At 36.7% G+C, this 72,089-nt stretch overlaps 2 long non-coding RNA genes across 2 annotated transcripts; both read right to left on the reverse strand.

The window, feature by feature from the left end:
• Window positions 1–22,854: 22,854 nt before the first annotated feature.
• LOC141488154 (uncharacterized) lies at window positions 22,855–26,753 on the reverse strand. The gene is made up of 3 exons (XR_012468595.1): window positions 26,492–26,753; window positions 25,484–25,704; window positions 22,855–23,049 (listed from the first exon to the last, which is right to left on the reverse strand). It is a non-coding gene; the product is annotated as an uncharacterized LOC141488154 (long non-coding RNA).
• A 7,471-nt stretch (window positions 26,754–34,224) lies between these two features.
• LOC141508152 (uncharacterized) lies at window positions 34,225–51,401 on the reverse strand. The gene is made up of 3 exons (XR_012474352.1): window positions 42,080–51,401; window positions 35,374–35,579; window positions 34,225–35,288 (listed from the first exon to the last, which is right to left on the reverse strand). It is a non-coding gene; the product is annotated as an uncharacterized LOC141508152 (long non-coding RNA).
• Window positions 51,402–72,089: the final 20,688 nt, after the last annotated feature.

The following is a 72,089-nucleotide window of genomic DNA, read 5'->3' on the forward strand; positions in this document are numbered from 1 at the left end:
ATATGTTTCCAATTGCTCTCTCAGATGCTGGAAGCCAAGCCTAGGCTTATATCCTGCAGCCCAGGATAATTTCATGGGGAAAGGTGGGTCTCCTTTGTTAAAATGATTATTAGGACCTCAGGATGAACTCAATTCAATTTAACTTAATTTAGCTTGACAAACATTTATGAAGTATCTCCTGCATATACACTGCAACCAACAAATAATAAACAAATATTTCTACAGAACCTCTTATATAAAAGGTTAGGGACAAAGGAGAACACAAAGAAATATGAAACCCAATTTGTGCAAACTGTCCATAGCCTAGCTGCAAGAATATGCACATAAAAAGAGTTAACAAGATATGGTGGTAAATGAGGAATGTAGGCACTAAACATTCTAGGACTTCAAAGAAAGAAAAGCTCCTGTGGGTTGGGTGATCAGGGAGGACTCTAGGGAGGAAGGAAGAAAGGAAGGAACATTTATTATGCTCCTAATATGTGCAAGGCACTATGCTGAGAACTTTATAAATACTATCTCATTTGCACCTCATTTCATCCTGGAAAAATGAAGAAAAGAGAGACATTCTAGAGATGAAAACAATGTATTGTGTAAAGGTTTGGGAATAGCAATTTCCAATTTCCAATTTTCCATCTCCCATTTGGGAGATCCTGGGTAGACCAGTCCAGCTAAAATGGAAGGGGCAAGAAGTTAGGGAGAGGAGTAATGGTTAGCAGAAGATAAGGATAGGAAAATATATTGGATTTGGATCTTAGATGGCCTTGAACTTTCTAACTTGATCTTGTTGGCAATAGGGAACCATTAAAAGTGGTTGAATAGGGGAAATGACAGGATTAAGTATTTAAGGAGGGCACACAGCAAAGAAAGGGACTGGAGGAGGTGAGATTAATTATAGCAGTAACACTTGCATGGAGTAGATAAGAGAAGGGACGAGAATCTTAAGAAAGGGATGAATAGAAGAGATATTTTAAAAGAAGAATTAATGGGTCTTGGCAATTGGATGTGAGGGACCAGGGTAAGAAAGATTAGAGAAAGTGCTATGTCTGAGGACTAGGGCAAGGCGGATGGTAAGCTATCCTTTTCTAAGACAAACTCACTTTATTCCTTCATTCTACCTTGATTGAGAGAAGCTTGAGAAATAGCACATTTCTGTGTATCTATTACATCTCAAACAATGACCCCAAGTCTCTCTTTGTCACAGATTTTCTTGCAAGTAGTATTTGACAATGCAGGCAGGATATTAGGGCTTTTGGGCTGTGGGGTACAAAAAATTCTGTTACATGTAAAATAATGAAGAATTTTAATGTACTTTGTTCCCGGAAGGTTGGGGAGAAAATTCTATGTTGAAAGGATGGTGAAACTCCTCTAGGACTTTAGGATGGGGGCTATTCAAAGCCTTCCCTGACAAAAGACTAAACTTCTTAAGGTCCCTTTCAATCTATGATGGATGTTCTGAGAGGCCTTTCATGGAACTCTCCATCTGATGTGAAAGGAGGAAGGACATTTCTAAAGTTGACAGAGTAGTTTAGGTTCCAGTTTTCTCCTTCTTGGAAGCACCTTTCTCTGGAAGGAAGCCAATCAATATCTCTTATAATAGGGGCTTCTTTTGGCATAAGTTCCATTTTCTTTGAGAATCTGACTCCTTCTATAGAGGAGACCCCTGAGAAACTCCTCTGAGATTATTATTTTGCCTCCATTTTCCATGAGGTGGTATATTTAAGGCAGGAACACCTGGACAATTTGTCCAAATTGACAAATGCTTCTAAAAGGAAGGAGAGGAGGCCTTTTGGCTTACTTACAAAACCCACAACTTTTATACAGAATAAAAAGATATATCTTTTCCTAAATTGCAAACACTACTTCATGGACCAGACTGTCAAAAAATAGAAAAGTAAGTAAATCAAAAAGAGAGCAGTAAAGAGAAGATATTTGGAGGGATGAGTCAATATTCAAGTGAACTTATACAAACCTTAAGGTTCCTGTGATTATTTTTGTTATTCAAGAGGATTGGGAGAATCACCATGTAACTCTTCAAGCCAGGCCAGGACAAGCTTTGGGATAGGACGAAGTGATGGATCTATTCCTATCTCCTTTCTCATTGACATTACCTCTCAGCACCAGCTGAGATTTCCCAAACTTTGCCACTCCCCCTCCTCCTCTGTTCCACTGCCTTTGATGAAGGCCATAACCAGAGAGGAGCAGTCCAAAGGGAGTGGGAGGATAAAAAACACAACACAAATGTCAGCTATTACCTCCCCAGTTTTCTCATGCACCATCCTTGCAAACCAACTATTTATTGCCCAGTGAGGGTTCCAGTTTCTCTGGGAACAGTAACTTGGAGCAAACTTGTCTAATTCAATTTAGATCAATTATATTGGAGTGATTTGTGATTGCAGAGTCATTCCCTGTTTCTTATACTAGTCTATGGTGGCAGTTGGACTGGAAAACACCCCAGGTCAACACCACCATTGTGAAACCCCAGACACCAAAATTGTCACAACAGGGAAGGAAACTTGAGGGCATGGGCCTCCAATGTCACCTCTCAGATTGCTGCACCTCTCAGCTTCTTCTTTTGTACTCAATCTCCTCATGTCCTATGATGAATGAGTGCATGAAATACAAGAATACAAGAAGTCTTTTTCTGCTCAAAATTGTGCTAGGTACTGGGAATACCAATACAAAAGTTAATCAGTCCCTGACCTCAAGGAATTTCTTTACAAATATGGGGAAACAACACATATATGCAAATTGTAGTCAGAAACGAGTATTTTAATTTGGAAAATTGAGGGAAAGTAGGGTGTATTTTGATATATCCTTTTGAAAAGTAATGACAATATTTATGTGATTATAGTCTATTCCTTTCGCCACAGATTTGCTAGTACACTCATCTACCCTGTCAGCCCTTTGCATTCTTTATATACTAAGGCCAATTTCTTTTACTAATGAAGTAAATATGTTTTAATTCTCTCTCCCAGAACCAGGATGCTATATCTGCCCTTCAGGGTTCTAGAGTATACCCTGAAGGGGTTGTGTCATTGGTTTGAAGCCTCCCCAGAGGCTATGCTCCCCCCCATTGTTAACATCTAATTATTAGTACTTGGTTTCCATTTAATCACTTAATTTCTCTTAGCTATTTACAAAGCTATTTATTTCAAACATATAGGGAGAAAAAACATAAAAACATTCCCCCCCCACCCAGTATTTCAAGGTATTCTTAACCCTAGATTACCTCATTCTCTTGGTATATTAGGTCACTTCTTACATAGCATTGGTCCCATCAAGTTCACATCCAAAGGTGGAATCAATGAATCCTTTTCATAGCTATTACTGGGTTAGGATTCTGAAGGTCCCAATTTGCTTTTGGGGGAATCAATGCTATACTGGTTCTGGAACCCAGACTCTGAAATTCACTCTGAACCTTCCAAACTTACACAATAAGAAACTTAATCTCCTTCTTCTAAAAGGAAAAAGATAAACATGCATACTAAGGACCATTGCATTCAGATGGGAGAAGCCCCCACAGTCCTTCCCCTTATAGTAGGATCTTCTGCCAGATGCTATGGGTGGATCAGTCACTGACAGAGGCAAAGAAGACATGACTTTTTGCTGAAGGCTGATAATATTCACAACCAATCAAAGCATGCTAAGTTGGCCAGAAGCAGAAATAGAATGTCCATATATACTGTGTAGTATTGACACAGGTATAGTATGGACACATGTATAGTATTTTCAAGGCACTTCCATTCTTTACATTGCAATTGTCTTTAAAATAAACTCTCTTAATAGATACCACAGATAGATACCACAAGATACTGCTCATGTTGCAGACCCCTATTACAGCAACTTCCATAACCTATAAATTTTACTTCTTCCTGGCCATGGCAGTGAAAACTACAGAGTAAGCTGACCCTTTTTATCTCTTTGAATAAGCTCATCTACAATTCTGTAGCATCCCAGGATCCTGACACCAACTGCATCACAGTACCCATCATGGGATTGTGCTCAGGGTTATAGACAGCAAGGGTTATTGATATTAGGGAGGTTGCTAAGAACAGTTAGGAGGTAAGAGCCAGAACAAGGTTTGTAGTGTAGGACTAAAAATAGATAAGTCTAGATGCAGAGGTAAAGGAAAAAGTGAGTTATTTAGGCTGCAGCCATTAATAGTCAGAAAAGGTCATCACAGGGCTGACGTGAACCAGGTAGGCAAACTAGGGTTTAGAATATCCATGAGAAATAAGGGTTGGAGCAAGCAACAGATCAGAAATTAAGCAAAACATCAAGAACCAAGAGAATAAAATGTCAAAGGATAGAGGGAAACCAAGTTTAGTTCAGTCATTTTTCAGTTGTGTCCAGTTCCTTGTGACTCCATTTGGGGTTTTCTTGGCAAAGATATTGGAGTGGTTTGCCAATTCCTTCCAAAGCTCATTTTACAGAAGAGAAAACTGAGGCAAAAAGTGACTTGCCCAAGGTCACACAGGCAGTAAATGTCTGAGACCAGAATTGAATTCAGGAGGATTATTTTTCCTTATTCCAGGATGCTCAGGGGAACTCAGAGAAAGAGGCAATTATCAGGAAACAGGAAATACCCAGGAACTGAAAGGTCACAGAAAAACAGGCCAGGTGCCATCTTTTGGGAAGGGCATAAATAATGTGGAGTTCATAAAGAGAAAATCAACCAGAATAGTAAAAGGATTGGAATCTATGTTGTATTAGGTTCAGTGTAAGGGTATAGAGATATTTAGCCTGAAAAAAAGAACATGAAATAGTGAACCTTTAAGACAACTATCTTCTTGCTGTGTATCATCCTCCACCATCTTGAGATAAAGGCATAAATCTAGCACCAAGTGGAATTTAATGAAACTTCCAGGGTCCAATCACTAGAGTGCTCATCCAGTGCCAGATCTAGAGTCCATAGCATTGTAGAATTATAGAACTAAAGGATCTTGGAGGTCATTTAGTCCAGGGGTATCAAACACTACTCCAACCAGACTAAAATTGGGAAATATTTTAAAAAATAAAAGAAAATATAATACAAAATGAAAATATACTAGAACACAGCTAATGTTAATATGTAGTTTTCTAAGTCAATCTGCCACTTGTAAGGATTCTTATGAATCAGTAGCCTCTATTTCTACCCAAGTTTGATACCAGTAATCTAGTCTAACCCTCTCATTTAGCCTATTAGGAAAACTAAAGTTCATAGAGGATAAGTGACTCATTCAAAGTCATACATATATGTAGGTAATTAGTAGGATCAGGATTCAAACCCAGATCCTCTCATTCAGATCAATGCTTTTTTTCTACTGCACCATGCAGTAGAATCCAAATCCTTGCTGCTTATATCCTGTGTGGCAATGAACAAGTCACAACTTGTCTAAGCCCCAATTTCCTTATCGGTAAAATGAGGATGTTGGGTTAAAAGAGTCCTGAGTTTCCTTCCAAATTTAGATCAACAGTGCTACAAATTTAAATTATTCTGAGCCTCATGAAGCTCAAGGCATTAGAGGGTTTCTATTTCTGGAATTACTGAGATCAGAAGAAATGTTTGTTGCACATATGGGTTATTTTCTCTGTGTGGTACTAGCTCTATAGGGATAGGCTATCTAGCAAGCATAAAATGTAAGATCTGTCCATCCCAGAGAACCTGATCACCAAAGACACTTGGTCAAACCTCCTGTTACTTCTACCTGCCATTTCTAGCCCAAGCTGTACACTGTCATAAAGTTGACATTTCTGACCATTGCAACTAATGCTGTGAAAAACCATTCTCAGATACCTGAATTAACCACTTCTTCTCTCATTCTGTAACATTTAAACTCCCACTTCTTTCCCTCATTCCCATGATTTAGTCTCTAGATATGGAAGCAAAAATTCTCTCCCCCCTTTTGTTAAGAATGGACCTAACTCAGGTCAGGAATCCTATTATTTCAAGTTCACTATTGGGATGGAATGAGGTCCTCATGACTAGTTAACTGAGTAGAGTAAATAGAATGTCCATCAAAAAGGAAGCAGGATCATTCATCTTGAGAGGATGCAGCATCATTCTCCACTCTCCTCACCCTAGGCTTACTACTTTATGGAAGTCTTCTTAACAGAGCAGGGTGTGATGAGGTTCCCTTGGACATGGGGCATGACCAAGTCAAAAGGGCCCATACTCTAAGAGTTTAAGTGACCTACCCATTACTACACAGGTAACAATGACCTTCCAGGGGATAGATCTTTTTATGCATTAGATGATCAGGAGGCTATGACAATATAACCAGGGCTACCAAGAAGCCATGTCAATGATGATACAGGTGCCTATCTAGTCCCAGGGACAATTTTGTCATTTTTTTAGGAAAAATTAGCCTAACCTATGTGGAGGCAGGAGGACTCTGATAAATATCAGTCTTATCCCACTCTTCATGCTCATCCCTAGCCATATCAGCCCTACCCTTTCATAATTTATATTCTTTTCTTCCTCAATCTTTATCAGCATGTCTATATTCTGCTTGTAATGTACTGGTTTCCAGGTAAGTCTCCATCCCACACTTCCTCCTCTCAACTTGGGACATTCTTATTTCATAAAGCTCTACCATGATGTACATCTCCACTTTACCTCAGCCACACATGAAGAGATAGTCCTACCTTTGACCTCATCTGAAGAGGCAATGCTCAGCTGAGGGAATTATCACCCTCACACTTCTTTTAAAGTGCTTCTTCAATGTCATGTCACACTCTGGCTCAAATTGAGCTGATCCAATAAAAACCCTAGATCTTTTTCAGATGAACTTCCACCTAGTCATTTCTCCTTATTTTATATTTAAGAATATTATTGTTTGATCTAGATTGTAAGAATTTACATATATCCCTATTAAGTGCCTTCTTTAATTTGGTAGTGTGACACAGTGTAAAGATAAACTCAAAAGAAATGAGCACACTAAAGCATATTATATAAAGAGCCCTATGGATGTATCTTGACTTAGAAAGTCACATGTTAACATTATGTTTCATTGTATTTTATTGATCTTGTTAATATTTCTTTTTTTAATTTATTTTTATTAAAGATATTATTTGAGTTTTACAATTTCCCCCACATCTTTCTTCCCTCCCCCCGCCCCACGGGAAGCACTCTGTCAGTCTTTACTTTGTTTTCATGTTGTACCTTGATCCAAATTGGGTGGGGTGAGGGAGAAATCATATCCTTAAAGAAGAAAAGTCTAAGAGGTAACAAGATCAGACAATAAGATATCTATTTTTTTCTAAATTAAAGGGAATAGTCCACTTTGTCCAAACTTCACAGCTCCTTATCTGGATACAGATGGCACTCTCCTTTGCAGACAGCCCAAAATTGTTCCTGATTGTTGCACTGATGGAATGAGCAAGTCCTTCAAGGTTGAATATAACTTCCATGTTGCTGTTAGGGTGTACAGTGTTTTTCTGGTTCTGCTCATCTCACTCAGTATCAGTTCATGCAAATCCCTGCAGGCTTCCCTGAAATCCTGTCCCTCCTGGTTTCTAATAGAACAATAGTGTTACATGACATACATACACCACAGTTTGCTCAGACATTCCCCAATTGAAGGACATTTACTTGATTTCCAATTCTTTGCCACCACAAACAGGGCTGCTATAAATATTTTTGTACAAGTAATGGTTTTACCCTTTTTCATCATCTCTTCAGGGTATAGACTCAGTAGTTGTATTGCTGGGTCAAAGGGTATGCACATTTTTGTTGCCCTTTGGGCATAGTTCCATAGAAGAAGCACTTTGGGCATAGTTCCAAATAGCTCTCCAGAAGGGTTGGATGAGTTCACAGATCCACCAACAGTGTAATAGTGTCCCAGATTTCCCACAACCCTTCCAACAATGATTATTATCCTTCCTGGTCATATTGGCCAATCTGAGAGGTGTGAGGTGGTACCTCAGAGAAGCTTTAATTTGTATTTCTCTAATAATTAATGATTTAGAGCATTTTTTCATATGGCTATGGATTGCTTTGATCTCCTCATCTGTAAATTGCCTTTTCATATCCTTTGACCATTTGTCAATTGGGGAATGGCTTTTTGTTTTAAAAATATGACTCAGTTCTCTGTGTATTTTAGAAATGAGTCCTTTGTCAGAATCATTAGTTGTAAAGATTGTTTCCCAATTTACTACATTTCTTTAGATCTTGGTTACATTGGTTTTATCTGTGCAAAAGCTTTTTAATTTAATGTAATCGAAATCATCTAATTGGTTTTTGGTGATGTTCTCCAACTCTTCCTTAGTCATAAACTGCTCCCCTTTCCATAGATCTGACAGGTAGACTAGTCCTTGATCTTCTAATTTGCTTATAGTATTGTATTTTATGTCTATGTCCTGTAACCATTTGGATCTTATCTTGGTAAAGGGTGTGAAGTGTTGGTCTAATCTAAGTTTCTTCCATACTAACTTCCAATTATCCCAGCAATTTTTATCAAAGAGGGAGATTTTATCCCAATGGCAGGACTCTTTGGCTTTATCAAACAGCAGATTACTATAATCATCTCCTGCTTTTACACCTAGTCTATTCCACTGGTCCACCACTCTATTTCTTAGCCAACACCAAACAGTTTGGATGACTGATGCTTTATAATATAATTTTAGATCAGGTAGGGCTAAGCCACCTTCTGCACCTTTTTTCATTAAGCTTCTGGCAATTCTTGACTTTTTATTTCTCCATATGAATTTACTTAAAATTTTTTCTAACTCATTAAAATAATTTTTTGGAATTTTGATTGGTAGGGCACTAAACAGATAGTTTAGTTTTGGTAGAATTGTCATTTTTATTATAGTAGCTCTACTTATCCATGAGTAGCAGATATTTGCCCAGTTATTTAAATCTGATTTAATTTGTGTGAGAAGTGCTTTATAATTGTTTTCAAAAAGATTCTGAGTCTGTCTTGGCAAATAGACTCCCAAATATTTTATATTATCTGAGGTTAGTTTGAATGGGATTTCTCTTTCTAGCTCTTCCTGCTGTTTCTTGCTAGACATAGATAGAAAAGTTGAGCATTTATGAGGGTTTATTTTATAACCTGCAACTTTGCTAAAATTGCTAATTGTTTCCAGTAGTTTTTTGGATAATTTCTTGGGATTCTCTAGGTAGACCATCATGCCATCTGCAAAGAGTGAGAGTTTTGTCTCTTCCTTCCCAATTCTAATTCCTTTAATTTCTTTTTCTTCTCTAATTGCTGATGCTAACATTTCTAATACAATATTGAATAGTAGTGGTGATAATGGGCACCCTTGTTTCACCCCTGATCTTATTGGGAATGCTTCTAGCCTCTCCCCATTGAATATAATGCTTGGTGATGGTTTCAAATAGATATTGCTAATTATTTTAAGGAACAGTCCATTTATTCCTACACCCTCTAGTGTTTTTAATAGGAATGGATGCTGTATTTTGTCAAAAGCTTTTTCAGCATCTATTGATATGATCATATGATTTCTGATAGGTTTGTTGTTGATATAATTGAGTATACTAACAGTTTTCCTAATATTGAACCAACCCTGCATTCCTGGAATAAATCCTACTTGATCATAATGTATTTTCCTATTGATGACCTGTAATCATTTTGCTAAGGTTTTATTTAGGATTTTTGCATCTATATTTATTAGGGAAATAGGTCTATAATTTTCTTTCTCTGTTTTAACTCTTCCTGGTTTAGGTAACAGTACCATATTGGTTTCATAGAAAGAGTTAGGCAGAGTTCCATCTTTCCCTATTTTTCCAAAGAGTTTATATAGGATTGGAACCAATTGTTCCTTAAATGTTTGGTAGAATTCACTTGTGAATCCATCAGGCCCTGGAGACTTTTTTTTTAGGGAGTTCAATAATGGCTTGTTGAATTTCTTTTTCTGAGATAGGGTTGTTTAGGTATTTAATCTCTTCTTCATTTAACCTGGGCAATTATATTTTTGTAAATATTCATCCATTTCACTTAGATTAACAAATTTATTGGCATAGATTTGCGCAAAATAATTTTCAAATTATTACTTTAATTTCCTCCTCATTGGTGGTGAGTTCACCTTTTTCATTTATGATACTAGTAATTTGGTTTTCTTCTTTCTTTTTTTAATCAAATTGACCAGAGGTTTATCAATTTTATTGGTTTTTTCATAATACCAACTTTTGGTTTTATTTATTAATTCCATAGTTTTTTTCCTTTTGTTTTTATTAATTTCTCCTTTAATTTTTAGAATTTCAAATTTGGTATTTAATTGGGGATTTTTGATTTGTTCTTTCTCTAATTTTTTTAGTTGCATGTTTAGTTCATTGATTTCCTCTTTCTCCAATTTATTCATATAAGCATTTAGAGCTATAATATATCCCCTGAGAGTCGCTTTGAATGAATCCCATAGGTTTTGGTATGTTGTTTCATTATTATCATTATCTAGGATAAAATGGTGAATTCTTTCTATAATTTGTTTTTTGGTCCACTCATTTTTTAAAATGAGGTTATTCAGTTTCCAATTTGTTCTGGGTCTATATCTCTTTGGCCCAGTGTTGCATATGACTTTTATTGCATTGTGATCTGAGAAAGATGTATTCACTATTTCTGCCTTTCTGCAGTTGATTATTAGGTTTTTATGTCCTACTACATGGTCAATTTTTGGATAAGTTCCATGTACTACAGAGAAAAAGGTATATTCCTTTCTATCCCCATTCAGTTTCCTCCATAAGTCTACAATATCTAATTTTTCTAACAATCTATTTACCTCCCTAATTTCTTTCTTGTTTCTTTTATGATTCGATTTATCTAGATCTGATAGCAGGAGGTTGAGGTCTCCCACTAGTAGAGTTTTGCTGTCTATGTCTTCCTGTAGTTCTTTCAGCTTCTCCTCTAAGAATTTGGGTGCTGTCCCACTGGGTGCATGTATATTCAATATTGAAATGACTTTATTGTCTATGGTACCTTTTAGGAGGATAAAGTTTCCTTCCTTATCTCTTTTAACGCTATCTATTTTTGCTGCTGGTTTGTCTGAGATAAGGATCGCTAGCCCTGCTTTTTTTTACTTCAGCTGAAGCAAAATATATTTTGCTCCAACCTTTTACCTTTACTCTATATGTATCTCTCTGCTTCAAATGAGTTTCTTGTAAGCAGCATATTGTAGGATTCCGATTTTTAATCCACTCTGCTATTTGCTTACATTTTAAGGGAGAGTTCATCCCATTCACATTCAAGGTTATGATTACTAATTCTTTATTGCCCTCCATGCTATCTTCCCTCTGTTTGTATTTTCCCCCTTTCCCCCCGTTTATCCATATTCCCCAGTATTTTGTTTCTGAATACCACCCCCTTCAGTGTGTTTGCCCTCCTATATCACATCATTCCCTTTCCCTTTTTCCCTTTTCCCTTTCCTTCCTTTTTTTATTTCCCCTTTTCCCCCCACTCCCCTTCCCTTTCTCCGTCCCCCCTCCCCTTTCCTCCTTTTAATACTTGAAAGGTTAGATGTTTTATAAGTTAACTGAGTATGTGTAGATTGACTTTAAGCCAAGTCTGATGGGAAGAAGATTCAGGTGTTTCTAGACTTTAGAACTGTGCCTGTCTTCTCTTCGCCAGCTTGGCCAGAAGTCTGTAATATTTCTAAATTACATTTTAATCTGTTCTATTGAACTCACAAGTAGTGTGGGCCAGGTGTTAGACACCTCAAGTGGAACAGTAGATCAGAATTTAGGAAACTGGAAGGTCAAACACACTTCTGACAATTGTTAGCTGTGTAGTCATGGGTAGATCACTTAAACTCTTAAGTCTTAGTTGTGTTATCTCTAAATAGCTACTTTATAAGGTGGTTATGGTGGTTGTTGTTTTTGGCATAGGACAGGGAGAAAGAATGAATTCAAATGAGATAATGTATTGAAACATTTTAAATGTCATATAAGCATCAGTTAAAAATAAAATTGAAAATTTGATTCAAGATTCTAGCCACTCAAAATATTTTTGTATTCTGACTTTGTCATTTCCTGTGTTGGCTTTTTCTCCTATCTTTATGTCAAAATTTAATAAAATATGCCATCCATACTCTTATCCAAATCATTGATAAAAATACAGATAATTATCATTTAAAACCTTCCTATTCCTCTTCATATTTTCACCAAAATACACTCACAGATTATTCTTAGAACAATTTGATAAGCATTAAAAAATAATTCATATTGGTCAGCAAATGCTGAAATCATTTCAATTGTCTTTCTTCCTCCTCTTCTCCAGGAGGGCACTGTTTATGATTTTTACTTGCCATGAAATCCTTTGATGTATCTTAAAACTCAGTCCCTAGGAGACTTTAACATTATGCCATATCCAGAACAGATTTTGTCTATATGAGCAAGACTGGTTACTTCTGATTTCATCTTCTTAATTATGCCTACCACTTCTTCACTCAGTCACTGGGTGACTGACTAACTAACTAACTAACTGACTAACCTATTTGATCCCCAAACTAATATACACCTCTGGAGCACAGCCAACAAGTGGTCATTCAAGTTTTACTTTATTTTTTTATAATTAATTTTTAATTTTTATTTGAAATAATTTGGAGTCCCAAATTATTTCCCTTTCCCCAATCCCTTCCCTACCTAATGAAAAGGAAAAATATTATATTCATCATAAATTCATGCAAAACATACGTCCATATTAGCCATGTTGGAAAAAATAAAGAAAATGAAAAACAACATACTTTCAACATTATTCAGAATTTTCTCTCTGTCTGGAGATGAATAACATCAAGTGTCCTTTGGAAGTGTTTTGAATCATTGAATCATTTAGTCTTTCACTTCTGATCATCATTAAAATATTGCTGTTATGTACAGAGTTTCTACTTCTGCTCCACTTCATATCAATTCATATGTCTTCCCAGGTTTTACTAAAACCAGTCCCCTTCTTTATTTCTTATAATACAAAACCATTCCATAACAGTTAGCTATCTCCCAGTTGATATGCATTCCCTCACTTTCTAATGCTTTGCCACTACAGAAATAGCTGTTATAAATAGTTCTGCATATATATATATATATATATATATATATATATATATAATATCTGTATATATCTATATCTATATCTATATCTAGATATATTTCCTTTTCCTTTTTCTTTGTTTTCTTTGGGACACATACCAAATAGTGGTATTGCTGGGTCAAAGGGTAGACACCTTTTTCTAGATATTTGGATAAATAGTTCTAAAGTATTCTCTAAAACGATTAGACCAGTTCACAACTCCAAAAATAGTATTCCTATTTTTTTCCATACACCCTCTAACACTTGTCATTTTTCTTTTCTGTCAAATTAGCCAGTCTGAAAACTGTGAGGTGGTGCCTTAGAGTTGTTTTAATTTGAATTGCTCTAATCATTAGTGATTTAGAGCATTTTCTCATATGATTTTGGTTTCTTATTCTGAAAACTACCTATTCATATCCTTCTACTATTTATCACCATCACCATTTATCATATTTTTAAAAGTGTAGCTCAGCTCCCTAAACATTTGTAAAATGAGACCTGTAGCAGAGAAACTTACTGTAACCCCCCCCCCCTTCCTATTGTCCTTCTAATATTGGCAGCATTGGCTTTTTGTTTGTATAAAATATTTTGATTTCAAGTAATCAAAATTATCCATTTTACTTCCTATAGTCCTTTCTGTTTCTTTATTTGGTCACAAACTCTTCTCTTATCCGTAGATCTAACAGGTACATTTTTTCATGTTCCCCTGATTTGCTTATGATATTACTCTTTATGTCTAAATCATCATTCATTTTGAATTTATCTTGGTATGTGATGTGAAACATTGGTTTATGACTAGTTTTTGTCAGACTGCCCAGTTTTTCCAGCAAATTTTGTCAAATGGTAGATTTTTTTGTCCCCAAAGTTTAGGCCTTTTGGTTTATCAAACCCAATATTGTCATTTATTATTATATACTGTGTATCTGATCTATTTCATTGATCCACCACTCTATTTCTTAGACATTCTCTTGATATTCTTGACCTTTGTTCTTCCCAATGAACTTTGTTCTGATTCTTTCTAGTTCTATGCAATAATTCTTTTGAAGTTTGATTGGTATATCATTGAAAAAGTAAATTGATTTAGGCCAGATTGGCACTCATTATACTGACTTGGCCTATCCATGAGCAATGAATATTTCTCCATTTGGTCTTTATTTGTCTGAAAAGTATTTTGTAATTGTATTCATAGCTTTCTAGGACTTTCTTGGCAAGCAGATTCTAAAATATTTTATATTATTTACAGTCACTTCAAATGGTATATCTTTTTATCTTTTTCCTATTGTATTTTTACAGTTGCTGATGACCTTTGTGGGTTTGTTTTATATTTTGCAACTTTACTAAAGTTGTTAATTGTTTCAACTATTATTTTAGCAAATTCTCTAAGGTTCTTTAAGTTTACTTTCCTATTATATGCAAAGAATGATAATTTTATTTCCTTGTTGCTTATTCTAATTCCTACAATTTCTTTTTTTCTTGTCTTATTGTTATGTATATCATTTCAAATACAATATTGAATAAAAGTATATACTTTTACGTATGTTTAGAAATCCTTGCTTCACCCCTAATTTCATTAGGAAGTTTTCTAGTTTATCACCATTGCAAATAATGCTTGCTCATGGTTTTTAGATAGATATCACTTGCCATTTTAAGAAAAGATTAATTTATTCCTATGCATTCTAATGTTTATAATAGGTATGGGTATTTTATTTTGTGAAAAGTATCTTCATATATATATATATATATATATATATATATATAATTATATGATTTGTTTTTGCTAGTGATGTGATCAATTATGCTTATATTTTTCCTAATTTCTAACTAGACCTGCATTTGTAGTATAAATCCCACCTGGTAATCATTGTGACATATTACTGGGGTCTCCTTGCTAGCATTTTATTTTAAAATTTTATTTCAACATTAATTAAGGAAACTGGTCTATGTTTTATTTCTCAATTTTTTTCTTCCTGGTTTAGATATCAAAGTCATATTGGTGTAATAGGGAGAATTTTATAGGACTCCTATTTTTTCAAATTATATACTATTCAAATTAATTGTTCTTTAAATGTTTGTTATTTACCTATCAAACAAACTCAGGAAGTAATGAGCATAATTATAAAAAACTTTGATTAATAAAATCAGATTTAAATAGCTAGAGAAATAGTAATTGTTCATGGATAAGCAGAGTCAATAAAATAAAAATAACAATTTTGCCTAAACTAATATATTTATTTATTCAATGTCACCCAAATAATTTACAAAAAATAATTTTGACCTAGTAAAAATGACAAAATTAATTCAAAAGAACAAAAGATCAAGAATATCAAAAGAATTAATTTTTAAAAATCCAAAGAAAAAAAAGTTTAGCAATACCAGAACTTAAAGTATACTATAGGGCAGTAATTATCAAAATTATCTAGTCCTAAGAAATAAAAAGATAGATCAATGGAACAGAGTAGGCACACAATACACAGTGGCAAATATTTATAGTAAACCTGTATTTGACAAATGTAAAGATTTAAACTTTGGTGATTTGGTAAAAAATGTTGGTAAAGCTGGAAAGCAGTCTGACAGAAATTGGGCATAGACCACAATCTTACACCGTTTACCAAGACAAGGTCAAAATGGATCCATAACCTAGATATAAAGAGAAATATTTAGAAGAACATGGAACATAATACCTATTAGACTTAATAAAAGAACAATTTATGAAAAAAATAAGAGATAGCATTATGAGGCATAAAATGAATAATTTCAATTATATTACACTAAAAAAGGTTTTGACAAATAAAACCAACATAGCAATAATTAGAAGGAAAACAGAAAATTGGATAAAAACATTTATAGTCTCTCAGATAAAAGGGCTGATATCTCAAATTCATAAAGACTTTGCCAAATTTATAAGAATGAATCAAAGGATATGAACAGGTGGTTTTTTGATGAAGAAATCAAAATTTTATATAGTCATATGAAAAATGCTCTAAATCACTCTTGATTAGAGAAATGCAAATTAAAACAACTTTGAGATATCATCTCATACCTATCAGATTGACTAAAATGACAAAAAAAGGAAAGCAACAAATTTTTGAGGGGATATAGAAAAATTGGAACCTTAAATCATTGTTGGTGGAACTGTTAACTGATCCAGCCATTTTGGAGAGCTTTGGAATTGGGCCCTAAATATTACAGAACTCTGTATACTCTTCAACCAAACAATAGCACTGTTAGATCTATTTGAAAAGAACTTATACATTCTAAAATATTTATAGTATCTCTCTTATTGGTGACAAAGAATTGGAAATTGAAAGGATGCCCTTCAACTGGGGAATGGCTGAACAAGTTGTAGTATATAATTGTGATAGAATATTACTTGTTAAAAAAAATGTTGAACCGGTTGATTTTTAGAAAAACATGGAAAGACTTGAATGAAATATTAAAGGGTAAAATGAACAGAACCAATAGAACATTGTATAGGCTAATAGCAATATTGTTCTAAGAATTTCACTTAGATTGTCAGTTCTATTATAATATAATTGAGCAAAATACCTCCTAATAATTGTTTAGGTTTTGTTTTCATTGGGGGCTTTAATTTATTATTTCTACTTCTTTGTTTTTGAGATTTCTAATGCCCTAATACATAATCAGCTTTTTTGTTTTTGATTTTTAGGTTTTTTGCAAGGCAAATGGGGTTAAGTGTCTTGCCCAAGGCCACACATCTAGGTAATTATTAAGTGTCTGAGACCAGATTTGAATCCAGGTACTCCTGACTCCAGGGCCAGTGCTTTATCCACTGTGCCACCTAGCTGCCCCATAATTTTTCTTAAATTATTTTCATCTCAGCTTTTCATATTTATTTTGCAGTTAGATTTATCTAGTTCTGTGAGGGGGAATTTGATTCCCCAATAGTATAGTTTTACTGTTTATTTCCTCCAATCACTTATTTCATTTGTTCCTTTAAGAATTTGGATACTATGCCATTTGGTATTGATATTACTTTATTGTCATCTGGTACTGTCTTATCTACGCTTTGTTTGAAGAACAGAAATGATGGAGGGCTGATCACCTTCCAAGGCAGCCTATTCTACTCTTAAATGGCTCTAATTATTAGAAAGTTTTTATCTTACAATATACCCATATTGCTCTTTGGGAACAAGCATAACAATTTTAATTTCAATTCCATGTGCAGATAACTATCACATTCCCCTTGTCTTTTCTTCTTTAGTCTCAATAAATATCTTGATTGTTTCAATTGATCATCATATGGAATGATCTCAAGGTCACTCTAGTCCTTTTTCTTTATTATTCTCTCTAATTTATCAATAACCTTCCAAATGTGGCACCAGTGTTGTGAGAGCTACCATAGGGAAAATGGCTATTATATGTATATTCTCTCTTAGCATTCACTCCCACAGAATTTAATACTAAGGGAGAGAATTCTGGGAGGAAAAGTAAAAGAAAGAGTTTCACATTTGGGCAAGAGATTAGTTATGGTAGGTGATGGAGTGAAGAGATAAGGATGACACATAGGTAGTTAGCCTAAGTGACTGGGAGGATAATAGTGTCCTTGACAATAATAGGAAAATATGGAAGAGAAGAACAATCAAGGAGGAAAGATAATGAGTTCAGTTTTGGACATGCTGAATTAAGTTGTCTATAGGACATCCAGTTTGAGTTATCTAATAAGTAGTTGAATATGTGAGAATGGAAGTCAGCAGAGAAGGTAGGACTGAATTAAGTCAATCTGAGAACCATTAGCACTGAGATGATAATTGATTTTGTGGGAGCTGCTGAGATCACCAAGTGACATATTATGGAAGGAAAGGAAAAGGATCAAGGCAGTTGCCTAGAGGAATATCCAAAGTTAGTATATGCAACCTTGATGAAGATTCAATAAAGAAGACTGAATAGAATTTGGAGCATTCAGACAGGTTGGGAACTAGAAGAGCAGTGTTCTTAAAATCTAGAGAGAAGAGAGTATTGATGAAAAGAGGGTGATTTATAGTACCAAAGTCTCAAGGTCATAAAGGATGAAGATTAAGAAAAGATCATTAGATTTGTCAATTAAGAGATTATTAATAACTTTTGAGAGAATTCAGAAGCCAGAATGTAAAGAGTTAAGAAGAGAATGAAAGGAAAGAAAATGGAGGCACCCATCGTACAAGGCCTTCTCAAGAAGTTTAGCCACAAAAATGAGAGATACCGGCCTATAGTTAGTGAGGATAAGCATGAAGTGAGACTTTTTTCGAAGATGGGGGTAGACCATAGAGAAACAACCAGTATACAGAGAGATAGGTTCAAGAGAAGTAAGAGTGAAAATGATAGAGGGCAGAATCTGCTGAATAAGACAAAAAAGAGCACTTTTTCATGTGAGACAGGGTGAAGGAAGTGATGGTGATGGAAGGCAACTGGGTGATGTGAGATGAGGGAGCTCTCAGTAAATGGCTTTGATTTTTTTTCAGTAAAATATGAGGCAAAATTATCAGTTAAGAGTATGGGAGGATTAAGGAGGTTTAGCACACTGGTACTGTATCTGCCAAGGCAGAAAACTCCTTTAAAGTTAGAAGGAAATTTAGTATCCAAAACAAGACCAACTCAGAGCTTGTAAGTAGGGTTAGATCAATGAATGTAGTAGTGTGGATGTGGTAATTAGGGCAGAATATAGTGGGATTATCAATTCCCTATAGACAACTTAATTCAGCATCAATTCCCTAAATTATGCCTCACTTAATGCAGCCTAAGCCTTCTTTTTAATGGTTTTTGCATTCTATCAGAATACTGAGATCTTTTTCACATGATCTACTCTTTAACCAGTACAGTAGAGTGAGAATAGATTATTGTTCATATACCAGCTGATCAGTGACATTTTTCATCTCAATATTTGATTTAGCTAGATCTTCAAGTCAAACTCTGAAGGTTTGTTTTCTCTGCAATTCATTTCCCCCATTTTCTGAGTTATTCCTGCTTATAATCTTTCACAGTCCTCCTGAACAATGCTTGTTGAATAAACTTATACTCTAAACCTCAGCTTCCACCTCTCTCTGTCTCTCTCTCTCTCTCTCTCTCTCTCTCTCTCTCTCTCTCTTTCTCTCTGGCAAATAAGTATTTTGGTGTTTTTGGAACGAGGTGAATCCTGACCTCTTTTGTCTCTTTATAGTAAATATTGCTTTTCGCTAGTTAAAGTTTTCTAAGGAATGTAAAGTCACAGTCAGTGTCCTTGCTTTTGTCCATTTCCCATTTTCTGAACTGGAGTATATTTAAATAGGTCACCATATATGATCATGTTCAATATCTTCTCATCTGAATCTTTTCTTCTAAGTTAGCATTTTCTCTGACCTCCAACAATCAGATTGCACACGGATAGCTGATTCTGAAAGGACTGTTAGATCTGTAACCAGTCATTTCCTGCCTGTGAAGCTATCTTCAATTTCATGGAAATGCATAGACTAAAAATGTGAGGCAGGACCTTTTCACTCCCAAACCACCAGGGTGCCCACACACAGCTATTATGTTTCTTCCCTTTGTAATTGCTTTCCTTCCTCTGACAGAATAGAAACCTTTCTGAGACATGGAATCCAAGTTGAGGTGGTGGGTGGTCTGACACATCCGCCTCCAAGCTCCTTAATAAATTCACTTTGGACCTTGGCAGACAGCCTGAAGCCCCTGCTTTGGGACTTCAGCTCTTTGGGTTAAGGCACTGTCTGGATAGAAAACCCCTTTAAAAATTCAAATACCTCTTATAAGGCTAACACTTAAATGACTTAAAGTCATTATCAGCTAGCAAAATCTTTTCATTAATTTCTCCTCCACCTCCCTACCCCAGATTAGAAAGCCAGTGAAACAGATTGCAAAACTCTGACAAATAGATGACAAAAGTTTAGTACATCTGCTTTGTACCTAGCAGGAACTGGACTAATATTTGTTTTGAATCCCTAAATTGGCCAAATGGATAGGAACAGTTCTAGATCATAAGTGTCTGAGATTCTAGTGTTACTGGAACAACTGAGGCAAGATGGAGATGTAATAGAATCAACCAGGGACTATGACAACATTCTTGCACAGAGAAGAAGCAGGGAGTTCATGCAATCCCAATTAAAGACTGAAACTTTGGGGATTCCAAGTGAGTTAGGGAAATAGTTCCCTAATTATTCTCTTGCTCCTGGATCTAGTACAGGCTTGTATTTCTGCTTCTGTAAACAAGTTTTCTACTTCTCACTCAAACAGCTGGATGCTGGCATAATGAAGAAGCTCTAATAGCAAATGACTTGGTCTTTTGATTTACAACTGCTTCAGTTTGGATTTATTGTTCTCCCAAGGAGAGTATCATATCTCCTTGGCCCCAGTGCTTCTTCCCACCACTGGCACAGGTCACATGCTGGCTCTTTCCTGGGCAGGATATAATACCAAAGCCTGAAGAAGATAGTTTAGAGTAAGAGACAGTCCAAGTGCTTTATGAAAGATAACTAGCCAAAAATGTATTAAATTATTACTATGTAGCAGGACAGAATCAGAAGTGTGTGTGTCTTTGTGTGTGTGTGTGGGGGGTTTCTATATAGGGAGAGGAAGGAGAGAAGGAGGAAGAGATGATTTGAAAAGGAGAATTTTGAACTGATGGGAAGGAGAAAGGAATCAGAGGCAACATTTGTCTAATTTTTTCCCTTTTGCAAGAACTGTATCAAAGCTGACATAGTCTCTCAGTGATCATTAAAAGTATCAGTAAAGAATCACAATAAGAATTCAGTTGATGGAATTCATGTTTTGGATAGGGTGGGACTAGGCAGAGACCACTCTACCTCTAAGAGTTTATGATTCTAAGATGAATTTAGAAACAGAAACAAGAACAAGTAGGAGGAAATGAAAGTTTCTTCAACAAACAAGATGATGTCTCTGTGTGGGGAAAGTCCCTCTACCCACTGAACCAGTCTATACTTAGATAAATCCTAGGGAGTTGCCTGAGACAAATAAAGGTCAAGTATTTGACCCTGAATCACACAGCTTTTAAAATGTCAGAATTAGGGTCTGAATCCACATCTTCCTGACTCACAGACCGATATGACCATTAGCAATCTGTCCATTATGTCAGAAAGCTTCTAAATAAAAATAAATGTGATGAAATAAACTCAACACATTCAAAAAACAATCCAATTCAATAACTTGCATTAACGTTTACCACATGCAACAATTTCACTCTCATCTGGATGCATAAATGAATATCTTTACACCTTCCCAAACCACACTTACACATTGATGTCCAACATTGTCCCCAAATTTTAACCAATTTTCCAGGTTGCCTGAGGCTTCCAATTAATTTGTAATGGGGAAACTTTTATTGGTTCCTTATACTAATGTGAAACACCAATCAGTTATCCTAGATTTCACCCATGAGTAATCAATCAATCAGCATTTATTAAATACCTATTTTTTTCTGGCACTATTCTGGGTACTAGTCACAAAGACAAAGAACAAAACAATCTCTACTTTCAAAAAGCTATTATGTGAAGGAAATGAAGATTCCAAGGCTTTCCCCATACCAAATTAAGAAGAGTTACTTGGTGTCCCCTGGATGTGCCTTTTAATTATCCTGATGAAATCTAAAACTCACCATGAGGTTGTATCTTTTTCTGTGGGATATGAAGGATTAAAGAATCATAGATTTAGACCAGGAAGTGTGCTCAGAGGTCGTTTTGTTCAACCCTTTATCTTTATAACTGAGGAAACTGAGGTGAGGGAGTTTAAGTGACCTACTCAATCTGTCATAAGTAGTTATTGCTAACCATGCTCAGATAGGTGGTAAATTATTAATGCCTATGTAGATTCATCCTTGCTTATCCCCAATCCTCTTTGTGTGGTTCATTTTGGACCTCATGCCCTCTGGAGTATGAATCAAAGCATGTCTGTAATAAAGACATTGATTTTTAGCGTTACTGGATGATACTCTTCTTTGAAAGCTTCTAAATTCTAAACCATAGCTGCAATGGACTGACGTATCGACCTACTACAAATATAACTAACTCTACTATAATTTAGTTCAAATTTCTCAGTCTTGTCCTTTCAATCTTTATTGAACCAATATTTATTAATTCTTACTTTGTACAAAATCCTGATATCTTAATCATGGCATGGAAATGACAAGGGATTCTTCAAGTTTATGACAGCATAAATAAATTGTTGGAATGCCTTGGATAATGGTCTTAGAAACAGACAACATGCTTTCCATGGATCAATCTGGCTAAACACAGAGAAGCTAATATCCTGACCTCTTGGTGAAAAATTCTTTGGCCATGGCAACTCATAAAACAAATAAAAGTATAAAATTGCCCCCTATCCATGTCAGTGACAAAAGGATGCTAAGAATTGTGGTTTTTAGATCATCTATTTGCTTTAACTTAGTCATCAGTGTTCCAAATGGAAGATCCTTATTTGATTACTGAATAAATATGCCACTGGAGGAACTGAATTGAATCCATCTTGACTTTCTCTTCATAAATAAAAACAGACAGAAAGTTAAAGGAAAGTTAAAGGAATGGCTTACTGATTTTCCTTGGAGAGACAAATGAAAAAAAACTGGAAGAGTTGGTTTTATTGTGTCCAAAGGTAAGAAGAAACATAATTCTGTGGATTTTGTCTCTGGGGAAAGACCATTAGGAAAACAAATGAAGTCTAATGCAACATTGTTTGTTGCATAGGATAAAGAAGTAGAAAAATTCTGTAAGAGTACAATAAGACCCCTGTGGTCAAAATTTCCACAAACTCTCATATTTTGTGATTTCAGTGCAAAAGTGAAAAGTGCAAGGACAGTGAAACAAAAGGAATAATAGAAGCCAAAGATTTTCATATTACTTAAAAGTCTCCTGTTTCTATATAATGAAAATTTTCTTTATGAAAATAACCAGCAGGTGCTAACACATCCAAAAACAAATAAAAATGAATTTATTATTTTAAAATGACAGGAAATGACATGTTGCTGATGAGGAGAATCATGGCTGAGCCAGTTGTTAAAGTACAGTGAAATATTCAACTTGTCAGAGCAGAGATTAGAGTTAGTACAAAACTAAAAGAAAAAACAAGAAGAAAAAAAGTGTGTCAGACAACTCAAACAATTAAAACATGACTTATTCAAATATGTTACTGTTCATTAAAGACAGGATATGAATGGGAGAAATGACAGACACAAACTATAATAAATTCACACAAAAGCTTACCTGTTTTTAATTAGCTATCCTAATGAGACCAAAAAAAAATCTAAAAAGAACATTAGTCAGCAAAATTTGACTTAGCTGGCAAGCAGAATAATATAATAGCTAGAGCTAAATAGCTTATTATTATATGGACTCATTTTTCAAAATCCTTATGGAAAAGTATGGCAGAATATTACATCATAAAAATAAAGAGAAGCAAAGGAGGGTTAAAAACTGTCAAAAAGACCTTAGAGAGAGAGAGAGAGACCCAACTAAGTAATGGTAGATGAAAATATGGTACTATGGAAAAAACACTGTATTTGGAGTTAGTGGACATACATTCAAAATTTAGCTTTTGCAATTACTATCTCAGCAAGGCCCAAATTAGAAAAACATATGTTCCACAAAGGTGCCATTATCATCAAGGATACACGATGAATTGTACAGGTTGCAGGGGAATTCCCTATAGATAGTGAGGTCTGTAAGGTGCTTCTGTGTGGATCACTAAGACCCCTGAATAGTATCCATAACTCTGCAAAGTCTGGTCTAACCATCCATGTAAGAAAAAGAATAATTGAAAGAAGAATCAATATTGTCAATATTATGGGTTGCAGTTAGATTTAACATACATATCTTGGATAGTCTATATCAGTATCAGACTGCTTATTGTCTCAGGGAGGGAAGAGAAGAAAGAGGGAGGGAAAGAATTTGGAACTCAAAAGTTTTTTTTAAAGGAATGGTAAAAATTGTTTTGATATATAATTGGGGTAAAATGTTATTTTAAAAAATGTGAGTTAGACAGTGAGTTAGACCTAGAATTATCTGGGAGAAGGAGAAGAGCAGGCTAGATTTTATTTGGAAAATTGCAAAACTCCTTTAATGATATCTAAACTTCTCTCTAAAAGAAAGGATTGTCTTTTTAAAACCAATTTTTACTGGTTTTGCTGTCTAGCTATGAATCATGTAATACTACAATCTCTGAGGAATTAAAAATGCTTATGAGTCAGAGGGCAATAGAGAGGTACATAATAGATATGAAGAGGCTGAAATACATAATCAATGATAAACTATGAAAAAGAACCAAGAAAAAGTTGTCATCAAAGTAATGTATGATAGCTTGGTCAAATGGCAAAATAATGGAATAACTGTTGGAAAATCTTTGAGGCACTATCTGCAGAATGTCAAAAGAAAATGAAGAAGGCACATTGAGTGTTGAATTTATGGGGCAACACTGGCAGGTGATTCATAAGATGAGTTGAGGATATGTGTTATATTTGGGAAAGGTCATTCTCTGGGCTATCCAGTCTTTAAAGAAATCAAAATATGCTAGTCTAGGAACCTTATCACAAAAGGGAATGAGGTTAGTTTCTTTTATTGTGAGGTTAATTTTATAAGATTTACTACCCTAAGCTGGATTTTAATGATCCCCAGTTTTTACTCTTAAGTGCTCAGAAACCATATGTTTACATATTTATCTGGAATCTTATAAGGAATGTCAATATCATTGGTTGTACTTTCTGGGATCCACATTTTACTCCTTTTTTAAAAATTAATACTTTGACCATCTCAAGCCTCTTTGCACCTTTCCCATTTTCCATATAGAGTCATCTGCTATGTGCTCCACTCATACTCTTGCCTCTAATCCTTTCTCTTTAAAATGATCCAAAGGATCTATATGGGTTCTGCTATTTTCTTATGTTTACTCAACAGGTAATATAGGTCACCTGGATTTCAATCTTCCTGCAAGAAAACATCAGTCCAAAAACTGACTTGCTCTTCCCTTCCTCAGATTGGAAAGGTGGAAAGTGGACACCAGAGAGAGCTTTTCTCAGAGTTTCCATTAAGGAGGGATCCCAGGGCAACCACCTCATCATTTCTCACCTGACTGCTCTTAGAATTCTGAGAACTCTCTTGAATACTCAGAGGCCAATGCTTAAAAAACATGATCCATAATAGGGAAGATTCATGTTTACAAAAAATGTTAAAGAGAATTCTTGAACCAATATTATCCCTGGTTTTTAAAGGAGATAATGTATATAGAGTTCTCCCTGCAAATCTTAGTGTTATGCAAATATCACTATTATTATCATTATTATTTAAACATACCTACAAAAGAAGATTCTGAGGAGAGTCTGTAAAAGTTATTATTTAACACTATCTCCTCAGTCAATAAACAAAATACTAAGTACCTGCCAAGTTTCAGTGCTTAGGGATGAGGATACAAAGAAAGACAAAAACTGCTCTCAAGGAGCTTACAATCTAATGGGGAAGACAGCATATAAAAAGATGAAAAGGGAGAGATAATACCTTGCATTGGGGACATGATGGAAGTTCAGGGGAGAGCAGCCAGGTGGGAAATGATGAGGTGGTTGCCCTGGGATCCCTCCTTAAATGGAGCCTCTGAGAAAAGCTCTCTGATGTCCACTCTCCACCCCTCCAATCTGAAGAAGGGAGGGGCAAGTCAGTTTTAGGGTTGATATGATCTTGCAGGAAGATGAGTTTCTGAAGATTGAAGTTCATGTGACCTGCTGAATAATCATAAGAAAGGTATAAAATATAGTCTCTGCCTTCAAGGAGAGGTAGTTGTCTACCCCTGAATTTCTGGTATACATCTACAAAGGAATTAAATATTATCAATTGTTTACTGATAAATAGCACGCAATTATGGAACACTAGTTAGCTCCTCATAACAACTTTGTGAATGTGCTATGGCAATTATTATGGGGGGGTACAATGTTCAGAAGAGTGGGATCAGAATAATGAAAAGTCTAGAGACCATGTCATCAAGAGATCAGTTAAAGAAATAATGGGTTTTTAGTGTGGAGAAAAAGAGAAGTCTCATGGGAATAGGATTTTTTTTAAAGAGATGACATATGGAAGAGAGATCAGATTTGCTCTGCTTGGATCTTAGATCAGTGGTCTCCAAACTTTCTTGGTCATATATCCATGTCAGTAATAAACAAATAAATGAACAAATAAATAAATAATGCTGACCATACCATCTCTAATGTATGATAATCCCTTAGTTTATATATTATATATGTTTGCAGTTATATAAGTGGTATATTCACTTTTTTTTCCCCTACTGGAAGACAAAACAAAAAAATGGAGAGGAGCACTAGATTCTTACCAATTACTGCCCTGGGGCATAGAGTTGATTCCAGATAGCTTTGGAGGTGATCAGGAGGACAGAGATAGGCATACTAGAATGGGGGACAGGGAGAGGTAGAACAGTAGGATTTTCTGAATGGCTGGGGCTTTGAGTGTCTGGATATTGGTCAAGTAATAAATATTCTAAAGCATAATTGCCAGGACCTGAGAGGAGGTTGGGAGTCATCTTCATAATTGGAGGTATCTTGGGGAATAATGGATAAAAAGTAGGTATGATTGTGCTTGCATGGAGTCCCAGGATGAGTCATTGCAGGGAAGATGGGATTCAACCCATCTTTTACTCCTCTGTTTAGTTGACCACACAACCCTTAGAGTCTTGACATGGTTTCTTCTTTGGAAAACAATGTTCTAGAAGGCAGAACTGTGATGAATGAAAGGAAGATAGAAGAGCTTAATAATTAGAAAACTGAACTGTCACAGATAGTGAGACCCCCCCCTTCCCCCTCCACATGCCCAGTGGAAGTCCTCATGACTACTTATAGAGGAGACTCCCATTCAGCTATGCCTTGACTAAATGGCTTCTGGAATCAAGAGTTGGCCTGAGGAAAATGGAACATCAGAGTCAGAGAGAGAGATTAAGAGAGTTGGAATCAGAGTCAGAGTAGACTAGCAAAAAGAAGCATGAGATTGAGGGTTTGGGGATTAAGGTCCAAAAACCTGGCTCTCCAACTTGTCACTGCTTATATGACTTGGAGCTTATCATTTCACTTCATTTCTCAGTTTTCTCATCTATACAATGAGGAGATTGGACTAGGGTGATCTCGATGGCCTTTCCAGTTCTACTACATGTGGGTAAACCAACAATTTGCAACATTCAGTCATGCATAGTGATGAGACTCCTGAGATTTGTTAAATATTGTGAAATGATTCCCTCCCTAGACGTGTAAATACAACCCTGTCTGCAGCCTCCAACAGTTGTGTCTAGTGAACTGGGGCTGATTCTCAGGCACTCCCAAAGGAAATCTCAGGGCAGTCCTGTTTTTTCAGAGAACTTTTCACATGGACAGAAATGACTACCAAGGAATGGGAATTTGGAAGTATACTTTTTTTGGTGATCTCTCTCTCTCTCTCTCTCTCTCTCTCTCTCTCTCTCTCTCTCTCTCTCTCTCTCTCTCTCTCTCTCTCTCTCCCTGACTCTTGCCTCAGTGTTCTATTCACAAAGTCTGGTGGAATTACTTCCATTAATACTATTCTGAATCCAAAATGGATTTCCCTAAATATTGCTGCAACTCCACTTTAAACCCCTTTCAACAGGCACCAAATCTAATTTCCAGTTCCACAGACTCTTCCCTTCATCTCCAGCCTGCTCCCACCAGTCATCATAAAGTTTTATACCATGGGTGGTACTGATCAATCAATCATCAAGCATTTTTAAGCACAAAAAAAAATTCCAGGAAGATACTAGATACTGAAGAGACAAAGAATCTCTATTTGAAAGAAGCATAACACTAACTTTTGGAAAATTTCCCCAACTCCATCTACCATTTAAAAATAAAACCTTGAACCCTTTATTTTCCTCTTTTTTTTCTTGTTTTTTTTTGCAAGGCAATAGGATTAAGTGACTTGCCCAAAGTCATACAGCTAAGTAAGTATTAAGTAAATAATTAATTGAGGCCAGATTTTTTTGTTTGTTTTTTGCAAGGCAATGGGGTTAACTGGCTTGCCCAAGGCCACACAGCTAGGTAATTATTAAGTGTCTGAGACCAGATTTGAACCCAGGTACTCCTGACTCCAAGGCTGGTTCTTTATCCACTACACCACCTAGCCACCCTGAGGCCAGATTTGAATTCAAATCCTTCTGACTCTAGGGCCAGTTTTCTATCTACTTTGCCACCTAGCTGTCCCCATGAACTTTTTATTTTCTAGGGTGATTAGGTGGCACAATGGATAGAGCACTGACCTTGGAGTCAGGAGGGCAGGAGTTTGAATCCAACCTTAGACACTTGACACTAACTAGCTCTGTGACCTTGGGCAAGTCACTTAATCCTAACTGCCTTGCATCCAGGGCTATCTCCAGTCACCCTGATTCATATCCGATCATTAGATTCCGATGGCTCTAGAGGAGAAAAAGATTGGTGACTGAGCACAGCCTCCCCTCACTCAAATCCAATTCACATGCTTGTTGTGGCATTACCTCCCTGATATCATGGTTCTCTTCAAGAACAAAGGACAAACATCAACAATAGAGACTGTAAACCACAGACCATGTTGGGCTGTCCTACCTGCTCCTCATTGACTAAATGAGCTGGCCCAATCCTGAATGATTCAAGAGGTTATTTGGATGAAGCAATTCTCTTATTGGAGTTCTAACCCCATGAGAGTGACAAGGGAAGGGTTGCATGAGTTTAAAGAGAAGTCAGCTTCCAGCTCTCTGTCTCTTCCTTTCCTGTCTGTCTCTTTCTCTATCTCTGCCTCTCTCTTACTGTCTTTGTCAATATTTGTCTGTCTGTCTCTTTTCTCTTCCTATCTCTGGAACACATGGTCAATAGTTCTATCTTGCTGAATTTTCCATGGAAGGTAGATGAAGTGAGGGAGATACTTCCCTGTATCAGTTTCTCATCTTCTTGGAAAAGATAGTCGGAGGATGAGCCCAAACCTTGGGCTTACTTGCTGGAAGATATGTCTCTAGAAGAAATTGTTTGCATTCTGTAGAACCAAAGTGAAATATAAAATGTCTATTCATCAGTCTATGAAGCTGCATTATGTCAATGCAGCCTCCAAGGAGAGTATGATAGCAGCTATATTCTATCTATTACAAATCTTTTGTCAATGCATGATTAGAAATCTTGTGTATACTATGTATGTCTTTGTTCAGAGGAAATAAATCTGGTTCATATCTATCTATCTATGCTTTTCTAGTCATCTCTTTTGGGGCATCCCTAGATATGACTCAAAACCTAAGCTGTGAATAATTTTTTCTGGGATGTCAGAATGGGAGAATAAAGTCAAAGTGCTGGCCCTGCTTTGCAGTGATCAGTCCCTTGGAAGTTACTCTGGTTACCACATTCATGGGTCTAGAGCAAAGGACCTCCTTAATGAGAAGGCAAGGGCACAATAATAAGAATTTGACTGCAAATGACAGAAATTTTAATGTAAAATTGTAGCTTAGAATTTAGTTAATATATCTCCTACATTATATTCATAGAATTAAGCAATAAAATTCAAGAAGGGGCAGCTAGATGGCACAGTGGATAGAGCAACTGGAGTCAGTTGGACCTGAGTTCAAAACTGACCTCAGACACCCAGTAATTGCCTAGCTGTGTGACCTTGGGCAAGTCATTCTTAACCCCATTGCCTAAAATAAATAAAAAAAATTTTAAAAAGAGATAATTCAAGGAGATCAGTTGTTATAGTCTATTGTACTGGGAATCAGAAAGGCCTGAGTTTGAATCCTATCTGGGACACTTAAAAGAAATGTGAATCACTTAACCTCTTTCTGCCACATTCTTCCTTCATTTAAAAACTGAGAGGGTTGGATTTAGTGACCTCTCAGATGTAAAACAGTCTAACTTTATAACCCTATGAACTTGCATTTTTGTTGTCCTAGTTATAGCCTGATTGTTTTTAGCCTTTTTTGAGGAAAGAAGTAATTGTAGGGCAAGACCTTTAACATCTAGTATGCAAGGAACAAGTGGCAAAAGTTACACTTATCTAATAGTTCCTAACAGTACAGTTCAAATTCTCACATTTTCTTGCTAGGACAACAGAGGAAAATTCAGAAACATAGTGTGGGCCTTTACATTCCAGCGTCAGAGTCTACAAGAGCTAACTGGGTTGGGAAGAGTGTTGACATTTCAGCTGCCCTACTTACCTTCAAAAGTACAGAAAAGCAAAATACACCAGAGCTGAGTACTCAGAAATCCCAAGCTGGCAAGAATATAGCAAAGGGAATTCAGAGTGGTTTATCTGGTTGGAAAATTCTTTGAGCAAAACAATCTTGCTTTGCTGCTATAGACTGTAATCCAGGATTGGAAAGGAGGTAAACAACAGGATTGCCTTCACCATTTGGTTTTCTTCCTATGTGCTCTTAGCTAATTGCTCTGTGTTAAGGGGGAAGCCTGCTGCAACCAGAGTAGATAAAGAAGATGAAGGTTAGTGCAATCCTTTCGGTACACATACCAACCAAACTGTGCTTTGCACATAGTAGAAACAATAAATTTCTGTCAGGAATATTTGTAGTGGTGTTTTTATAGAGGGAAAGACCTGGGAGCAAAGCAAGTATCAATCAACTGGAAAATGACTGGACAATTGTGGTGTTGAATACAATGGAATATTTGTCATCACCCTTTAAAAACTGAATTTGGAGAAGCATGGGAAGACTTGGGTGTACCATCAAGTGAAGAAAGCAGAATCAGAGAAACAATAGATGCAACAACTCAAATAATGTAAGGAAGCTAAACTGAGTTAGTGAGAGAGAAAGGACTAACTGGTCCTGGAAATAGTCATGAAATATACTTCCCTCCACAATGTTTGGTAGTGTCAAAAATGTGCGGAATTCATTTAGGACAAAGTAGAAACTATCCCAATTCAACAAAGCCTAACATTTCGATGTGGCTTTACCTCCTACATAGCCCTCCTTCTAGTTTGTGCTCAGAAGAACTGGTGGAAAGATGACTAAGTTCACCTCAGGGAAGCTAGTTTTTTCTAAGTGCTTTTTTCTAAGTTCTTGGTTGGGTGGTCTTTCTAAAACCCCTCAGATTCAGAAATGCTAGGAATGAAAAATCCAGCTGTGTTTGAGGTTGCTGTTGTTGTTTAGTTGTTTCAGTTGTGTCTCACTCCTATTTTGGAGTTTTCTTGGCAAAGGTGCCATTTTCTTCTTCAGCTCATTTTACAGATGAGGAGACCAAGGCAAACAGAGTAAAGTGACTTGCCCAGGGTCATATGGCTATTAAACATCAGAGGCAAGACTTTAATTCAGGAAGATAAGTCTTCTTATCTCTAGGCCCTCCACTCTATTCCCTAAACCACCTATCTGCCCTGGCATACTTCCTTGGAACCAAGGAAACAAATTAGACCTGTTAGAGAGGTGACTCACCAGTTTCCTTTCATTTCCTTTTCACATTTTCCCCCTACTTCTTTATCAGGTGAGAGCTGAGAAATATAGGATTCTATTGAAATTTTCTATTGATCTTCAACCAGACTTGACCCAGTGTCCAATACAATTTTGTCACTCTACTGATCTTGAGATACAAAGAAAACAAAACAGTCTCTGCCATCAAGGAACTTGTATAGAAGAAATAAAAAAGGTAAACACCTGAGTCCATACATACAAGATAATTTTAGGAGGGAGAAAGCACAAACCATCAAGTATATCAGGAAAAGCTTCTGGTAGGAAAGGGTTCATGAGCTGAGTGAGCCTTGAGGGAAGTCAGGGATTCTAAGAAGCTGAGGGGAGAGGGAATGCCTTGAATGGGTGAGGGACATTCTGTGGGAAAGCAAACAAATGGGAGATGAAATGCTGGATTCAAGGAAGAGAAAGGAGTAAAGTTTGGAATGTGGAATGGAAGCTCTCATTTGTTCAAATTGAATGCAAGCTGATTAGTGGTAGGAAGATGGTAGATGACTAGTGAGTAAATAGATCAATATCTATCAGTCATTACATCTATCTGTAATCACCTTTCTCCACCTGTTGTTCTTTTTTTGCTAAGACAAGATATAATGGGTGCCAGGGTGAAAATCCCCTCTCAGTAGAAGAGTTGGTAAGAATGTTAGGACAGGTAAGAATAGTTTGGCACTAAAAACTCAATAAATAAATATTAAAATTTCTAGTCATGCATGTTATTCAGTCATTTCAGTTGTGTCTGACTCTTTGTGATCTCATTTGGAGTTTTCTTAGCAAAGATACTGTAGTGGTTTTGCTATTTTCTTCTCTAGTTCATTTTACTTATGAGGAAACTGAGGCAAAGGACTTGTCCAGGGTCTAACAATTAATAAGTGTCTGAGGCCAGATTTAAACTCACAAAGATGAGTTTTTCTGACTTCAGGTCAGACGCTCTATTCCCTGCGCCACCTAGCTGCCCACAACACCAACAACAACAAAGAATGGTTTTGGCATTAAAAAAAAAATGAAAATTCACTTTGCTGAATTGTGTTTGTAAGGGACAAAATTCCTGCCTTTGATTTATTTGTTTTCAGGTTTGCAAAGCTGGCCTAGGGGAGTACAGCGAACTTCCCTTCATCTGGGGTCCCCACAACCCCGACAGTCTAGCAAGGGCTCCACCCTTCCCCACCCTCCTCCGGGTTTGGTTTCTCTCTTGCCAGATCCCCTGCCTGTTCCAACTCAGGCAGTCAAATAAGAGGAGAGGTGGGTGGTTGAGTAATTTATTTGTACTTGCATGCTTAATTTAAATCATACATAGCTCACTAAATAGGAGCTTTTGGCTCGCAGAAAAGACATGCGAGTTCTTTTGTTTGGGAGCCTTTCCATCTGTAAAGATGCCCATCACCAAGCCGAAAGTAAAAACTCAGCAATTCATGTCCCATTTAGAAACCAGTGGATTCTGGGCATGTTCTTGATCTGGCCAAAAGGATTTCTATTTTATCCTTATTTCTTTGGCATTCCCTTCCTCCCAGACCAGCCCATATTTATTTAAAGTTTAAGGTCTGCTGGGACTTGTAGGTAGAGACAAAGAAGGCCTTCAGCCATGCTCTTCTTTGTCCATGACACTCAAATCTAAGAGGTTCTCCATGAGACCTCTCCTTTCACATTGCATACAGTGGGTGCCTAATGTGAGCCATTGGATGGCTGTCAGACTTGCCCCATCGGCAGGTAGCACGAGTAGTGTGGGTCATGGCTCACCTCCAAATATTTGACTGAGGCCGTTGGAGACACCTTGAGAAAATATCCTGAATGGGTATTTTGGACAAGCCTAACATGCCCATTTAAAGGAGAAGAGCTTCAGCTTGGCCTCTGCAATCTGGCCCAGTCTGTTTACAGATTGGGATTGATCCAGGATGGGAGGTCAGAGAAAGTGCAGCTTCATACATAATGTATGTGAAACTGGAATAAGAATCCTATTATACTCCATCTCTTATTTGCCTTCTGTGAAGCTCTACCAACCATAGGCTCTATGATTTGTAATTTAAACAAGAAAGAAGTAAATATAGAGTTCTCTGAAATTTTAAATTGCTTCAATTATAAAGATATCTGTAGGTGGGCTCCCTCAAGCCAGGTCTGAATATTAGGCAAAATCAGGATGAACTCACCCATATTTTTCTTTTCTCTCTTCACTCTGGTTAGGAAAGATGAAAACACTTAAACAAATAAGATATTAAGAAAAAAATTCTAAAGGAAATGAGTGGTCCCGGATCAGCTAATAAACTACTTGTGTGTTTCCAAATACAAACTTCTTTACCTGATATCGAAGATCCTTGTCTTCTCCATTAGAATTCAAACTTTCTGATTATAAAGCTTGACTTATTTATTTTATATAATACTATCTGTATAGTGTGTATATGTATGTATATATATATAAATGTAGGTATAAGTATATATATATATATATATATTCTGTGATGGCAGATTGTATGGCAATATTTTAATATAACATTTATATTTAAGGTTTATATATTATGTATTTATATATTACATATATGTAATAATATATGACATATACTTGTATATTACATGGAACACTATACTATCTATATAAAGCATATTGTATGTTACATATGACATATATACTAAACACAGCATGTATTTTATCTTGTTGCATGTAATGATACATATGAAATATATACCATGATATATTTATGTTACATGCAATAATATATCATTCATGTTTTGTTACTAATAAACTAAATACATAGCATATTTTATATTACATGTAACTACATATAAATATATGTTATATTTATATATGTAAAGATTTGCCACTTATGTGGTCTCATTAGATATTCATCACAGCTATAAGGCAGATGCCATTTTTTTTAGTCCCATTTTACAAATGAGAAAATTCAAACAGAAGGAGTTTACGTGACTTGTCCAGAGTGGCTAGGAATGTCTGAAGAAGAATTTTAACTCAGGTCTTCTGGACTCTAAATCCAAGTATTTGGCCTCTCCCCCAGTACCTAGTTCATAGTGTTTTATAAGTTCTAGTAGACTAATTGATGGCTCCCTTCTATCTTCCTAGCCTGACTTCTCATATCTCAGCTGGCTCTTCATCCAGTGTTTCAGGTTTCCCAAGTTCAGGCATTGTGCCATTTAGCTGCATAGGTGCTTTCTAACTCTCAGATTCAATAGTTCTTTGAAAAATCTTTAAGAAATTGCCACCATCTAATTATTAAAAGAAGTTGGGAGTACAACGGAGAAAGTGGTCATGGAGTCAGAAGACCATGAATCTAAACAGACACTAGCTGCATGATGCTAGACAAGTCACTTAACCTCTTTTTACCTCAATCTCCTCACCTGTAAAAGGAGGATAACACTAGCCTCTACCTCACAGAGTTGTGAGACTCAAATGAAACAATATACATAAAGAATATTTAGTACAGTGACCAATATACTATATAAATTCTTCTTCCCTCCCCATTGAGAAATACCTGTATTTCCAGACATGTAATATATGCTTTTCCTCTTAAGTTGCCTTTCAGAACACAAATTCCCCAAAGCTAGAGAATGCAGTTTTGAGTATCTGTCTTTCCAAATGTAGCTTTGCTTATTATTAGAATGTACAAAGGACAGAAGTCCAGACACAGAGATTGATTAATCTGAAACAATAGTTAGTCCCAGACATCCATCCTTTCCACATTTTGGGCAAAGCCATATTCATCTTGTTTCTAGTAGGTTATCTTTTCTCTTCCTCTTGCCCCTCTACTTATTTGATCCTGGAGGTCAGGTCTCATTTCTCAGAACTCACCTATTTTTCCAGGTCTTCTCTGAGGAATCAAGGACATATCCTAACCCAAGGCAAAATTGGTTTTGATTATTCTTGCCCCAGATCTGAAAAATGAAGGTCTATATTTCAGACTAAAGACACATAGTATGTATGAACTCATAGTATAAGAAACAAAATGGCAGTCCATACCTTCTAGAGTACTATTCAAAACACGCTATGATGTTCTTGTCCTTTGTTCTTGAAGAAGACCATGACATCAGGGAGGTGATACCATGACAAGCAGGTGAATTGGATCTGAGTGAGGGGGTGCTGTGCTTAGTCACCAGCCTTACTTTCTCCTCCAGAGCCATCTGGGACCAGAGGCCAGACATGAATCGGGATGACTGGAGATGATCCTGGATTCAAGGCAACAAGGGTTAAGCAGTTTGCCCAAAGTCACACAACTAGAAAGTATCAAGTATCTGAGGTTGGATTCAAGAACCAGTTTTCTTGAATCCAAGGCCAGGGCTCTGGTCAATGCATCATCTAGGATTAGTCAGATCCTCCCAGTGCCCTAGCTTCACTCTGGATGGAACTGATGCCCTTCTGGTTCTTTCCATAATAGATTAGGTGTGCTGTCAGAGGTAGAAGAGACCTACCTCAGAGCTCTTTCAGCCCAAGTCCTTCATTTTACAGTTGAGGAAACTGAGGCTTTGGGGTAACACAACTAATAAGTAGCAGAACCAGATTCCTCAGACCTTCTGGTTCCAAGTCCTATTCCAAGGCCTATGTTCTATATAGGCTGATCATCTATTCACAGAGGCCTCTGGGGCAAGGTACTGATACTTAGGGCTCAGGTGTACTACCTTAGGCAGATATTAGGGGGACAAAGAGGGAGAACTCCAGAATTGTTGAAAAAAAAAGTCAGGGTCAGGAGGATCAGAATAAATACAATTCCAGTCTCAAACTGAATGTGACAGAACAGTCACAATAAATGGGGTGGGAGCTGGGTGTGGGGGCAAAAGCCCCTAAGCTGGTTAAGATTGTGAAGCTGGCTTTGTGCTTATTAGTCAATCAGCTAACTTAGATTCCATGTGAATTATGCCCATGGCAATGTGCCAAGAACTACAGGAATGAAGTATAGAACACTGTCCCTGTCTTAAAGGAGCTCATTTCTTTGGCACTTTACAGTTTACAAACAAGATTACCATGAATCCTTCCTCAATGAAGATTTGTGAACTAGGTTAGACAAGTATTATCATAGTCATGATACAAATGAAGAAACTAGGACTTAGAAAGATTAAGTAATTTCCAGAAAGATTAAGTAATTTCCACAAATTTGAGACAAACAAGATTCTAACCCAAGCCTTGAGATTCCAAGTCCAGTTCTCCTTCCATTTTAAATTTGCATTCTAATGGGGGCTTGTGGAGACAATACTTGAACCCAAAGCTCTGGGTTTATTTCAGGCTTGACCTGCTGGTGGGGAAGATATTTTAGGCAACTGAATAAGACTTTCTATTATCTTACACTTCAAGATACCACCTTCCCTCACCAAAGTTTTAATAAAAATGGGAAGGAACCTAAGGAGAGAATCTAAATGGACATATCCTGAGAAAGCAAAAGACACACCTACTCTCTAAAGTGGTTGCTTTACCATCAGAGAACCCTGTACCTGCTCTGATTGGGGGAGATCATTGGGTAATTGAAGTTTGTCTTTCTCCAGGACTCTTGTAGGGTTCCAGAAATCTAACAGTTCTTCAGATCCTACAAGGAACACATGGAACTGATTTCACACACATCCTCAACAGTACTAACAAACCTCTTCCCTTTTTTTGAGAATAGGGAAGTTGGGGATCACTCTAAAGCTTCAATTCATTTAAATAACTGTATTGGGGTAAAACTGCCATATCTGGGAAATTAAAGGAGATATGTGGGCAGGAGGATTAGTGGGAAGACTTTACTGTAACAGAGGGCCTTGGGACCAAAAAGAAAAAAGTCCAAATCCAAAGTATTTTATAATGAAAGAATTTTTGACCTTCTTTCCCTACAAAAAAAATTATACACATAGGTTTTTGTTTTTGTTTTTATTTTTTAAGCATCAAGTCTGTCTTTTCTCCTGACAAGAAAAAATTCAAAACAGGCCCCAGGCTCCTAAGTATTTTTGAAATAACTGTAGTTGTTTGTTCTTATTAGAATTTTCCATAGTCCCTGTGACCAAAGGATTTTTCTTTGTGTACTCTGGGGGTGTAAGCATAATACTCCAACCCATCTATTTCCCCTGGACATAACCAGTGACCCATTGCTGACACAGTAACAAAGCCATGACCCTCTCCTCAGTGAGGGGAACATCCTAGAGCTTAGCTGTTGTCGGCAGCTTCAGATGGTGCTGACACTAAGGAAGATCCGTCTAGTCAGGGGAAAAGCATGGGAGCTGAGGGCAGCATTTCCTATCGAAAGAATCCCAGAAAGCATTACTGGGGAACTAGAGCCAAGGGGTCAGAGACTAAGAGATCAAAATCCAAGGGGAGCCAGGTACAAGGCTGTCACTGCCAATCTGTGGGGTTGTTTATTCTCCTGCCCCAGCCTGCGGGGCTGTTCTTATGGGCAAGCATGGCCCCTGCCAGTCTGCTTGAGCCCCTGTTAATCCCCTGCAGCTGTGCTGGCACCACAGTCCAGACAGCCTCCACCACTTATAGCAAAACTCTAACCAGCCCAGTGAGCTTGTTACTAGGGAAAGAGATCGACAGTCTTGGTTAAAAGGAAGATTTGGGATGATTTCAAGTAACCAGAGCCCTCCAAGCAATCCTGTAAATGAGATGGCTTAGCCTGGGGTCATAGAGTGGTCAGAGGACTGGAGTTCTGAGGATGAGAATATGAATCTTGCTGCTGATCCTTGTTAATTGGGTGACCCTGGGCCGATCACTTAACCTCAGTTTATTCATCTGTAAGATATTACTAATGTTAGCACCTACCTTAACAGATTGCTGAGGGAATCACATCAGAAAACAGTGTTTTCAAAAGTCAGGTCCTAATATTACTTATCTACCATGTTTCTCTGCTCTCAGAGCCTACTTAGCAATCCTTTCTCTTCCTTCACCTTTTCTGCCATCCATACTAGTTATGATAAATTCACTCATATGAAGAATAACCAACCAAATAAAAAAATTCCCCAAACTTTAAAGATAATTTTCAACTCAAAAAAGAGTCTCTCCTTTTTCTTCATTCCTAAAACCTACTACACATTTCTTTCCAATATTAATTTGAGTAAAAGTATGTCCCTGTCCCAGATAGGACAGCAAGAATGGTGAAGGTGAAAGGATATCATTTAAAGGCAGAAAAGACAAGGGATTATTTTTTGGTAAAAGGAAGATTTGGTTTGGGGGAACTTTGCTTTTTGTCAACTTCTCTTTGTATCCTCAAGGTTCTGGAATTGAGCACTCTGAATATCTAGGATGGAACAAGGTAGATGATGCCAAAGATGACAAATTGGAGAGGGGGGGCTAGTTATGGGGGGAGGGGGAGAAAGGGGGTTCTCTCACTCTTTCTACCCTACTTCTCTCTGTCCTCTAAAGAAAAGAAATTAAAAATTGAGGTTCCAGAGTGATTTTTTCCAATTACAAAGTCTCCAATGAAATTAAACCTTGCAAAGAAAAACAATTTTACTCCCACCCCCAACCAGAAAAAGAGGACAACAGACTTGTCATCTGGGAGACTCAGAGCCATAACTAGGGCAAGCCTGTCCCAGGGTGCCAGATTTGTAGGACAATGAGAACTCTTGAAGTCTTTCAGCAGCATAGAATAAGTCCATCTAGCTCTTAGTTCACCAGAATAATTTGTTTAAAAAGGAATTTTTAAAAATACTAGCTAGCAAGTTGGACTGAATTCTTTCACACCTTGGCCTACTTTCCATTCCTTTCACTGAAGAGAAATTTTGGGTTCACTTGTCCTGATCATGTTTTTCCATAGGTGTCAGCTCTTGACACAGACTTTCCTAGTTATGACTCTGGGTTGATTAATACTAAATTTAAAGAGAAACAGTAACTGTGAACCAAGAAGACTAGAGGAATCAAAGTTGGCATCCAATGGTCTACTCTCTGAGGCTATATTCAAGTTAGACCAAACTCTAGTTGCCTCCAGCTAAAACTTAGCCCATGGAGATGTACTAAGAAACTGTTTGTGAAAAAGCTGTTAGTTCATAGAAACAAACATTTGGAACCAGAAATCAATTATGTGAAAGTAAATGTATCTGGACAGGATTATTAGTGATGTTCAAACCCAGGGGTGTCTAGGGTTTGGCTACACATCATGTCCCATTTTTCAAAGATTCCCAGAGAGGCAAAATTTAAAACATATTTCTGCAGAGCAACTTTCTTGTTTGGTTTCAAATCCATGTGTGTTTCTTGAGGAACTGACTAGCCTGGGCCTGTTTCCCATCTTATGGTGTTCCCCTCAACCAAAGATCCATCTGCTGATTGGGGCAATTGTATACAAAAAGAGCCAAAATATAGCCTTCTAAGATGACAGGACCAGCAATCTGGACCAGAATGGACCATAGAGGACATCTAAGTCTAACACCATCATTTTATAAAAACTGAGTTCCAAAAAAAAGATAAAAAACTTGGTCAAAGTCATAGGGGTAATATGTAAGAGGGCTAAGGTTTGAACTAATGCTCTCTCAGTCCAAGCCCACACTCAAATTAATTGTTAAGTACTTCACTCTAGCATGAATTTGATTATATTAGAAATCATGTCATGCTCCCTGTGATGAAGGCGGTACTTGTGTTATAAAAAATGATGGTGGTGATGGTGAATTGTTTCAGTCATGTCCAACTCTTCATGACCCAATTTGGAGTTTTCTTGGCCAAGATACCAGAGTGGTTTGCCATTTCCTTCTCCAACTCGAAACTGAGACAAACAAGGTTAGGTGAGCCCAAAGATTTCATCTCAGGAAGATGAATCTTCCTGATCCCAGACTCAATATTCTATCTACTGTGCCAACTAGCTGCTCCATGACATAAAAATACTCTGATAAAATACTACAACTGATTTTCCCTGTGTTCATGAATATTGATCTTGTTATTCAATAGTCATAGATGTATTTAGGACCAGAAAGTCTAACTTTGTAGGGACTCTGCATTTCACAGGGAACAAGTTGTACATTAGTTCTCAAAGTTCACTGAACCATTGAGGGTCTAGTTGACCTTCAATCTCTCCATCAATTCCACTTGCTTTTCCTAAGATCATTCTACCTTTAAATTTTTCCATCATTGAGAGTATGGTTCACCCATGAAGACCAATAGAAAAAATTAAAGTAAAAAAGCAGAATGTAGTGGGTTTTCTCTAAGGCAACCTGTCTGCCCAGTTTTCATTACACCTAATTGACTTAGGTGTAAATCTGACCTAGGAGCCATACACTATTTCTATAACTGTCCTAAACTCAAAATCCAGAGGATTGCAGTAGATTCTTATTATGACTAAACCTCCTACCACCCACCAGCCATATTCTTGAGTGTATTTTTTGCTTTAGTTGATGTGACTTCCATTGGATCTGGTTTTCTGGAGTCTTTCAACTTTCAAGTCTTTGCCTGTGTCAATCCAAATGCTCTTCCTGTACAAGATTATTTCAGACCCATTTTGCCTCCTACTGGCTTTCATTAATCTCATATCACAGGACCACAATTTCAAAATATTTAAATCCAGATCTCCCTCTCTAACATGGGACATCCAAAACACCAAGTTCCTGAAATTCCCAAATGCTTCAAAATTGTTCAAGGGTTATTAAAGTCTTCTCTGCAGTTGCTAAGAGTTTGAAATTGGGGAGCAGGGGTAAGTGGTTTGAGATGTAAATTATTTAATCTCTTAATTTTCTTTTTCCTCAACTGTTTGTTAGGTATGGGGAGTTAGAGTTTACAGCTCTGCAAAACCTCAAAGCTGTTCTCCAGTCATCTTTCCCAAATGTCCTCATCAAAGAGAAAAAAATAACTTAATTAGAAAAGATGAAAAGCTTGGGAGAAACCCTAGTCTGACTCTCTAAAAGAGATTTTCTGTTTCATTTCACAAAGTTTCTTGGCAGCATCCAAATTTCTAATCCTGCTTAATCACACTAAGAGCTTTAATCCAGACTCCTTGATTTATCTGAACATACCTTCACCCCATTCCCCAAGTCCTCTCTGAGTCTCCCTCTACACATCCCAAAGAGTTGTCCTCTAAAGGATCCTTGTTTGACATTTAAAGCCAAACTATCTCAGATCAATCTTAAATCAACAAATAATACTATTTGCTTTGTATGTCGTACTGTACGGGGCTATGGAGAATACCAAGATAAATAAGACAGTAGTCGCCTTATGTTCAAATAACTCACAAACTAAGGGGAATTAGAGGTTGGCGGGGGGAGAAGATTAAGGTGCAAAAATAGAAAAAAGCTAACTAAAAATATAAATGCACGAATTTTACATGCTAAGATGTGATATAAACAGAATAAAAGAATTTGGAATTTTGGGGGGACTTCATAACTGAGAAATACTTACCTCAACTATACACTCAATAATGACCATTTAGGCTCTGCTAGAATTGTAGGTTTCCCTACAACAAAGGGGAAACCAGCTATTTTCCTATTGGAAAGTTCCAATTGTTAGGAAGTTTTTCCTGATAACAAAGCTACATTTGTCTCTTTGCCACTTCTACTCCTTGCTCCTGGTTTTGCACTGAGGTTAGATAGAACTGTATCTAAGAGAAGAGGTTGAATCTCTCCTCCAAATCAAAGTCTTTCAAAATACTTGAACACATATAATAAACCCACTCAATCTTCTCTCCATGCTAAAAATTCCCTTCAATTGATCTTCATTTATCATGCTCTCAAGGTTCTTCATTCTCTCTCCCCTCTCTTACCCTTCTCTGTCTTGTTCTGCAGCTTACCAGTGTCCTACTGAAAGTGATGTTCACTGCAGAACAAATGTGATCCATCAGACCAGAGTATAGAGGCACTGTCTCTTCTTATTCTTGGAATGCATGGCACTGAGGAGACAAGAAAAAGTGACAGTCTCTTCCCTCAAGGAACTGATTTTCAAATTCAATTATACAAGCAAAAATATTCATAAAATAAAATCTTTAAGTTCCTAAAGGTGGAGACTTCTTTAGTCATTCTTTGTATTCCCAGGATTTTGTATAGTTTGGGGCACATTTAATAATGTTTATTGTCTGACACTGTCCCTGTTAATTTGTTGAATTGATGATTTTTTTGATACATTGTTGAAACATATTGAGTTTCAATAGACTAAAACCCATAGACATTTTTCATGCAAAAAAATATAACCCCCAAACTGTACTTTTGAAGTTAATTTTTTTGTTTTTACAAGACAATAGAGTTAAGTGACTTCCCAAGGTCACACAGCTAAGTAAGTATTAAGTGACTGAGGATTTGAACTCAGGTCCTCCTGACTCCAGGGCATCCACTGCATCACTTAACTGCCCAGTGAAGTTAAATTTTTAACCCAAGTGTGAGATTTTTTCCATTTGTCCATTGTCTATTTGTACCCTTTGAATACATATCTACTGGAGAATAGCTTTTATTGCTAATAATAGCTAATAGTTACATTTTTGCCAGGCAGCATTCTTTATTACATCTTTCTTTTTGTTCTATGCAGTGACTTTGGTAATTGGATTGGTTTAACACTGAAGTAAATTAATTTGGATAGTATTATAATTTTCATTATATTGATGGCCAAATAATGAACAATTAATATTTATCTCATTTTGGGGGCATATTTCTATAAAGGATATTTAGTACTTATATTCATAAAGCTTCTGGGTTTGTCCTAGTAGGTAGACTCCAAATATGTTATACATTTTTTAGTTATTGTGAATGAAATTTTTCTTTCTCTTTTTTTTCTTGCTGGGTTGATAACAGAGAAATGCTGATTTTTAAGTGAATTTATTTTATACCTACAGTTTTGCTGAAGTTATTGTTTCTGTTACTTTTTAGCTAACTCTAGGGTATGTAAAGAATCCTGGAACCTTATAGCATCTATCAAAAGAGATAACTTTGTTTTCTCTTTGCCGATAATTATTCAGGGGAATGCTTTAACCAAGGCTCAGAATGGTCACCTTGATTCCAGTCATCTGGCAGCATGGGGCAAAGTCTAATTCTGAGCCTTGATCCAGCATTTGGATACCCATAATCGGATGCTCTTGCTCTACCTTCCACTCAAGTAGCAACAATCAGCCTTCCTAGGGGAGGGATAACTCAGGGAACTAGCTGTCTCACGTGTTTTTCCCTTTGGATGTTCTCATGAGATTAGTTCATGTTGCTTGAGGAATCAGTGAATATAAAAGATTTTTGTGCTTGTGTGGCTAATACCAAAGAAAAGTCTATTTGTGCTTAAGGCCCTGAGGAAGTTATTCAACCCAGTGAGTTAATCGTCTTGTGTTGCCTTGGTTCCCTGGAGAGTGCCAAGGTCACCAAGGCGGTGAGGTGGTTCTGGCCATGCCTGCTCATGTTGACCCTCAGTGTTATGTTGATATTTACACCCAATTCTTTTTCTACCATGAATTTTACAAAACATATAATGTCAGGCTTCACCTCCCTTGAGAATTTGTCCCCCTCATTCCCATCTCATCATGTTGTTTTAATCACTGACTTAAGAAAGAGATGGATGACCTCCTTTTGGCCTCTTCTCCACTAATCCATCTTTCTCACCTAGATTCTAAAAGAACATTCCTCAATGAGGTCATTATTTTTAGGAGGCAGAGGTAATGTTTGGGTAGGGAGGGATGGGGAAGGATTGAATTCTAGTCATGGCTCTGCCAGGGAGTAGTGTGATATTAGAGAAGTCCTTAATTTCTCAGCCTCAATTTCTTCTTCTGCAAAATGTAAAATGCATCAGATGATCTCTATTTTTTCTTCAGTTCCAGGATCTCATGATGCCAGAAAACAGCCCCTTCTGTGTTTCAGTTCATACATAAACACAAGAGGATAATTTTAGTAGTGGTGGGCCCCAGGGATCAAGGGAACCTAGGGGCAGGAATTCCAATTTCTGATCTGCAACTGAGGACATAATTGTTCAAAAAAATCACACACACTCATCACACTGGAACCTTAAAAATTATGTTGGCCAGCATCCTTATTTTATAGATGAAAAAACTGAGACCCATAGAAATGGTACAGTTTGCATAAGGATAGGCTGAGGGTAGTGCCAGAACTTAGATTAGACCCAGATCTTCCCAGAATACTGCTCTTTCTGTCCCAGAACCTTGTCATCCACAGCTTAGATTATAAACTCTTCCAAGCCAGAAGACAAATCTCTAAATTCCCTTCCTAAAGATGGGAATAATAGAAATGAAGACAACAGCAGATACTTTTTGATGATGGTGATGGTGGCTTTTGTTTAATAGGGATAACAAAACCACTTTGAACATCAGGTACTTCATTTGGAGAACATGCATTTGTGACTAGAAACTAAGATACCAAGAGGATGAATAATTAGCCCAAGATGATCTGTAAAGGGGGTTGGAAGATAGAGGAAAAAGCAAGGGTTAAGACCAGAGCCTATCTATTATCATATTGTAGGTTTAGAAGTCATATTACCTTTGAGAGACAATATGGTGTGAAGACTTAAAAACTTGCCTTGAAAGGCTTAGAAATAGTCTAGCTATGTGATCCTAGGAAAATCATTTAGCTTTCAGAGCTCCAAGAAAAGTTCTAAGGTGTAGGGAGGGAGTTTCTTCATCCAGGAGTTCCCTGTATTAATAAAACCACAGTTCCAATCCCTATCTTTCTTTCCTCTGTAGGATGTGCCAATCAAATCTAGTTCTCTGGTGCCAGGCAGGCTTAATGGCCTGATACACAGCTCCCCATTCTTATGGAACCTGAACTAGGATCCCTCCCTTGAAGTTGGCTGAGCTTCTCACAGGTAGATGACTTTGGAGGAGAGAATGAGGCAGGTGACTTTGCACTGCCCTGCCTCACTTAGATCCAATTCAATTGCAAGTCAAGGCATCACCCTCCTGATGTCATTGCTTTTCTTCCAGAAAGGACTAGCAACAAGAGCAACAGCAGGTCCCTAGGATCCTGGACTCCCTTAAAGCTCAAATATTAGCCAGTTGTGCCTTACTGTAAATCTTATGGACCTCTCTCACATCTCCCCAAAGGCATTGGCATCTCCTTCTCCTGAATAAGATGCTTTGGATTCAGTTAAATTAATTATGCACCCAGCAAAAGGCTCTGGATGTCTTAAGAAAGACAGAAAGACCTTCCCAGTGTCTCTAAATTCACATCTGAATGAGGCTGCCTTCTAAACATTTTCTAACATAGACCCTGGTATCAGCAATAATGTTTATTAAAAAATTTGTTAATATAAGTAGCATTTATTGATGGACTACAAATTCAATGGGAGTCAGAAGAATGATATGGCAACCCGAAAATCTAACATGACCTTGGGCTTTATTAATAGAATCTTAGAATCCAGCCTTAGGATTGTCACATCATCCTTAGTTTTAACATTTTAGAAAGAACATTGATAATTTGGAAGACACCCAGAGGAGGGTAACTGGAATGATGAAAGACTGACATCATGCCATATTGGAATGGATTGCCAATATTGCAAATGCTTAGCTTAGATAAGGAAAAAAACTTAGAAAGGATTTGATAGATGACTTCAAGTATTTGAAAGGTTGTCACCTAAAAGAAAGATTCCTTTTATTCTACTCAGTTTTCAGAGGACAAAACCAGAAGCAGTGAATTACAGGAAGGCAAAATTTCAGACATTCAATTTCTCTGCACCTCAGTTTACTGATTCATAAAATAAGGGATGCTGGGTTAGATAATAATTCAAAACTTCTCATTCTGTAAAGAGAAAAGGTTGAAAATGCACATAACCTTGGAAGAGATGATAGAGCTCACTCTGTAGTGGTTTGAACTTTTTCCAGTTCTTCTTACTGAAGGTCTTCTAGAAGTAGCAGGATGACTACTCTCATGTATCTCATAGAGGAGAGTCTTTTTCAAGTGTAAGATGGACTTGATGACCTTTGAGATCCTTTCCAACCCAAAGATCCCTTAAAACCATAATACTTTGGCACAGATAGCTAATTTAGATATTGAAAGGTAGGAGTAGGAAGGGTCCCTGGCTCCAAAATAAGAACAATAGAAAAGATGATGAAAAACAGAAAGGAAAAAATGGAAAAAACTCCTTTCATAGAAATCAGAAGCCTTGAGTTCATGTCCATTTTCCAACACTAACTACAGTACCTTGAACAAAATAAATTCTCTGCAGCCTGATATTTCACATCCTTAAAATGTGATAATGACATATGACTATTACACTATTAACCTCATCAATTTATTTAGTATTGTAAGGTTTGCAAAGCACTTTCTTCATGACAAACCTCTGAAAATAGGTGGCATATGTGAAATATCTACTTGGCTTTTTAATGGAAATAGGCATTATATATTTTAAATCCCATTTTAGTGATAATGAATTGAGGTTAAATAACTTATATATGATCACACTCCCTAATCCAATAGTTAAACTATTAATTTATGTATTATACTATAACATGATATATTATAATGCATTACTATATTACATTTATTATATAACATAATAATATAGTATCTATTCTATAACAAGCATTGTGCTAAGCACCTTACAATTATCTCATTTGATACTCACAATCACCCTGGGAGACAGGTACTATTATTATCATCCCTATTTTATAGATGAAGAAATTGAGGCAAACAGGCTTGATTGATTTGCTCAGGGTCACACACACTAGTAAAGTGTCCAAGGCCAGATTTGATCTCAGGAATTCCTGACTCCAGGTACTCTGTCCACCCTGGCATCTTGTCTGAGGTTTCATGACTCCAAATCTAATCACTATGTTAATTTTTTGTGAAGATCCTTGTAAACTTTGATGGGCTCTGTAAATGTGAGTTATGATGAAGATGAAAGTTCAAAGAAGAGGAGCAATTCTGACCAGGAAGATCAGGAAAGGCTTCTCTTAAAGGAGTAATTTTTGACCCAGGCCTTACAGAATGGACAGATTTCAACAAGTGGATATTGAAAAAGGGGATTCCAGCTGAGAAAATGTTAAGGGTAAAAATATATTTAGGGAATAGTGATTCCATTTTATTGAATGGGAAATAATATTAGATTAAAATGAAAAGGTATGTGGAAGTCAGATGATGGAGTGCTTACTTGAATATCAGAGGGGGGAATTCATAGCTTGATTTTTTTTATTTTGTATGCAATCAGGAGCCACCAAAGGTTTATAAGCAGAGGGGTAATATGCATTAAGAAAATTATTGTCATTGGTTGTGACTGATTGTGGGGGAAAAGCGAAAAGTAGAGGAACTTAAGAAGATATTTTAATTAGTAGTAAAAGCCAATGATCTATCCTAGGTTGGTAGCAGTGGGAATAGAGAAAAGGGCACAGGTGGAGAACAGAAATAGAATCAATGAATTGGCAACTGATTAGAATGAGGGGGATGTAGAAGGAAGAGTTAAATCTCTTTGCGTTGTTTGCTTTAACAGGATAATCTGAATAGTGTAAAAAAAAGTGAATTATCCTCCTGGATCTACCCTTTATTAGCTGTGTGATCTCTGGCAAATCACTTCACTCCTTTGGCCTCAACTTTTCATCTATAAAAATGAGAGAGCTGTACTGATGATCTCCTTCCAGCTCTAAAATTCTGGGATTCAACCACAGCTAAGTTTAGTAGCAAAAAGAATAAGATCATCCAAGAAATATCACTGTACAAAATCTCTTTATGCTCCTTTAATCTCCTTGCCAATGTATGACTTTGGCTGATAGATTAAATTAAGTTATGGTGGTCTGATTTCACAAAGAAGGTTTCTGCTCCTTTATCATCACTAGTTTTATCATTAAGAAAGAATATTTAATGCCTATTCTGTGTAAGGTACTAGGATCTACTTCTGGAATCTTTCTGGAAAACAATCAGTGAGGGCATCTCTGAGCTTCCAAATCTCCCTCATTGGTGTATGGCTTTTGTTAACATTGTGAAACTTAATAAAACAAATGATCAAGCGAAAAAATCACCTTCCAATGCAACAGTCTTAGTGAAAATTTTAATGACAAAAGCTATGCCCCTCTTTCAATGAAATACCTTGACTTCAGGCCCCAATAAAAATGAAAATGGAAAACACAGATGCGGAGATGGATGAAAAGAGAGGAAGAAAGGGGGGGGAAATGTTGATGAGGCCAGGCAGAAAATATAATTGCTTTTTTTCTTGATAATCCTCAATACAACCAGTAAGACTTGCTTTCAACAAGCCATATTTAAATAAATAATTTCAACATGTAAAATATCACCATAGTTTCAAAAGTCATCAAGTTTCTGTTAGACCATTTATTTGCTTTCATTTTTCTTCTCAAATAGTAACAGTTCATGTGTATTCCTCAATTTAAGTTCTGCCTTTTCTATTTTGCATAATTTTATATTCCATATTTTTATATTTCTTATATTATCTCTTAATTGTATTAGATTATTATCTTACATTAACATATCAAAATGTTTTTTTAAATATTTTTCATTGTTAGACATCTAAAAATGCTTCTAGATTTGTTTTTTACTTTTAAATGGGGTTTTTCCCCCCAATTGCAATGTTGTTATAAAAATCTATAAACAGATGGCTCTTTTTGTTGTTGTTGTTGGATATTTTTTAATAGCACTTTCATGGTATATTCCTGACAGTGGAATCAATGAGTCAAAAGGGATGATTATTCCTATAACTTTCATTGTGAACAACCAGATTCTTCTCCAAAACAGATTTTACAGATTTACAATTCCTCAGCCATGAATGACTGTACTGTCTGTTTTCCATAACTTTGTATGCATGTGAGTATTTGTTTTTATTTTTAATAATTTGATGGGCTCACATTATTGTTAATAGGACTATAAAGTGTGATCCACAGAAAATTCACCAGAAACCTAAAGTTTAGCCAAGAAAAATCTATAAACATGTTCTTGCAGTTGTTCTTTTATTTTTATCATCATGGTTTTAGTCTGACTTCTACCCAGCATATATTCAAGAGGAGCAGGAGAATTCCTTGGAGCTGGAAAGGACTCATCTAGTCTAACCTTATTTTACATCTGAAAGAAGTGAGCCCTAAATAAGGGGAAAAGACTTGGTCAAGTTCACATAACAAGGACCAGGCTCAGATACTAAAGACTCCTATTATTAGTTTATATTTATATCACTCTTTAAAGCATTTTTCTTATAATGACCCAGTTAGATATGTGCTGTATATAATCTTGTTTTCAAATGAAATAATGTATATATTTGTAAAACTTCAAGTACTACATTAATGTCAGCTCTAGTTATTTTCATTTGACAAATGAGGAGACTGAGACCAAGAAAGGTAATCTACCTGAATTTATCCAGTGGGGTAATTGTCAATATTGGGATTCAAATTCAAGTCTTCTGGCCACAAATCTAGAGCTAAACTCTCAAGAAGAAGAAAAAGGAAATTTTATCAAAAAAGGAACCACTGGCAAATGAATACTGATTCTTGAGGTTCGTGTGTATCCGTTTGGGAGGAACTTTTTTTTGGTCTGTGTTTGCTCCATCTCAGAATCACTTCATAAGCATTTACAGTCTTGGTGCAGCCAAAGGTTTTTTTTTTTTAAGTCTTTTCCCCAAGCTCTCCTTCAGACTCCTGGCCAGGGTTAAATTGTCTTTCACAAGGCCAACAACGTGACAAGTCTTAACTTGCTAATCAGGAACTTGAACCCGGATCCATGACCCCAAACCCAGAAAGAAGTGGGCTGAACTCAGACTGAAGCCCAAATAGAATTGTTCCAAATAGGAAAAATATACTTACTGAAAGGTTTTTTGTTTATCTTTTTAAAAAACCAAAACTCATGCCATAGTGAACTAGTTCAATATAAAAACTACATGTGCACATTTTCCAAAGCTAGTGAACATAAGGACATTTTAGTATTTTCCAAAATGAATCAATAATATGTTGAGGTAGAATTCCACTTTATAAATCAGAAAGTTACCAGATGTAAAAGATAACAGGATTCACTTCAAGAACTATTTTTTTTAAATCAATGATCCATTGTCAGTTGTGGGGACACGTCAGCTGCTGATCTAAGAACTATTCCTATATCCATGCTTTTGGGTTCAGGAATTTTCAGCTTGCACTCTACTAAAATTTTCCTAATTCCTGAATTCCAACTCAAGACACTGAGCATTCTGGTCCTTCTTGATTTCAAGCTTATATTTACTTTCAGATTTTACAGTGTCCAAAAACAAACAAATCCAATCACTGATATTTATAAAACATTGTAAGATTTGCAAAGCACTTTACAATCCTGTGATATATGTGTGTATGTATAGAGATAGAGATTTATATGAAAGGTATTATCATCCTCAGAGAAAGAGACCAGAAAAATTAAGAAACTTTCCTAGTCATATCATTATTATATGTCTGAGTCAAGATTTGAATGCAGGTCTTCCTCATTCCAATTGAAACATTCTTTCTAAAGTTTGGATTCAAGAAAATTAGCCCACTTTTAACTACCTACGGAACTGTAGTTAAGCCAACTAAACTTGCTGAGGTCAATTTCCTCATCAGTAAAATGTGAATCTCTGGGTAGAATTCAAACCCAGGTTTTTGTAATCCCTAATCTAGACTTCTACCCATTGCACCTGATGCCTAATTTACCTGTCTACTTTCCTCTGCTCCTGTTACCAATTCCAGGAGTCCTCTCCTAGGACTTTCATTCCTTTCTACCTCCAGCCTGCATACCTTCTACAGACTCCAAAATTATTTTCTAAGGTGGATAAACATAGGGAAAGTATCTGCAAAATCAGAAAATATCCACCTGGATAAAGTAATTAGATATATTTCTAAAGTCTATCTAGCTCCACACTAATTGTGTCAAATTATTTTCTTCTAAAGTTCCTCCTGGAGAGGGTGTGTTTGTGTGTGTGTGTGTGTGTGTGTCTGTGTGTCTGTGTGTCTGTGTGTCTGTGTGTGTGTTCAAATCTCGTGTGTGTGTGTGTTCAAATCTCCATCTCAAACTCTAACTGTATGACGCTGGGCAAATCACTTAATCTCTGCCTGCATCAGTTTCCTCATGTGTAGATGCACCTAACTCCCAGGGTTGTCACAAAAATCAACCAAGATAATAAATGTTAACTGTTATTATTAATATTATTGCTGCTGTTTTTGTTATTCCAGGTCCCAGAAATCAGAGCCAGAAACAGCAATGAGTGGCTGTGGGAATTCAGGGAAGCATCTTTTGGATAAAGGTAAAGGAAAGCTCTGATTATTAGAGCAACTATTGGAGTGGGCTGTCCAACCTGCAGGGACGGGGGGGGGGGGGGGGGGGGGGGGGTGGAATCAGCAAATGGAAGCCTCTTGTAGGGGGATTCTTGTTTAGGTAGGAATTGAACTGATAGCCTCTGGGGTCCCTTCCAGAATCACAGAATCATAGAATTTGAGAATTGTAAGTCAGTCTTTTATCCAATTCATAAATGAAAGGAATGTCTATCCTAACATACCTGGAAAATTGTATACCAGCCTCTGTTGGAAGACCTCCAAGGAAGCAGCCTGTTACAATTTGGGAAAGTTCTGACACCAAGTCTAAAACTGAAGACGGCTTACCCTTCAGAGTTTTCTCTTCCTCAAGCTAAACAATCCCAGTTTCTTCCACCAATTCCAATATGACCTGGACTCAAAGCCCTTCATCATCTTGGTGGTCATGGTGATCATCACTCTTCACTCACATTCCTTTAGGCATTCTCCATCTTATCAATATTTTGCTTAAACTGTGGTCCTCAGAAACATATAATAATCAGTATGAGATCTGATGAAGGAAGATTACAATGGATTTATACCTCCCTAGTTCTGGGAACTATCTCTCTTAATTATGAGTTTCTGTGTTATTGTATCCCCAGGAGAGAATTGTACATCAAGAATTATCAATGGTTCATGGAGGTTGGGGCTTGTGTTTAGATGGTTTAGTATTCAAGGAGCTCTAGAGTATCCAAAGGAAAAAGTTTGATCCCAGTACAGATGCCACTTCTGGACCTTACTCAGACCCCAGAAAATACTCAAGTTTCATTTTTAAAATGTTTAGGTTGAACAGAAAACTGGAATTGCAGCCTCCAGAGGCAACATCAGGCCAAACAAACACTCTGTTTGGCACCATTTCGTGACCCAGAACAAGGCAGTAGGCTGTGGAATTGTTTTGCAGGAGAAAACCATGAGAATTAAGAACATGAAGCAACAGGCCAACAGAGAGGTGCTAGGCTCTGCAGTGTACCTCAAAATGTATGACCATAACAAAAACCATATTTAGCAAGATTTCCAACATGCTCACACAATGCCTCTCATCATTTTACAATGCCTGCTGTCTTCTGACCTTAAATGCCAAGTTAGAACCAGGAACCACATGAAAAATCAATTCCCATTTATGTCTTTTATTTTAAAACCATTTTATATTTTGGTTGTTTTCTCTCCTTCCCTTAATCCCTCTTTCCTTCCCTCTTTACCTCCTACCCCTAACCCACAAATACTGGACAAAGAAAATGTCTCATGGGAAGGCGCAGAGGCTTGAAAGCTTTCCTTTTTAAAAATTTATTTAATGTCAAAAACAAATTTTCAGAACCCACTTCGTTTAGTGACTAGAATAAAAACCATAGACATTTGATCCACTGATGAAGCTGCCAAAGATTTGCTCAGCATGATAACCCAGGGCTGGGGGCCAAGGGTGAGCTAATACAGTAATTACTTTCCCAACACAAAAGGGGAGCTAAAAGCAAAAAGCAGTCCAACTCATTTACCTAAATGTACTATGTGAACTTTGGGGGGGGGGTTGACTCCTTTGTCAGAGTTATTTTTCTGTCTCCTTCACTCAACCTCATAATCAGTTCTTTTAGAATGAACTGACTAATAGAGAAAAAGGATTTTCTTTAGAGGTGACCATCCAACTACATGAATTTTGGGGGACATAGTAGGTTAAGGCAGCTTTACCTCCTCCATATAACAGTCAATAATTCCTTTATGGCCTTGAGGTGACCCAAATACCTTGAGAAACATGAAAGATTTTAAATTTATATCCTTTCCTGGTATTTCTTATCCCTGGTGGCTTTGTGGGAGGGAGGAAAGTAAGCACGTATATATTGCCTGTTATATAGTGTGAGTCACTATGCCAAGTTCTTTTTTATCATTTGCTATCTCAATTCACACAACACCCCTAAGAAATATATTGTTTCATTTTAAATTGCAAGGAATTTAAAGGCAAAAGTTAAGTAATTTGACCAGGGTTACATAGCTTGTAAAGGACTGGAGTTGAATTAGCATCAAGGTCTTCTTGACTCTAGATTCTATCCTCTTGAATGAGTGATCAACCCTACAGAGTTAACCTTACACCTAAATTTCTGACATACCTCAGTGCACCTGTACTCTTTAGAGATTTAAAGAGGTTAAGAACATGGGAGGCCAAAGCAAGTCACTTTTAAAGAATACTCTTCTGTATCTTTTTTTAACTTTAAATTTGTGAATGTCAATTTAGACAAGAAAGTGCTTATAGATAAACACAACAAAATGCAAAAACCATGTATCTCCTTATTTACTCTTTTTTTAAAAAACGAATATAATAAACAAATACAAAATATATTATCAATTCTATGCAATACTTTCAAAGCTGTCATGCTTGTTTGTGCTTCCTTCTGTCTTTTTTCCTCTTCCATAATTTTTTTTAAAAATTATAATGGATCTCTTTTGGGAGCATCATTATTACTAATCCCTTCCCACTCTTCAATTCCCAATTAAAGAAAAGAAAAAAAGAGAAAAAAATACCTTGTAAGAAATAAGCATTGTTGGTCAAAACAAGAAAGAATGGCCATGTCCAAAAATGGGTATCTCTGTATTTTGTGTCCATTACCTTTCTATTGGGAAGTGAGCAACATACCTCCTCACAGGTCCTTTAGAGACATGGTTACTTTTTTCAAAGTTATTTTTCTTTACAATATTTTTGTCCTTGTCACATTAAAATGATGAGTTAATTGGTTTTCTGAATTATTTTATCTTTTCCCTTTTATTTCTTTTTTGTTGCTGTTGTTGCAAAGGATGAATCTTTGGGTAGGAAATAAAGGAGGGATTTATTTAAAAGTGAAAGTGATGATATAAAGTCAATAAAATTAAAAAGAAGAGTGCTTTTCTGGGAATTTCAAAGTGGTGAGTCCTTGGAGACAGAGAATGAATTACTGTGAGAATATAGAAAGGTCTAAGAAAAAATGACATAAATTGATAGAAGATCAATTTATGAGTTATTAAGGAAATGAAAGAAAGATAGAATCATAAAATATCAAGCCCATTGGGATTCAAATGGGGCTACTTGACCATGCCTTAAACCCAAATCATTCTGACTCTCACTAATTGGTCTACAATAGGTCCCAACCCAAGTTCATTTGATTATTGTTTGGATTTTGATGACTCCGAGTACATGCAAATAGTAACTATTTCTGTTCTGGTCAGAAACCCTCAGGGTCTTCCCCTCCCAGATTCTTTTTCTTTTTTTTTTTTAGTAGGTTAAAGGAGACATTTTTGTCTTTTTTCTTGCCTAGCCTTATACTTTGGTTGGGCATTGCCTCAGACAAAATGAGACCTAGCAAAGACCTTAGCTTAAAAAGACCAAGATCTCCCATTGTATCTGGGGCCATCTTCTGTGGTTCTGAGCTATATCTTGCCACTGGACTCAGATAACTCAAGAGAAGAGAGGGAAACTGAAGACTCTGCACAGGTCTGCCTCACTTAAATTCAATTTACTTGCAAGTCAAGATCATCTTCATGATGTCATTGATCCTCTTCAAGAACAAACTTTGGGAAGAAGAGAGATGTATCAAACCATTTATTAAGTACCTACTGTTTATCAATCACTGATTTACAAAGAGATTTAAAAATATGATCTCATTTGAGTATCAGAACAACATGGGAGTTAGGTATCATTATTATCCCCATTTGACAGTTAAAGAAATTGTGTCAGACAAAGCTTCCATTACCCAGGATTACACAGCCAGCAAGGGTCTAAGGTCAGATTTGAACTGGAGTCTTTTTGAGTCCAGATCAATGCTCTGCCTACTATGCCACCTAGAGGCTTCAGAGGTCACCCTGTCCAAGCCCTTCCCAGAAAATAAGCTCTCTCTTCAATATCTCCAACAGATGGTCGTCGAAGTCTCATTAAAGAACTTCAGTGGCAGGGAAATCACCTCTCCAGAAGCAGTTAAATATGTGATTGGAAAGTTTTGAGTTTTAAAAAGAATTTGTGAACATTCTCAGCTTTCTGAGGCAAGTTGGTAGATGAAAAAAACACACCCTCCTTCCAATCATGATCAGAGCACTAGCATTCAAAGACACTGCTATAACTTGGGAATTAAGCATGAGCTAAAGAGGCTCAAAAACATCTTCGTTGGGAAATTTGGGACCATTTTCCTTCCCTTCAAGAATCCTTCATGCCCTCCTTTATCTCTTACAGTTTTCTCCTGTTCTAATGTGAGAAGAGTGAGAATATAGGGAGGTTTCCTTATAGCACAATCCCCCAAAGTTATGCATTCTAGGAACTATAACAGGTCATAGTTAAGTCAAGTCAAGTAAAAAAGCATTTATTAAATACCTACTATCTTTCTGAGAACCATACTAAGCACTTGGAATACAATGAAAGGGAAACAAATAAACATACAAACCAAGCCCCTTCTCTCTTAGAGCTCAGTCTAATAAGGGAGACAATATACAAACAAGCAAAAGATAAACAGTACAAATTGCAAATAATCTCAGAAGGAATGACATTGATCCTAAGTCTTTGGGCAAGAACTCACTATTTGACAAAATTTGCTGGGAAAATTAGAAACTAATTAGTGATATCTCACATCATATACCAATATAAGCTCAAAATAGATATATTGTTTAGACTTCAGGTATGAGATCATCAACAATTTGGGGAGCAAAGAAAAAATACTTGTCAAATCAATGAATATGGATAGAGTTCATGACTAAATAAGAGATACAAATGATCACAAGTGGTAAAATGTATAATTCTGACTACATAAAATTAAAAGGGCTTAATAAAATAAAACCAATATAGTCAGAATTAGGAAGGAAACTGGGGGAAAATATTTACAGCAGGTTAATCTAATAGATATTTCATTTTTTGGATACATAAGGAATTGAGCCAAGTTTATAAAAATAAGAGCCAACCCCCACTTGATTAATGGTAAAAGAATATGAAAAGACAGAAGAAAAAATAAAAGCTATCAATTGTCATATACAAAATGTCATAAATGAGTAAAATCACTTAATAGGCAGAACTCATCTCACACTTTCCCCTTGGGCTAGGGTGACACCAACCAAGCCAATCTTGCCCTCATCTAAAGGCTCTACAAATAAGAAACTCAGAAAGCCAAGAAAACATGGAATTTAAGGAGCACTACTGCCCCTTCACAAGAGAGAATCTTCTGACCATCACTGAGGACCCTGCAACACATCAGGTTCACCATCCTGATTGTCACAAGGACCAGCAATACTTCTCTGGAACTTGGAACTGTACCAGTGTTCCAGGGGCTATTCAGATATGTCCATTCTGCAAGAAAATGACCATGGTTCCCTCTTGCCTTCTGAGGAAAACTTTTGCTTTCTCAGAAACAAAAAAATCCAGTTCCAAAAGAGAAAGCAAGCCTCTGATAAGGAAAATATTCATTTCCATTAAAGAGGTATCACCTTCCTTCACAAATATATTCTATTCCTCTAAAAATGAGTAATATTAGAGAAATGAAAATTAAAACAATTCTAACTACCTCATACATATCATATTGGCTGAAAAGAAACATGATAAATGTTGGTGGAGATGTGGAAAAATAGGTACACCAATGCATTGTTGGCAGAATTGTGAACTGGTCCAATTTGACCAGATTTGGATCAGGGAGAGACTTGACATAGGAAAAGCAATAGGCAGGTTATTTCAATAGTTCAGGCATGAGGTAATTAGGGTCTGCACTATGTGGGTGGCAGTTTCAGAGGAGAAAAAGGACTTATAGAAGAGATTTTTCAGATTGTATTTCATGTGCAATGACAGATTCTGAAACATTTGTCCTCCATTTGATGGAATGAGGCCTGAAATGGGAGTCAGAGGCACAGGGTTCCAGTCTTGATATGTGATCTTGAACAAGCTATTTAATTTCTCTGGGTTTCCTTATTTATAAAAGGAAATTATCAGCCCAGAGGATATCTAAGATTCTTTCCATTTCCAAATTATGTTTTCTACTTTAAAAAAAAGAAATCATTCATTTATTCATCCAAAGAATACTTAATGGCTTAGGGCATGGTGCTAACCAGAATAATGTCAATAAAACTAAAGTTTATGTATCACATAAAGATTTTTAAAGAGATTTCCTCGAAAAAAATCTGTGAGATAGGTAGCCTTTCAGAGGCTATAGCTTTTAGAGGATTGGACTGGGAATCTTAAAGAGATGAATTCAAATTTTAGTCTGTTATTTAATAGCTGTGTGACTCTGGGTAAGTTACTTGGGTTATCATCAAGCAATTATTAAACACCAACAGTGTGCCTTTCCCAGCCTGGTTTCTCAGTGTAAAATTGGAATAGTAACAGCTCTATGAGCTCACAGGATCGCTGAGGACAAATGAGATAATACGAAATACTTCGAAAACTTTAAAGCCCAGTGTAAATGTCAGTTCTTTTTAATACTTCACACATTTCTGTTCCCTTACCGAGTACAACATATAAATGAAAAGTTTCATTAAACAAAGAACAAGGCAACTTTATCCTCTCATCCATGTTGATTTCTATAACCTAACTCCTTCATTTGGAGAGTTTCTAATTCTAACATCCATTGGTTCTCACCTAAAAAAAAATAAAGCAAAACAAACAAAAACCCACATGATTTGGAAGCCTTCCTGACCAGCTGCATTCTGTCCTTGGGTTATTTTGAAATCTTGGTTAGGAAAATGCTACTAACAAGGAACTCTAGTAAAAACTTGATGCAGCCAGTCCTGGGCTATCTTTTGAAAAGTCCCAGGGTAGTAAAGTTCAGGGTAGGAAACTGAGGGAGAAGCCCTCTTGTCTGGATGAGTTAAATAATGCAAGAGTAGTTCCAAGGAAGAAAAATAGGACCAAGGAAGGCCATCAAGACTGATGGAGAGAGACCTTGAGTGAGCAGTGGGGACTAGTATTCTCCACTACTGATGCATAATGCAGTCACCATGTTCATAATAATCTAACACCTACTAAGTAGTAGATACCATTCTAAACACCTTACAAATATTATCTTATTTGATCCTCACAAAAATCCTAGGAGGTAGGTACTATTATGAACCCCATTTTACAAATAAGTAAACTGAGATAGGCTGAGGTTAAGTGATTTGCCCAGGATCATACAGTGAGTATCTGAGGCTGATATTTTAACCTGGCTACTCTTGTTGCACTTCTTATTTTCATATCCTATGAAGATAGCTGTGATGCTCTATTATTGTGACATAATGCTTCTTTTGGAGGTTTTATCCAGAGTTAGTGGGGTTTAGAGGAAAGATCTAGGACTTAGACTCTAGGCCATCTTTTTTAGTCTTAGGACTTCAAAAATTTCTAGAATAGGCTATGACATCAGGTTTCTGGGGACTGTAAATTAATACTGCTTCCTCCTTCCTTCTTTTCTCCTTTCCTTCATCCCCAAATAAAAAGTACAGAAATGAGAAGGAAGGTTGCTCACAGACCTCTGAAAAAGGTAAATGCTCTGTTTGGTAAATGCTAGACTGAACTATTTTCTTAAGTGAGTGTCATGGCCATTGAGTTTGGTATTATTATAGCTATCTGAGCTCAGACTTGGCCACCATCTCGTTTGGACAAAGAAGTCGCTAAATGAAGGCTACCTACACTGAATCTCTGATAACTAGGACATGTCTATTTTCAATCAATCAATCAACAAAGCTTTTAGGAGAGAACCCATTTTTTTGTATCATGGTAGAAGTCTAATAAAGCCTATAAACCCCTTTTCAAAGTAAAATTTTAAAAGTATAAAATTTTAAAATATATAGAAAACCAATTATGCAGAAATAAGGATATATACATATTTGTGAGCATAAATTTGTGTGTATATATATATATATATGTGAATATATATCTATACATATACATATAATTTTTTTCCACCTAAGTTCATGGACTCCTTTGAATCTGTTTATAAACCCAAGGACCCCAAATTAAGAACCTTGCAACTGGAAGTTAAGGATACAAAAACAAAAATGAATCAGTTTCTGCCCTTGAGTTTACATATCCTCAAGAGACACAACATGGATAGTAAATATATATGTAAGTAAATATAAAATACAGATAAAGTAAATACTAGGAAATTTTGGCAAGAGAGACACCAGCAGCTGGGGGGGTTGAAGGTCTCATAGATAAGATTGTAGTCTCATCTGTAATAATCTGTAATAAAACTGAAGGAGTTAGGGATTTAAAGAGGCAGAGATGGTGGGGGGAATGCATTCCATATATGGGGAACAGCCTATGCAGAGCATGCATAGATGCAAGAGGTAGGATATTATGTATGGAGGACATCAAGTCAACCAGTTTGACAACATGAAGGGAAGTAATTTGTGCTATGTCCAGAAAAGTAGGCCAGAGCCAGATTGAAAAAAGACTTTAAAGGTATAACTGAAGAGTTCATCTTTGACCTTAGAAGCAATAGGGAATCAATGGAACTTTTTGATCGGGGAGGAACATGGTCAGACTTGTACCTTAGGAATTTACTTTGGCATCGTTGTGGAGGATGATTCAAGAGGGAAGATACTGGTAGCAAGGAGATCGATTAAGCGGCTACTGCAAAGTTCAGTCACGGTTGTAAGGACCTAAACTGGCTATTAGCCATGTGAATGTAAAGAAGGGAATGGATGTAAGAAAGGTAGGGAGATGGTTTCTCAAAGATTTGACAACAAATTGGATATTGTGGGTACAGTTGAGGGAGAGTGAAGATGACTCTGAAACTGAAAACTGGGTAATTGGAAAGATTGTGAAGGCACTGACAGAAATAGGGAAGTAAGAAAAGAAGGATAGATTTTGAAGGAAAGGTTGTAAATTCTGTTTTGGCCATGCAGGGTTTGAACATCTAGTTGGAAATATTCAATAGGTTAGTGATAGGGGAGTGCAGTTTGGGAGACTTATTAGGGCTTGAAATATAGATCTAGGTAGTGACAATCTGTGTCAGTAATGGGTAGGGGTGAGGTGGGGAGAAGTACGGTAAAATTGAGAATTCGTCTTACAGTTTTGGAGATTAATCTTCTCTTCCACTGTTCCCACTATTCTGCTATTGCTTCCCCTAGGAATTACTTCCTGGGGAAAGAAGAGTACATATATTCATTCTCTATAGTCTGTCTGTGGACCTAGAAGTCTGGAAAGACTTGTGCAATATCGTTTTCCATTTACAAGCGACCTACAAATGCCAACATTGTTTATTTACTGCGTAGTGCACACAAAATTGTTTTTCTTCTAGATTTCTTGCCATTGCCCAGATTTCAACAGAGAGCTTAGGCTATCCATCGGTTCACCTTAGCTCTTACTGCATGAGCAGTTCATCTTTTCTGGCCATAATTCTTGGGTGACATCTCTTATTCCATCTCTCTCTCCTGTAATTCTTCATTGGTGCTGTATCACAGTCTATTCTCTCCCATCATGTGCATCTCCATTGTCCTCTAGGTGACCCACCATTTTAATTCTGTGGCATTCTATAACTTTGTGTCCACACAGTTTGAAAAGCAAAAGGAAAACACAAAGAAATGCATACCTGTCTGTGTGTGTTTATAGATCAAATGAGCTATGATATCATTTGTCAGTGCAAGTACTGCCTCTGCTCATGAATCAGTCAATAAACATTTATTAAATGTTTACTATTTGCTGGGTATTTCACTAAGCACCAGGTATTAAAAAAGAGGCAAAGGACAGTCCTTGCTTTTAAGGAGCTCACAATCTATGGGGGAAATAACATGCAAACAAATATATACAAAAAGATATAAATGAGATATATCAGAAATAATTACCAGAGAGAAGATATTAGAATTAAGAGACTTGGAAAAAGGCTTCCACTACAAGACAGGATTTTAGTTGAGACTTCAAGGAAACCAGGAAAAGTAGGCATTGTGAAGGAGGACAAGTATTCTTGGTTTGGGGGGAACAGAGAACAAGCATGAGCTGAAAGATGGAGGAACTTGTTCACTGATAGCCAAGAGGCACCAGTGTCACTGAATTGCAGGGTATGTGCCAGAAAAGAATACTTTTTAAAAAACTGGAAATATATGAAGGGCTTAGGCTATGAAGACCTTTCTTTGAATGCCAGATAGAGGATATTTCATCCTGGAGGTGATGGGGGACCATTTGAGTTTACTGAGTAAGAATTGATGTGGTCAGACTCATGGTTGAGGAAAGCACTTTGGTGACTTTGGAGGATGGATTGGAGTGGAGAAAGACATGAGGCAAGCAGAACCACTGGTAGGTTATTGCAATAATCTAAGCATGATTTGAGGAAAGCCTGCAAGAGAGTAATGACAATGTCAAAGGAGAAAAAGGGGTGCAAACAAGAGTTATTGCAGAGGTAAAATCAAAAGACTTTGGCAAGAGGTTGGATATGGGGAGTGAGAGATACTGGGCAATCAAGGATGAAATCTAGGTCATGAGCCTGAGAGACTGGTAGGATGGCATTGTCCTCTATACTAATAGGGAAGGTAGGAGGATCAGAGAATTTATACAGAAAGATAGTGAGTTCTACTTTAGCCATGTTTAGTTTAAGTTGATTCCCAGACATACAACTTGAGATTTCTTAAAGGCAATTGGAGATGAGAGATTGGAGGTCAACAGAGGTTGTAACCCCTCAAAGTATACTCTATATTGTCATCGAATGTGTGACCATTGACAAGTCATTTAATCTAGTTGTACCCCATTTAATACCCTAAGAGTTTGATGTTTATGGAATACCAAGTCCTCAGTAGTAGCAGGAGTTTCCTAACTAAATGAAAGCACAGTCTGTACCTGAACAATAATAATTAAAAAGAATAGTAGGAGGTGTGATCCTTGAAGGCAGGCAGACGTGGCTTAGTCCGTTTGTCTTTGTCTTATTAGTTATTCCCAAGCACAATGCCTCAAACGTAGTAGTTGTGTCAAATTATATAGGGTTTGCTGTTGTTGTTTAGTCAGTTGGTTATATCCAACTGTTGGTGAACCCATTTGAGGTTTTCTTGGCAAAGATACTGGAGTGATTTGGCATTTCCTTCTCCGACTTATTTTACAGATGAGGAAACCGAGACAAAGAGAGTTAAATGACTCGCTCAGGGTCACACAGCTGGTAAGTGTCTGAGTTTGGATTTGAATTCAGGTCTTCCTGACTCCAGGTCTGGCACTCTATTGTACTACTTGCCCCTTTTTTACTTATGCTTGATAGTGATCTTCCCAAAAACATGTGAAAAGACAGTGTGAATACAACACTATAAGCCCTGGTTCTTACCTTCAGGAAGGATATATAAATGAAATACTTAAAGGAACAATAGATTTTTGAAGATGCATATCAACAACACAGAAATGGGGGTATTCATGGAATAAGAATGGTTAGTCCAAGTGGTTCATTGGAGCATTTCTTCTTTTCCATAACCCACAAAACTAAAAGAAAAGACCTCCACTATGTTGAATCATGAAACATCTTCAAAGGATGCTAGGAAAAAGACCTAGTTGCCCTTACTTTGTTAGAACTGATGATATACTTTGTATATTTTGCACAGATGAAGACATACTTTGGAATTCAATAAATGCTTTTGGATACTGCTCAGGAGAGGATGGGAGGGCATTATTATGAGGAACAGGGTTTCTGTCTCTTAATTGTGTTTCAGTCAGAGTTAAGGAAAATTGGAGATTTAATGGGGTAATATTGAACAAGGAGCATTCTTAGAAAATTATGATTATGCTGATTATGTGCTGACAGCAGAGCACTCGGTCTGAGCTGTTTTCCCATTAACAGGGATCAGTTTGCTCTCATCCATCCCTAGTCTTTCACCAAGGCTACTTTGCCAGCAAGCCACACTGGTGAGGCTGCTAGCTGGGGCCTTAGAATAGAGTAACACTAACTGGCCCATGTGAGGATTAAGTCTATGACCTTCTCCTCATTAGTTCTGTGCTCTCCCCAACTGGGAAATAATGCAGACTCTCAAAGTGTTAGCAAATACTGACCTAAACAGATACAGGGGGAAAGGCAAACATTGTCCCTCTGACATCAGCACAATCTGTTTATGGGAATTGAAAAGACAGAGAAAGTCCTTTTACAGGGCATTTCTGGGTCAGTAATTCTCATCTCATGCTCTAACCACTAATTACTGGATTATATTAGCAAATTATTTTTCTAGCCAATCCCTAACTTTAGGCTTATCACTCACTCCAGTACTTAAATTTTTCCTTCTTTTATTCTCCCTTAAATGTCAGTGACTCCAGTGTCCTTAAACCTTAAATATTTTTATGCTAAATTTCCCAAGTTGGACCAAATGCCATCCATGCATATGTATATATTAAAGATAAGCACCCATTTGAATCTCTCAAGGCCCCATTTAGGTCCCCTTTTTTTTTTCTTGCACAGAACAATATTTCATCTTTCTTTCCTTCCCTCCTTCACATATAACTCACGGCTTTATTTTATCTTTTATTTAATACAAGTTTAACCTAATCAGAGCTACAGCTAAGGATTTTTATACTTGACTTAAGTACCACAAACTACTAAGGATAAACAAAATAAAGTAAGCCCTCAATTGAAGTGGGGGATGGGGAGAGAATGGTGAAAGAAAGGGATAAAGATGGCAACAGATCTTTCACAACTGAATGGGTAGGGAGGAGCTCACCCCCAAGGACCATGTAGTAGCTTTTTCCTTTACTAATTTTTCTTGCAAACCAATTGCTAAGCTCTGTTGTAACTGTGCTAGTGCTCTTAGTGCCTTCCAACATTGTCACCCTTGGACAAAGCAATGTTTTCCCTGCCCTAGTTTGGGCTCTCACCTAATATCCTCAACTGGAAAAACAAACCTCTTAAAGACAGAACTCATTTTTTTGCTTTTTGTCTCTACAGCACATCACATAGTGGTATGTACATACTAGTGAGTCAATAAATATCTGATTGTTGATTGATCAGTTAATTACTTCTTGAGTATATTTATTTAGAACGGCATCAAACAATTATTTACAACATTGTGGCATTATATATACCAGAGTTGCTCCTGGCCCACAGCAAACTCTGAAAAAATACCAATACTCCTGACAAAATACTCCTGACAATTTTAATCAACCAAAAAAATTGCTATATATGAAAAAAAACTTTAGACAAGTTTTCTCAAGCTGATTGCAAATTCTTCAAGAGCTTGAGAAAAACAATTCTCTGCTCCGTGATCTCTCTGGATTTTAAGGGAAATGGGTATATCATCTCCCTAGCTCCCCCAAAAGAAAACTTTTCCCCAGAGCAAACGTTTGCTCTGGGGAAAAACTTCCTTGCATAGATAAGATTTTTACATACTGGAAAAGCAATTTCTGTAATAAAGTGCTCCTTGCATTCTGATAGTTCACATTCTTTATTAAAGAGAGAGATGTCAATCCTGGGGGGGGGGGGGGGGCAGGGGGCGGGAACAGCCCTGATGCTACTACAACACAGTTGGAAGTGAATTTAAAAATCCTTGAGTCCTATAATTTTTTGAACAGTCTGGTAGGGCTTGCCGGATGATGACTCCTGTCACTAATGAATGACAGTCTCCCAGTTAATTCAATTGTATACTGAAATCAGGAGAAACCTGAAACTGAATCCTGCCTTGACAACTCACCTTGAGAACAAAGACTTCAACTCTGTGAAGCTTGATAATGACATCTGTGGGGCAGCTAGGTGGCACAGTAGATAGAGCACCGGCCCTGGAGTCAGGAGGACCTGAGTTCAAATCTGACCTCAGACACTTGATAATTGCTTAGCTGTCTAACCTTCAGCAAGTCACTTAACCCCATGGCCTTAAATAAATAAAACTTTAAAAAAAGATAATGCCATCTGTAAATCATATAAAGTAGGCATAATGTCTATAGTATTTACTTCATACCTAAAAGGGGCTCAAATGTAGTAATATCTATATCTATGTACAGATATAGATATATATCTGTATATATAAATATATATATAAGTCTTATGGAAGATGGTGAGAGGAGGGAGACATCACAGCAATTGTAGCAAATTCACCCTTTAATATTGTTCCTTTAAAGCATAAAAGCCAATTATGATGATGATGATGATGATGAAGAGACAGCATAGTGTTTTGTATGAGATAAAGTTTCTGAGTAAGATTTTTCCAAAGTCACCTTTAGACACACACACACACACACACACACACACACACACACACACACACACACACACACACACACACACATATATATATATATACATATATATAAATATATCTACATATATGTAGGCAGTTAGGTGCCAATCCTGGAGTCAGGAAGATTCATCTTTGTGAATTCAAATCTGGTCTTTTTTTTTAAAGATTTTTCAAGGCAATGGGGTTAAGTGGCTTGCCCAAGGCCACATGGCTTAAGTGTCTGAGGCTGGATTTGAACTCAGGTACTCCTGACTCCAAGGCCAATGCTCTATCCACTGCACCACCTAGACACCCCTCAAATTTGATCTTAATGATTAGCTGCATGACCCTGGATAAGTCATTTATTTCCTTTTGCCTCAGTTTCCTCAACTCTAAAAATGAGTTGGAGAAAGAAATGGCAACTCCCTCTTTGCTGAGAAAATCCCAAATGGGATTGAACAACAACAAAATATACATATACAACAATATAAAGAACATGATTGAGATATTATGATATGAAATAAAAAGATATATAAAATGTAAAAATATTCCAATTTCTGTAAATTTGTCTTAATTTAGAAATGGTAGGGACCTCAGAAATTATATAACCCACCTATTTCATGGAAAAAAACTAGGGGCATGGGGAAATTTAAGGATGCAAAGTGACCTTTCTGAGGCCCCACAGCAAATAAGTGCCAAAATATTAAAGTGTGAATTTGCTACGATTGCTTTGATGTCTCCCTCCTCTCACCACCTCCCATAAGACTTAGTTCTTGTCTTGTCATGACTATATATGCTCCATCTTGAGGGACCATTACAAGAGTATAAATGCTGTTTCCTCAAAAAGATTCTAAGTTCCTTGAAGACAGAGATTCATTCTGATGCATTTAGGACTCCCCCCTCCCCCTTCCCCCTTCCCCATCCAGTCCAAGAGTTTTCCCATGCTAGTTACTTGTTTTTAAATGGGGGCATTTAAGAAAACAAAAAGTTCTATTCATTAGGTTGTCATGAGAATTAAATGATATGTGTTAGACATATACTATATCAATATTAGCTAATTTACTATCAATAAAGCATTTGTTTAATGAATTTAAAGAACTGGCTTGACTCAGGGTGAACATTAGTTTGATTTCATCTAAGTGGCATAATAAATAATATTGTATTGGATCTGGAGTCAGAAAGACCTGAATTCAAACCCAGCCTCATACTCTTGGTTGCTGTGATTAGCAAATCCTTTTATCCTCCCTCAGTCAGTTTCTTTATCTGTAAATTAATGTAACAGCACCTACCTCCCATGGTTGTTGTGAGAATAAATTTAAATAATATTGACTAAGCACTTCACAAATCTTTATATATTATAAATGCTAGATATTATAATTACATGATGATCTAAGAAGAAAAAAGAACTTAATTCCCTGAATATCATCCTCATGGAAATAAAAAATATGAAAATCTTCATTGAATTCACAAAATAATCCAGTAACCCAATCCACTTGCAAAATGTTCCTAACAAACCCCTATAGAAGAGGCTGCTGTAGGAATATTTTTTTTGATTATGGCTTTATTCAACTCTTTATAAAATTTCAATCTCAGACATTAATCAGTCAATATTTCTCCCATGCTTTCCTATTTGCTAAATTTGCTCAATTGCTAAATTTGCTCCTGTTTCTTGTCCTTTTTTTCTCAGAGGACCATGACATCAGGATGGTGATATCATAACTTGCAAATAAATTGGATTTAAGTGAAGGGTTGCTGTGCAAAGTCACTAGCATCACTTTCTCCTCCTAAGCCTAGTGGCAAGATATAGATCAAGATGACTGGAGATGACCTCAGATGCAGTGGAAAGACTTGGCTTTTCTTAGCTAAAATTTTTATCAGGTCTCAGTTTGTCAAAGGTAACCTCTAGTCAGTGATTAAGGCAAGGTAAAAATAATACGAAGAATGACCTGTTTTATCTAGTCAAATCAAATCAAATCAATCTGGGAAGAGAAAACCTTCAGAGTTTCTGGCCAAAGCATAAATAATTGCTATTTATGTTTAGTCTGAGCCATCAGAATCCAAACAAGTAAGGTTTGGGATCCATTGTTGATCAATTAACTCAAAAAGAGTACCAACAGGGGACAGCCATTTAGGAACATGGCCAAAATATACAAGATCAATTTAAAGTCCATGCCACCAAAGCATACTTTGAACCTGTCAAAACTGCATCAGTTGTCAGTTCACTTTCCACTACTTTGGTTTATATGGTACTGCTCATTCTGACAGTTTTTAAATTTTGGCTTAGGTTTCAGTCCCCTTTCCCAGATGATTGATTCTGGCATGCTCTCTCTCAGTCCTCCCATCTCTGCTCCCTCTTTTGGTAGGAAGGACTTGCTCTTTGCTCTGCCTGCTTGCTGACCCTGGTAGCATGGGTTCCATGTAGCTAACCCTGACCACAGTCCAGCCTCACCCATTGCTACCTGGACATCCTTGTTATTCTCCTTATCACCCTCCAACCCCCATCTCTAGTACCATGTGTCATCTCAGGTCATGCACTGGGGCAATAATATAGTCTTTTAGGATTGTAAGTCTGAAGGTCCAACAAATCGAAATCACAGAAAGCAAATTATACTGATGATACATCTTTACACAAATTATTGAAAACTAATTGACCTCAGACAAGTTACTTTATTTCTCAGTAATATAGGAAGTTTGGAATAAAACATTTTCAGCTCTAAATCCTATGAGTACCAATCGACAATGTTATCACACATTTCAGACCTGTAATTTCATCAGTGTGAGGAACTCTACAAGCACAATTTTTTCTCACCAATTCTACCAATCAAACCCTTCTCTATAATTTATAATCTTAGAGAGTAATCCAGGGTACATAAAAGTTAAATGATTTGCCCATAATTATACAACCAGGACATGTTAAAGTTATGACTTGAATCTATATCTTCCTAACTTTAATACTAGTCCCAAAGATTAGAAATAGCTATAATTTCTTTTAAAAATAATTAATTTTAACATTCTTTAAAAAAAAATTTTGAGTTCCAAACTCTCTCCCTCTCCTTTCAATCAGATTGAGAAGGCAAGGATTTTGATATCAATTAAGATATTATATATGTGAAGTCACACAAAGCATTTCTATATTAACCACGATACTAAAAAAAAAACAAGAAAAATAAATTAAGCCAAAAAAGTATGCTTCTATCTGTTCCATCAGGTTCTCTCTCCAGAGTAGGTAACATTTTTCATCATGTGTCCTTTGGAAATGGATTGGATTGGCATTGATCAGAGTAACCACATCTTTCACAATTGATTGTCATAATACTGCTGTGTTCAATATTCTCCTGGTTCTGTTCACTTTGCATCTGTTTATATGTCTTCCCAGTTCTTTCTGAAACCATCACCCTCATCAACATTCTGCTCTATCAGCACTCTCCAAAAATAAACAATTGCTTGAAAATGTCAGCCATGCTGGTGAAGCCAGAACTTTTGGAGGGCAATTCTCAAAAATCTGAATTTGATATTATATGTGGGTGTGGCATCTTTGGATTCTTTATGATATTTCTGGGGACTATATTAAGATTATTGGGGTGTAATAGCTATGATTGGCTTTGGAACCCTAAGTGACCTTTAAATGAAGCTGCCCTTTCCTCCTGGAGAAAACATCACATTCCTCCCTGTGGAAGCTCATCTGGGTCATGATCTGTCCTGGAGATCAGCAGACAAGAAAATTTCATATGAATGCTGAAACAGCATTTCTGTACCAAAGCATACAGTAGGGAACTCACTCTTGTAACAAGTTGTAATGTAAACAATGTCCTGGCTTCCCTAACCCATGGTCATGAGGTTATCCAAAGTCTTTTTAAAACACCCAGATCATTTAAGGTACTGGGGTTATGTCAACACTCAGAGACAAAGGTTGTTTGTATATGATATCAAGCATTAAAATAAAAAATGGAAAACTGTTAGTCATCTGAATGTTGTTAAATAGTCTAGTATTTGGGTGTTGTGTGGATAAACACATCAACCTGGAATTTTTCACTTTTCATAAAAATTATATAGATACAGTAATAAGAGTATAAACTTTGAAAAGAAACACAAACTAAATTAGTTCAATTGCTATTTCTCCTTACATGTTTATGATTCAGGAAGAAGCCTAGTAGATAGAACATCAGTAAAATCACAGATTTGGTCAATTTAAAAAATGTAAACCTAACATTCATATGTAACATTAAAGTTTGAATGTATGGAGTATTGAAATAATCACCAAGATAATTCAACTCTTCTCTAAGGACCTTCTTTTGAGGACAAGAAGGACCTGAATTAGCCAGATTGATGTAGAGAATTATGAATGTAGCTTTAATGCTGTTAAAATCTTGTTAATTGAGGAAGGCTCTTTGCTCCTGAGATGTAAACTGACCTTGATTGTTGATTGTATCCTGTCTCCCCTTGGCTCCTGTTGTTTGTATACTGTCTTCCATTTTCCCCCTTCACCTTGGCCATAGATGATGGCATGATAGGAAATGACTTGTTGAACTTGGGGGTTGCACACCTTGGGACAGGGAGGACCAGTACTAGTTTGCTATTGGAAGATACATGGTCCAAGGTGTAAGACCACTCCCTAATTGCCAGCCATTGTCCAATCTACTACAGAAGGGTATTTAACAGGAAGTGCCACTACTTCTTGCCTCTTCTTATTCCTTCTTCTTTGTCTTCTTCTTACTTCTTGCTTCTTCCTTCTTTCTTCCTCCTCCTCCTCCTCCTCCTTCTTTCTTTTTTTTCTTCTTCTTCTTCGACTTTAACTTCCATCCAGCAGGATGGGTTTTTTTCCTCAAGCTCTCTCTTAGACCACATGGAGCTCCATGGGTCTTCCCCATACCCCTCTTACACACACATTCTCTCTCTCTCTCTCTCTCTCTCTCTCTCTCTCTCTCTCTCTCTCTCTCTCCAACTTGACTTGGCCTGTCCTCTCTCTCTCTCTGTCTTTATCCCTACCTCTCTTTATTTCCCTTTCCCTTTCTGTCTCAGTTTCTGTCTATCAAGCAACCCGGCCTAGCCTTTTGTTATTCACCCTATTCTAAAGTGCTTGTTGACCCTTTGGGAAGCAAAGTTTTTTAACCTGTTTACTTTGCTATATTTCATAATTAAATTCTGGTCAGTTTTAAATTCCCAGAGAGGACATGAATTCTTTCTTTAATTGGTGATTCCCCAAAATCCCAGTGGCTAATCATATTTGCCAAATAATTATTCATTTTTCTACTTGTCTTTATTTGACTTTTTGAGCATTTTTTTCAAGATTTAAAGTGTCTTGATTTGTTCATTCCCAATAGCACTGTCTGGTTTTGAATGTTGTTTTTGAAAATATTTATAGTTGAGAACAGCCACTTTCTTTAATCTTGGAATGAACTGGAAATTAAGAAATCTGATTTCCAATTTTGACTTTGTACTAATTAGTTGCATAGTTATGGACATGCTACTTCAACTCTCTGACCCTCAGTATTTTCATGTGTAAAATGAAAGGATTGGAATAGATCAGAAGTTGACAATAAATAAAGTATATGTGAAAATATAAGGAAAGGAGTTTTCTTTGCCAAGTAAACTCCAAATAGTGTCACAAAGAGTTGGGTATGACTGAAACAACTGAACAACAACAAAAGATCCCTTCCATTTTTAAAGTTCTATGCTCTTTATAATGTTATAGGCATAGCTGGCTAAATCTTTAAAAAAAAATAATGCTTTCTGTTGGTGAGAGTTAATGCTTTCTTCATTGGCATTTCAAAGAAACAAGATAAGCATTACCATTGAAATGAGGAGGAAAGTCTTATTGCATTGGCCAGCTTAAACAATGATTCATTATTTCAGGGTAATTTAAGGATTTGTGTTCTTTTATTCTTCTCTCTCCCTCTAGACTTTTCTATGTTCCACAATCATGCAGAGATGATTGACAATTTAACATTCAATTTCAATTTCTGTTCCATTTTAAGGTTTATATATTCTAAAGGCAGTATGGAATAGTAGAACAAGTTGTGGGCTTGAAGTTGGGCCAATTATGAATTAAAATCCTGCCTTCAATGACCATTTGTGAGACTCTAGTTGCTTATATTTCTGTGTACCTCAGGCAACTCCAGAGGATCATAGATTTAGAATTGGAAGGGAGCTTAAAGATTATAAAGTCTAACCTCTTCATTTTAGAGATGAGGAAACTGAGGTCCAGAGAATTTAAATTTAGCCCAGCTAGGAAGCATCTGAGTCTGGAGTTAAACTACTTGACCCCAGGTCCAGTATTCTACCCATTATACCAAGTTGCATCTCAGTGTGCATTAAGAGAGGAAATTTCCATAATGGAACATCTCCATCCTGATAAAATGACAATTCCTTTGTGTATATGCATCATTCATTGAAATCATGAATATGATTTTATATTTTACACTGTAATTTAACCATCTTCTTCTTGTAATCTAGATCAAGGGGTCATGTAATACATGAAAAAAAAACTTAATCTTAAAATAAAAATCTTAAGATTAAAAAATATCTTTAAAAAAGT

This window comes from Macrotis lagotis, chromosome 1, assembly GCF_037893015.1.
Source record: "Macrotis lagotis isolate mMagLag1 chromosome 1, bilby.v1.9.chrom.fasta, whole genome shotgun sequence".
In the NCBI taxonomy this organism is placed as follows: Eukaryota; Metazoa; Chordata; class Mammalia; order Peramelemorphia; family Peramelidae; genus Macrotis; species Macrotis lagotis.